Source organism: Coregonus lavaretus, assembly GCF_964263955.1.
Source record: "Coregonus lavaretus genome assembly, chromosome: 8".
NCBI lineage: Eukaryota > Metazoa > Chordata > Actinopteri > Salmoniformes > Salmonidae > Coregonus > Coregonus lavaretus.
The window spans coordinates 5,751,510-5,823,598 of record NC_139995.1 but is presented as its reverse complement, the minus strand read 5'-3'; the positions used below and the strand labels follow the sequence as shown (position 1 = coordinate 5,823,598).

The following is a 72,089-nucleotide window of genomic DNA, read 5'->3' as shown; positions in this document are numbered from 1 at the left end:
ACCTTGTGAAGACTTACAGAAAACGTTTGACCTGTGTCATTGCCAACAAAGGGTATATAACAAAGTATTGAGAAACTTTTGTTATTGACCGAATACTTATTTTCCACCATAATTTGCAAATCAAGTCATTAAAAATCCTACAATGTGATTTTCTGGAAAAAATGTTCTCATTTTGTCTGTCATAGTTGACGTGTACCTATGATGAAAATTACAGGCCTCTCTCATCTTTTTAAGTGGGAGAACTTGCACAATTGGTGGCTGACTAAATACTTTTTTTCCCCACTGTATATATATATTAAATAGCACATTTTTGCAAATTTTATTCAATTTATTTTAGGGGAACCTTGTCTTCCCCTAGCCTATTGGACGTGCTACGTATGCCGACATCAATGTGAAAGTAACCGGTGCATAAAACAGCTGGCCGTGAGGCTTACAAGGCCGAGTTCAAATGCCGACATCAAATTCAAAGCAATCGCCGCACTGCCTAAACGTGGTCCTAAAGCCAGCCAACCAATACGCTGTCGTTGCATTTGAATCGAGTGGCGCAGTGGTCTAAGGCACTGCATCGCAGTGCTAGCTGTGCCACTAGAGATCCTGGTTCGAATCCAGGCTCTGTCGTAGCCGGCCGCGACCGGGAGACCCATGGGGCGGCGCACAATTGGCCCAGCGTCATCCAGGGTAGGGGAGGGAATGGCCGGCAGGGATGTAGCTCAGTTGGTAGAGCATGGCGTTTGCAACGCCAGGGTTGTGGGTTCGATTCCCACGGGGGGCCGGTGTGAAAAATAAAAAATAATGTATGCACTAACTGTAAGTCGCTCTGGATAAGAGCGTCTGCTAAATGACTAAAATGTAAAAAAATCGTGATTGGAATGATTTGAGTCTACTTTTTTTGTCTCATTTTACATTTTTGGTCTTACGCAACTGATGCCCCTGTGTCTCAGCTCAGCCCTTTCTCTCTCTCTCTCTCTCTCTCTCTCTCTCTCTCTCTCTCTCTCTCTCTCTCTCTCTCTCTCTCTCTCTCTTTCTCTATCTCACACTTTCTCACACACACACTCTCTCTGCTTCTTCTTCTTCTTCTTCTTCTTCTTCTTCTTCTTCTTCTTCTTCTTCTTCTTCTTCTTCTTCTCTCAAGAATGAGGGTGCAGTGTTTGTCCTCCAAGGAGCATTCAGAGCCAAAGTAACCGGTGAGAGAGAGAGTTGGCTCTGCCCTCAGTGTAGACCGTAGGAAGTCATCAGCCAAGGGTAGCATGGAAATCTCTTGGCCTGCTAGTAGAAGGACTCAATAAATGTGTTGTACAGTGGGTCAGTGTTTGCTGTTGATTCTAGATAGGAGGACAATTTCCCAGCCTAGAACACAAACAGGGAACTTAGTACATGGGGAATTTTGCATTATCAAATTATTATTACATCTTTATTGTTACATATTATGTATTTAAGGATGTTTCTAAATTTCATTTCATTCTTAAACATGTTTTATATGCAGTGGAGCTCTCTACCGCTCACCCTGTGTGTCCTGCCTTTCAAGCCTCTCACTCTGGCTTCCTGTGTGATAGATGCCTGCAGGTAAAGAGAACAAGTTCAGTCACACATGCTGAAGCTTGTCTGTGTGTGTTTGTCTGTGTGTGTGTCTGTGTGTCTGTGTGTCTGTGTTTGTGTGTGTGTCTGTCTGTGTGTGTGTGTGTGTGTGTGTGTGTGTGTGTGTGTGTGTGTGTGTGTGTGTGTGTGTGTGTGTGTGTGTGTGTGTGTGTGTGTGTCTGTGTGTGTGTGTCTGTGTGTGTGTGTGTGTGTGTGTCTGTGTGTGTGTATGTGTGGTAGATATAGGGGTGTTTTCTTACGTGGGTGGGGGAGTCGGTCTGTCTGCAACATGAACATTTTAATTAATTTGCAAAAGGTCACCACAGTTCTGAATCAACTGTCTCAGGTTTCCTAAACACAACGTTTTGTTTGTGAGTTTTGTCCCTCGGACAGCCAATGGTCTTCTACGAGACAGTAAAACATTACTATCTCTGGTTACAATGGAAAATAAACAGGGAATGTCAACTTGATAGCTGGGCTACTCTCCAGAGGAGGTGCTTTATTTAATGCGTCCCATTTTCTCCTCAAATTATCCCTCAAGATTTAAGCTTAGGTGGTCTCTTAAGCGAGATCATCAGTTACAAGGAGTGATTTAGGAGCGAATCTGTAGCATAATATCAACTGTATGATATCTCTGGAGGAAGTATAGTGTTAAGGACAGTGTTAAATCAATCTGTAGACACAGTACATTATAGCCTGTTTGCTTCTTATTTTCTATTGGTAGCCCATTAAGAGTTGACTGTTGGTATATCCGAGGTGTGTGGGTGTGAGGCTAACCACTGTGTCATAGGATAGGCTGGGATGGTTGTCTTTTCTGTACACACGCACGCACACACAGACACACATGCACTGCACATGCACATGTAAAATACACACGTGCACACACGTGCACACTCCTTCGAGCCCATTGATACACGCTACAAACACTGGTCAACAAGAGTTGTTTTAACCTCTGCTCCCCGTCCACTCCTCACACACACTCTTCACACAAGAAGAAGTGCACACACACACTCCACCACAGCCATCAACCCTCAGACAGGGATAATTCACTGCATCCCGCTTCTCCTCTTGCAAACACACCACAGAAAGAGGAGAGCAAACGGTGTTAACTTCACTTGGAGAGTAGCGTCCTCTCCTCGGAGCTCTTCTGCTAACTGACCCAGGCCCTCTGAAGAGGTGCAGTATAACAGGCATGAAACAGGCTCTAACATTGGCTTTTGTGTGTTAGGAGGGTCTTTACATAACCCACATAACCAAGCCACATTGTCTAGCAACCGGGCCGACTGCTGAAGAGGGAGCCTTGTAAAGAGAAGAGAGAAGGAGGGTGTGTGTGTGAGTGAGTGTGTGTGGAGGGCTTGTTGAGGGGAGATGAGAGGGGAGTTCTCTAGACCCAACGGGCAGGGAGGGCTATCTGGGATGCAGGCCAAGCCGTTAAAAATGCTAATGCCCTCTGGGTAGCCTGGTCTGGCTAGTCACAGGCTCTGACACAGCTCTCTGCTAGCTAGATTAGCAGTACAAATCATGGCATCATTAGGACATTTCACCTGTTTATATTGAGATGTTGTAAGGCCACATTTTAGGAAACTGCTGCCAATTTGAAATGGTTCATGCTTGTAAAATGGAAATACCTACATTAAATTGTATTTCAATAATACATCGATATGTGAAAAATTACTATAGTGTCTTTAACTATAGTGTCGCTAAATGACTAAAATGTAAAATGTAAAACAAAATATGAAATGCATTATCTAAATGAATTTTTTTTATGGAAACAGTTAAATACTCTAAGATGCATTTTGATAAAGAATGAATAGTGATAAAGAATGAATAGTGATAGAGGATAAACAGTGATAAACAGAAGGCTACTGATGCTCAGACCATGTTAGCTACATCCCCAGAGTGACTGAGTGTGTGACTAAGTGAGAAGCCACCCTGTCCCACCAGGTGTCCCTGCTACTTTATAATGGCGTCATTGTGACTTCCTGCTCTGATGATAATGCTCCATTTAGCTGGGACTGTCAACCCTCCTGTTCACCTCACTATTCCCCTCCTTACTATTCTGTTCCTCCTATCTGTCCCCCTCTACTCCCCACGGGGTAACAGGAAGTGTTTATTACCTCTGTGACATGGCACCATTGTCTCCCAATACACAAAGACAAGCTGTCCCGATGGCCACTACCACACTGCTGTTCTCACCATTGTCATTTGGCTGTGAGGCTGTGATCAGGGATGTGAGTACTGGGATAGAGGGGTACAGGGTGTCGTGGAGAGGCTGTGGGGACTGGGGAGCATACCTGGGTTCAAATACTATTCAAAATCTTTCAAATTACTTTGAGCGTTTGCTCTAGTCTGCCTGGAGTGTCAGATGGGTGGGATTTACACTTTTGGGACTTTTCTATTGGTTTCCTCACAACAGGCGAGCTCAATCAAGCTATTTATTTGAAATGATTTAAAATAGTATTTGAACCCAGGTCTGGTGGGATCTAGGGAGGTGGTGGTGGAGAGGTGGTGTGTGTTAGCTACTATAGAGGCTTTGTAAAGATGGTGTGAAATGGGAGCGTTGGTATTAAGGGTCTTATCCCAGTCGGGGGTCCATTGTGTGACAGGCTGAGCCCCCCTACCAGCATCCATGATCTCCCCCATCTCTCTCTCTCTCTCTCTCTCTCTCTCTCTCTCTCTCTCTCTCTCTCTCTCTCTCTCTGTATCTCCCTGTATCTTCTCCCCTCCTCCTTAATTGACAAAGCCGTCCCAAACAGCCTCCTCTTCACCTCCCTTCCTTCTTACTGGGGATGAGACACACTCTCTTTCAGGATTTATACCATACCTGCTAAACCACAGACACACCACCAACTGACACACTCTGTAGTCAGGCAGGATTCACAGTTTAACGCCACACTTTCTTTGGATGACACTTGCAGTCTCTCAGCAGTGTGTCATTGTCCCATTTGCCAGTTTTGACACATCATTTATATATAGGGCCTTGAGTTTTTCCTGACCAGGTGACATAGTCAGGGAATACCCAGGGCCCTATTGTGTAATGGCTATTTACAATGGAATATAAGTAGAGTTGTATGATGAAGTAGCTAGGTTTAGCCTGTGTCACTCAACAGGTGGCCTAGTGAATTCTCACTTCCTATCAAAAAGCCTAAAGGATGGGTGCCATAGTTCGCTAGCTTTTCTCTGCACCATTTATGTCCGCTTGCAGTAGCGGTGCACTTGAATGTGTGTGTTTGGGAGATTGCGAGTCGGTCGGGTGTGTGTACATACACATATTTGCACAGTGTTATCCAGTTTGTGTGGGGCCAACAGCAGTCGTGCAATTGTCAATAGTGGAAGTCTATAAAAAAAGCTCATTGACAAAGAGTGAACAAACAGCAGTGGTTTGCTCAGGATTTCCTAACAAACACTCGACAAGGAGCGAGAGGGAGAGAGTCAGATGGAGAGGGAGAGAGAGAGAGAGGGAGCATGGATGGGGGGAGAAAAGAGGGCGGGATAGAGGGAGCCTTGGATGGGAGAGAGCGGCCGACAGGGTCAGGCTTAGGTTACACCCCGATTCTCTACCCTTCTCCCAAAGTGTGCACTTGCACACTTCCCATCTGTCCACAGCATGGCAACACTCATGTACCCCCAAATAGAAGAGTTGTCCTCAGGATGAGGCTACTGTGTACTACCGGGGATGTTGGCATGGTGTCAGGTGGTGGTTGTGTGACAGCAGCAAATGTTACTGCTCTACTCTGCTCTGATCTATCGGTTGGGCTGAGGACAGGAGCGAGAGTGTGAAAGGAAAGTGGAGCCTCATAGAAAGTTTCACTCGTAACAAGACTGAGTGGAGTAATGTCGCCCCCCCCCCCCCCCCCCCCCCCCCCCCTTCTAGTAAGTCAACAGTAGTGGTTTGGTCCTGCCCCTGGGCTGCACTGTCTCTTGGGATAAACTACTACAATAGGGGGTGTTAGGGTTAGAATGCTAAAGCTCTTGTGTAAACAGAGAGTTCTTGAATGAAGGGGACATAAAAATATCTCTCTTCAGCCTCCACTGTCAGATCATGACCAGTCAGATCATGACCATCACTTCCCTCCCCATTTGAGACAGGAATTTGGACAGGAACCCTAAACTTTAAATGAGAAAATAGTTTCATCCTTTTTGGGTCTGGAGGGAAATTATGTGCATCATTGTCTCAAGTTGAGAAGTGGAGAGTAAAGGAGGTGTTACAGTATATAAGGGCTTAGAAGCAGGGGATGAGTGTGGAGACTCAGGAGAGAGAGAGAGTGAGAGCGAGAGAGAGAGAGAGAGAGCGAGAGAGAGAGGATTCAGACTAAGAGGTGAAAGCCAGGGTGATTAAAATTCATCCCACGGTGCAAACAAAAGGAGGAATGAAAAAAGAGAGAATGCAGCAGCAGGAGAGAGAGAGAGTGGAGAAGGGGAAAAAGATTTGGGTGAAGAAAAGATTGTAAGCCTCCCTTGTAACCCTGCGGATCCCTGAACAGTACCCCCTAAATCACAACCCTTTGACTCAAAACAGAATCACCCCCGTAGAAAACGGAAGAGAGGAGGCGAGAGAAGAAGGGGAATGGATGGATGAAGAGGGAGGGAGGGAGGGAACATTTATTATTCCACAGGCCTTCCCCCCCTCACCAAAGTTCCCTCATTGCTGAACAGGAGGTCAACAATTGACTCGATTACTAGACAAACTTTCCAAGGGCCCCTCTACACACTGCCCCATCCTCTTTTGGGCCCTACACACCATGTAATCACCGCAGCCCCCATGGCAGCCCCTGGGCTCTTGGGACCACTGTTGATTTCTTCTAGACCCCTTTATTGATGAGCCAGGTCCTTAGGGGTAAATGTTTAGCCCTCTTCAGGTGCCCCTGTCTGGCAGTCGCTCTCTCTGCTTTGGCCACAGACTCCAGTCCTCCGCTCGCTATCGTTGAACCTTTTCAGCTGGTGAATGATTATCCTCTCCCTCCTTTTCTTTCTGAAGAGCTGGAGGGAGAAGGGAAGAGAGGGACTAGAGAGAGAAGGAGTAGAGAGAGAGCAGATGAAGGAGTAGAAGCCCCCTCTCTTTGTCTGTCTTTCTAGTAGCTAATGAATAGGAAATGGTGGATGACCCAAAATGATTTTTTTAATTACACAGGTGTTTTATTCCCGATTTTTCTTCATATTGTATCTTGTGGAACTTCGAGTAGTGAGTAAAGAAATTAATACTGATTCAAATGCACCTATGAATGTCTGCATTCCTTCCAGCACTTTATATGAGTGAGTATTTTACAGATTTATCCTAACATACTATACTGAAAGCAAATACCACCAGCCTATACTTGTGTGGTAATAAATTGAAATATAATTTAGCTGCTGCATCTCTCAGACACAATGTGAATGGGTGAGTCAATGAGGTAAAAACACAAACACACAGCTGTGGGATGGGGTGGGCTGTGCTGATGACCCTACATTTATAAGGTCAGACAATACAGTGAGGAATGGCCTCCAACAATAGCCTTCAGTCTCTCACGTCACTCAAAAGGATTGGTCAAGCATAGAGGAGGACGACGGCGCTACTCTGCTCGCTCTCTTTCTTTCTGTGTCGTTCTCTCTCTTTCTCTCCGTCCCTATTTCTTTCACTCTACTTCTCTTTTTCTCTCTCCTCTCTCTCCCTCCTTCTCTACTTTTCGATCTGTCTCCCTTTTCTCTCTCTTGATCTCTTTCTCTCCCACTTCCTTCCTTCCTTCTCTCTCTCTCTCTCTCTCTCTCTCTCTCTCTCTCTCTCTCTCTCTCTCTCTCTCTCTCTCTCTCTCTCTCTCTCTGTCTGAGTCCCCCTATCACTCTCTCTCAGTGGGAGAAAGAAGAGGGGGGCATAAATGCCACACACAGTCATTGACTCACCCACTCTGCACAGCTAGCAGCGTTCCACTCACAGACGTATTTGTGAAGCACTCTGCTTCTTCCTTTCAGACAGGGAAAATATTTTCTACTCCTTTACGTGTGTGTGTGTGCATGTGTGTGTGTGTGTATGTGTGTATTGAGTGTATTTACATGTGTACATATGAACAATGCTAATAATATGTATTTTAGAAGGTTACTTTTGGTTTTATTTGTATCTAATGGCTGCATGTTAATTGCTAACCGTTAGCTAGATTAGTGGTAGGCAATAGCTAACCTTCCATTTCATCCTAGCTAGCTATTTTTAGCTTCTGTTATTGTTAGCCTTTGAAAATGTGTGAATGCGATTGCTTTTGGAATGAATGTAAACAGATAATTTTCTACAAAGAGATGATTTTGAAATAGGGCTGTCAGAGTTAATCAGTTAACTCGAGTTAACTTTTAATTTTTTGTGCAAAATTTATTTTTTAAAATTGATTAATCGTTTTGTCTGGGAGCGTTCAAAATATACTGAAAACATCCAAAATGCATAATCTATACAGTGAAAAACAACAATGTCAAAACAAGTTGACATTGAGGTTAAAGAAAGTATGCTTTATCAATTTACCTGATTTTGCTAACTGTTACTTTGGACAAAATCAAGACGTCAATATTCTTGTAATGTGTTTTCTATATACAAAAATCTTAAATTACAGCTCAATTTGATCATATTCTGAATTTGCGATTAATCGTGATTAATCAAAGCAAATTCCTGCGATTATCTCGATTACATTTTTCAACGTTTGACAGCCCTATTTTGAATTGAACAGTCAAACCTGATCTTTCTCATGCTGTACAAAACAAACATTAGGATACTGACATGAATTATCCCTTAACTGATACAAGGCCTTGACTGGAGGATTTCTCTGTCTCTCTCTCTGTGTGTGTGAGTATGTGTGTGTGTGTGTGTGTGTGTGCGTGCGTACGTACGTGTGTGCGTGTGTCCGTTGTGTGTGCGTGCGAGCATGTGTATTATGTCCAGTCCACCCCCACGTGTTGTGGTTGGTTCGAATGGTTGATTTACCAGTTAGTTGCTGACGAGGATTATCCCCATTCCTTACCCTTTGTGATGACTGATGTGCTGCTCTATCTATCCCTCCACCCTCAACCCCACTATTCCTCCACCCCTGCTCGTCTGCCTGCACCATGCGCTTCACTGACTAACGCTTGGACATAGAGCCAGGAGTCTGGAATTTAGAATTTGTAGCTTTCAAAAGTCTCATAAGACGGGATGTGTGTTCTGAAAGCTTTGCATTCTTTCATCAGACAGGTTATGTGGTAAAAGTTAGCAAAGTTTGGAATTTTACAGTCTAGTTTAGTGTAAATTCTCATCCATCAGGTTCACACTCTCTCAGCTTCCTCTATATGTTACATGTAGTTACAGTCGTGGGTACTAAAAAGTTACTTTTGTAAATCACTGCAATGCAGTACAGGTTTTTGTAACAAACTATTCGTTAGAAAACATTAGACTAGAGCAGTGGTTCCCAACTCCGGTCCTTGAGTACCCACAATAAAAATGTGGATTGTTGGGGGTACTTGCGGACCGGAGTTGGGAACCACTGGACTAGAGCACTGTGTTATACACACATTGTGGCAATTGTTCTGCCAATACTGCAGTGCTAACTCTGTTTTTAGATCAGTTTCCCTCTCTTGGTTCTGAGTGTTTAGCTTCTATCAGCAGTAGGCCAGACAAGAGCTTCTCCAAGTGACACTTATCTGGAGAGGTGCAAGTCACTCACTGCTCTCTTGCTCATGATGTCTTTTCTCTGTGTATCTCTCTTTGTGAGGACACACACACACAGAGACACACTGCATTTCCAGAGTCCAGAGCCTGTTCTGTTGATGAGGTGATTTGTTGCCTCTTAGTTATGTAAATGGCCTTAATTGTGGAACTGCTGGAATTCCCCCACTTACTACCCCTCACCTCCCTCTGTCGCTGTGTGAAAGGAGACATTTTGGGCTTCAGGAGTTGTGTGAGGGAGAACAATGGTTCTCTGAGAGAGTTTGGCTGGGTTCAGTGGCTGAGAGGACAACACTGGCTACAGGTGTCCTTGTTAGAGGACGGGGGGACAGAGGGTAAACACTTGTGCCTTTATCATCTGTGTGCACACATGGTAATGATGGAGGGATGTGTGGTGTGTTAAGGCGTCAGCATGCTTCAGTTCGGCTGGCGCCTAGCGAACTCAGCTAGCCGAACTGAACGAGTGTGCTCGCATACTCCCTTAAAAGACCTTGAAACGCTTGAAAAACTAGAAAAAAGCTACAATAGTACTGTTTGTCCTTTTTGAGATGCCGTAGCCAGTATACACTTCCTCAAAATAGTTAGAATTAATCTAAGATAACTCAAGAAATCTGTCATTAATTTTGACGTTTTTGCCGAAGAGATCTTCGTCGCACAATTTTACATCTAACTAAGATGTTTGATGCAGTATTTTTCAATGAAGAAATGTGTGATGAAAACGAGTCGTCTCTCGTTGAATGACAACAAAGACTTTATTGAAGAATCCCTACTGTTGACCAATCACCGACGAAAGGGCGTAGACTTCGGCTGTCCAAACAGCTGAATAAACCCTCACCGAAGTCCAAAATGATCAAAAACATCACAAAATGTCATCCTAATATATGCACAAACTCTACCAAACTGTTTAGTCTGCAAAGCCTATATCACTGTATATCTTAAACAATGACTACAATATTCTTATGTTGCATTTCGATATTGGCATGAATTTAACTCTTAGAAAAAAAAGTTCCATACAACCAAAAATTGTTTTATCGCTTCCTTCATATATGGAACCCCTTAAAGTTCTATATTGAACCCTTTTGTACTAAGAAAATAGTAATATTACTAAGAAAATAATATAATAATTAATGAAATAATGCACAAAAGAATACCAGCAAAGTTTTGAGATGTTATTGTCATTATAATCACATTCAAACACAAACAGGTAATGCAAACTTTGTTTGGAAATATGCACTGGTGGCCAGGGAGGCTCTTTGTTTGAATGATGGCAAATACTCTTGGTAACTCTGGATGCCTTCAGTGGGTTTATGCCTTCTTTATAGAGCAGTACAGTATGGGTTATTGCCTGGCTGGTTCCTGAGAAGAAGAAAATAGGAGCGTAAACTTGAGTCAATCTTATACCTGCAAGAATGAAGACAAAATGCTATGCAGACATACTGTACACTCAGTGGCCAGTTTATAAGGTACACCCATCTAGTACCGGTTCGGACCCCCGTTTACCTCTAGAACAGCCGGGATTCTTCGGGGCATGGAAGCGTTGCTCAATTGGTATCAAGGGACCTAATGTGGGCCAGGAAAACATTCCCCACACCATTACACCACCGCCACCAGCCTGCACCGTTGACACCAGGCAGGATGGGGCCATGGACTCATGCTGCTTATGCCAAATCCTGACTCTGCCAATCAGCATGACGCAACAGGAACCGGGATTCGTCGGACCAGGTTTTTCCATCCTTAATTGTCCAGTATTGGTAATTGCGTGCCCACTGGAGCCGCTTCTTCTTGATTTTAGCTGATAGTAGTAGGACCTGGTGTGGTTGTCTGCTGCAATTGCCCATCCGTGACAAGGACCGACGAGTTGTGCGTTCCGAGATGCCGTTCTTCACACCACTGTTGTACTGCGCCATTATTTGCCTGTTAGCTAGCACAATTCTTGCCATTCTCCTTCGACCTCTCATCAACAAGCTGTTTTTGCCCACAGGACTGCTGCTGACTGGATGTTTTTTGTTTGTCGCACCATTCTCAGTAAACCCTAGACACTGTTGTGCATTAAACACCCAGGAAGCTGTCTGTTGCTGAGATACTAGAACCGGCACGGCTGGCAATCGAACAGTAACTGAATGCCTCAATGCCTGTCTGACTGCTTCATATAGCAAGCCACAGCCATGTGACTCACTGTCTGTAGGAGCAAACCATTTTTGTGAACGGGGTGGTGTACCTAATAAACTGTGTATAGTTATTATAAGACTGACTTACATGGTGTTGTTGACATCAGCAGCAGCCAATAGAGAGATCCTCTCTCTGCCTGATAGTTGGGCGGCAACATGGCTAGTCCCCCCTGTCCGAGTCCACCTTGAAATACTGAAATAAAAATAACAATTAGCTAATTGCCAATGTCAGACTGGGTCTGTAGGTCTGTTTGGCACATTCTATAAGTAAAATTAACGTTTATTTGTAAGAGTTAGCAGGCTTGTAAAGTGGCTAGCTAGCTAGCTAACAAAGGTAGCCTATAGTGCTCTAACTCTGAAACAACTTTATCTATCTAACCCAGTGCTCACCAACCTTTTCTGAGTCAAGATTACTTTGGCAGTCAAAAAGCAAGCCAAGATCTACTGCTCAGATTTTTAAAAAAACATGACTTAAAAAATGTAACATTAACCTAATAAAAACAGTTCTGTAGGAATGAGGTTTGGGCAGTAGGCCTAATACATTATCACAGCTTATTGGCTATATGCCTGGCCTGCCAATATTGTTATTCTTAAACACGAGCTTTGATAACAAAATACATCAGTTGGTGTAGCACTTGCGAGGCACTGCAGAGAATAAATTGAAATAATTCGCTTTTTTATTTTACTGGACTGATGGTACCTGCATGTGACGGTCATGGTGCTTTCAAGACAACTGGGAACCTGGGGGGAAAAAATGAGGTCAAATCATGACGTCAGTGATCTTCAGGTCGGAAAGTCGGAGCTCTAGAAAGATGCCAGAGTTTTCCGACTTGGAATTCCGAGTTGAATGACCGTTCAAAATTATTTTTCCCAGTCGGATCTAGTTTTTCCCCGAGTTCCCAGTTGTTTTGAACACGGCATTAGTCTCAGCGTAGGGAGGGTCCGCCTCTCTTCATCCTTTCCTCCGGTGAGACTGACCAGAGAGAGGGAACACCGTCTTCCACCTGATTTGCGAAACTCAAGTTACTGCCTCATGCACATATTCATGTTGTTCCTATGACCTGAGAAAGTGAAATATGCCTGGATATTAAAATAGACACCACGAGCTGTTAATAATAATAAAAACGCAGGGCTATCGATACAGGGCTTCTGAATCAAGTGCACCTACCGCCAACAGTGCAACACAATAAAAAAAAGGAGCTCACGCCTTTATCGTTGGCTTTTCTACAGCAATGTTTGGTGATCGACTAGGAATGCCTTGAAGATCGACCGGTTGGCGACCACAGAACTAACCTGTAGTTTATCATATGATTATGGCTTCATTTATTTGATTTTTTATTTTTTTTTACTTTGGTTACCTTAAACAATTGCGTTATTGGTATTTTCAACCACCGTCTTCTTTTTAATTTTTTGTTGAAAGTTTTAACAAACAAAACACATTCCACATTCACAGATGTGGCAAAGAGACCACTACTAAAGGACACCAATAATAAGAAGATGCCTGCTTGGGCCAAGAAACATGAGCAATGGACATTAGACCGGTGGAAATGTGTCCTTTGGTCTGGAGTCCAAATTTGAGATTTTTGGTTCCAACCGCTGTGTCTTTGTGAGACGCGGTGTGGGTGAACGGATTATCTCTGCATGTGTAGTTCCCACCGTAAAGCATGGAGGAGGAGGTGGTATGGTGTGGGGGGTGCTTTGCTGGTGACACTGTCTGTGATTTATTTAGAATTGAAGGCACACTTAACCAACATGGCTACCACAGCATTCTGCAGAGATACGCCATCCCATCTGGTTTGGGCTTAGTGGGACAATCATTTGTTTTTTAACAGGACAATGACCCAACACACCTCCAAGCTGTGTAAGGGCTATTTTACCAAGAAGGAGAGTGATGGAGTGCTGCATCAGATGACCTGGCCTCCACAATCCCCCGACCTCAACCCAATTGAGATGGTTTGGGATGAGTTGGACCGCAGAGTGAAGGAAAAGCAGCCAACAAGTGCTCAGCATATGTGGGAACTCCTTCATGACTGCATTCCAGGTGAAGCTGGTTGAGAGAATGCCAAGAGTGTGAAAAGCTGTCATCAAGGCAAAGGGTGGCTATTTGTATTCAAATATAAAATATATTTTGATTTGTTTAACACTTTTTTGGTTACTACATGATTCCATCTGTGTTATTTCATAGTTTTGATGTCTTCACTATTATTCTACAATGTAGAAAATAGTAAAAATAAAGAAAAACCCTTGAATGAGTAGGTGTGTCCAAACCTTTGACTGGTACTGTAGGTTCCACTTTCAGAGGTACATCTTTTACAATCAGAAGAAATGTCTGTATTCATTCTATGGAGTCTCACTGGGGTGTAATACAATTTGTAAACCACAGTTTTCTTGAGTTGTCATGATGGATAAATGGCAGTTGGTGTTTGAAACATTTTGAATTATAGAACATTATATGTTCTTCCTCTAGGGCATTGAACCTTTTTCTGAAAAGGGTTCTTAATTTTTGACCGAAGAACCAAAAGGTTCTATATAGAACCCCAATTAACCTTTTTTTCTAAGAGTGTATATTATCAACTTTTATATTTCTTGTCTGGAGCCCGTAGAAGAGTGTATACCAGTAGACAGAGGCTAGGACCAGCCAATGCTGTAGTGCAGACAGCCTCAGTATTACATCAGGCCTTGGTAGTGTGTGTGTGTGTGTGTGTGTGTGTGTGTGTGGTGGGGGGGTTACTTTCTCCTCTTCCTTCATAACGGACACTTTTCATCGCACACACACACACACACGCACGCACACACACACACACACACACACACACACACACACACACACACACACACACACACACACACACACACACACACACACACACACACACACACACACACACACACACACACACACACACACTCAGCTAGAGCCCCAGTACAAGCCAAGACATGGAGTCACACTGCTGCCAAGCCCCAAACATCAGCTCAGTGAGCTCCTAGCAATTTACAAGCTAATACACCTCTGGATGCTCAGATGCTCTCTCTCTCTTTCTTTCTTTTTAGGGTGGCAGGTAGCCTAGCGGTTAGATATGTTTTAATTTGCTCCAGGGGTGCCATACTACTATGTGGTCCTCTGTAGCTCAATTGGTAGAGCATGGCGCTTGTAACGCCAGGGTAGTGGGTTCGATCCCCGGGACTACCCATACGTAAAAATGTATGCACACATGACTGTAAGTCGCTTTGGATAAAAGCGTCTGCTAAATGGCTTATTATTATTATATATTATGGCTGACCCTGTAAAACAACACATTTCACTGCACCTATCCGGTGTATGTGACAATACATCTTTATACATTTCTTTTTCTCTTGCTCACTCTCTCTGTAAATTAGTTATGAACTGGGGCAGCGGTTCCCAAACTCTTTCATTCGGGGCCCCCCTTCCAGCATTGGGGAACATCCCGTGCCCCCACCCCCCTCCGTGCGCGACACATCTATTTCTATGGGCACAAGCACTGTTCATGACACAAACTGCTCACACCCCTCTTGTTGGTGAAGAGAATTTTGCAGGTTTAAAGCTTATTTCCTGCAATTCTACACATTTTGTCATGGGGTGCAAAGAAAACGTAGAAGTTTTAAATAACATTTTTGTGCAATTCTACACATTTTGCCATGTCTAATGTGTATTCATGTGATATTTGAGTGACTAAAAAATTACAATATCTATGGGCCCAAATTTTTGTTTTGTTTTTATAAATAACTCTAAGGTATGCAATGACTAACATGACAAGAGGAAGTGATGATGCACTACCCAATTTCAAAATTGCACTTTGTGAATTCTGCTATTACAACTTGCACCCCACAGTTTGGGAACCACTGCACTGGGGGACCACACATTGTGGTGAGGAGGGAGGCGTGCGAATTGCGGCTCACGAGTGTGTGTGTGCGTGTGTGTCAGTCTTTAATTTGTATGTTCAGGATGTTTGTGAGCTTTGTTAAAGTGAATGGAATGAGGGAAAGACGATGGTAAAGGAGAAAGTGAAAGAGAACTGTCAGGGATCCACTTCTGTCTCTATTATTACGTCTGAACAGTGTTACCTGATCACGATAGACATTCATGTTATTTTGATTTATGTTCAATATTAAGGAGTACCCATTCCCTTGGCAAAATTATCAAAATGTTTGTGGAATGAAGCAAGCATGAACACTGCTCAAGCTGGACTTTCTTTAGTAATAGGCCTACTAATTCCATACAATTCCCTTTTGTTTTGACTAAGAGTGTGTAGTTGTTCAGACGAGAGAGGGGCGTACGGTAAGGAGAGAGTAGTAAAATGACATGAGCCCCTGTGAATGTGTTGGTGACATAACATAATGAGACACACGTACGCACACACACACGCACGCACACACACATGCACACACACGCACACACACACTCTCCACTGTCTGTCTGTGAACGGATGAAGACAAGTCTTAACATGTGCATTCAGCTGCTAGTTCAGATACAAGGCAATCACACAGACACATAGGCAGACTGCTGCAGGAAGAGAAGGCGTCCTTGCCGATGCTTCTCAAGGACAACATCGTTTGAAGTAGAATTTTTTTTGCAAAAATAAAACGTATTTCAAGTTGCTGATAAAGGGCCCCTAGGTTATAACTACGAAAACGTTGGGCCCTGCCTGAACATAGGCAGTAAGGAACAGGAATGATGGTGTCTGTCTGTCTGAGATATCAGGAAGTCTCTCATGTCCGCCATTCTGTCATCGTAAACCAAAGGTCTGGGTCGACGTCCATCATGGTTTCTCCCACAGTCTGCCCTCCACACCCGCACACACTCGCACACCCACACAGGGTGTGTATTTCCGCTGTGTCCACCCCCATACCCCTGAAATCCCTCTTCCTCTCTCTCTCGTCCAGAGGTTTCTAACAGCTGCCTAATATTCCGCTGTTATAGCTAACTCTACTCTGGGCTCTAGTTATAAAAGTGGAAACAGACAGGCTAAAAATACCCTCCTGGCTCCAAACTCCCCTGCTCTGGCCACCCAGGACCAACCGTTATGATTCTTATTTCTCTTGTAATCACTGTGGTGAACTATAAACTGAACACATTATTATTTGGTTTGGTTTCTCTAGTACTCCCTGCTTAAAGGGCAAGCTCTGTGTATGTGTGTGCATTGCGCACGTGTGTGTGAGTATTGTATGCTGAGGCTTTGACGAGTATTGTACATACCTCAAAGTGACAGTACTGACCTGGGTATGGCAAGGAGAACAGAGAAGGAAAGAGCGAGTGAGAACAGCAAAAGAGAGAGAGAGAGACACAGAGAAGAAGAGAGAGAGGCTCTCAGTGATGTTCAGAAGCGGTGGTAAAGTTGAGGAGGAGTGCTTTTGGGGGGGAATAACGATGACGACGTCCTTTTTTTCTCTTTTGGGGTTTTTGGTTGTTTATACGTTGGTGCTGTTCCCTCAGAGAGCTGCAGCTGGTTCACAGCTGTGAATCAATCTACTACTACACACACTCCTCCTCATCTGCTCTATCCATCCATCCATCCAACCCTCCCTCCCTCCCCCTTCTCCCCTACCCTATTTCCTCTCCCTCGCCTCCTTAAATGGAGTTCAAAGAGTGTAGTGAGGGAGGAGAGGGTGGAGGTTAGGAAAGTGGAGAAAGAGAGGGTAGAGGTTAGGAGAGTGTAGTGAGGGAGGAGAGGGTGGAGGTTAGGAAAGTGGAGAAAGAGAGGGTAGAGGTTAGGAGAGTGTAGTGAGGGAGGAGAGGGTGGAGGTTAGGAGTGTGTAGTGAGGGAGGAGAGGGCGGCAGGAAACCACCGGTATGTGCAGGATGGTGGGTGGCCTGAAAAGAGGGAGGGAGGGAGGGAGGGAGGGGAAAAGAGAGGGAATGCAGTGGGAGTGAGTAAAGGAGGGAGAGAGGGGAAATTGAGAAGGTAGAAATTGAAAAAAGGACGGAAAGGAAAACCTCCACAAAATGTTTAGTCACAACGGCTACTACTGTACTACTGCTACTGCAGTCTCCCTCTCTCTCTCTAGTGAATGCTACTGTGTTCATCGATGAACAAGCATGAGGTATATGCGTCTAGCAGGTGGCAGGAGGGACAGGTGTGTGTTGCGGTGTGTGTGTGTGTTTTAAAGGTGTTGAGCAGCATGTGATCTGTCATCAGTCACTCAGTCTCTGTAGCAACAAGGGCTCAACGTTTCAGTCTGACAGTTATGCAGAACACAGCATGGGAAAACCAGCAGCCTACCAGCCTAGCAGAGTTAACAGTAGTCCTAACACACACACACACACATATGTATGCACTCTCTCTCTCACTCACTCACTAACTCACTCAGAAAAATAGTTTACATGGATACAGTCATATACTGTATATGCCCTTTTAGCGAACACTTTTCTCCAATATTATTTACAGTACAGTGAGTGCATAAATGTTTTTGTATGTGTATTAGTGATGCACAAATTGACTCCTAACCCGCGGTCCCCGCGGTTATATCCTTAGGGTGGGCTGGTTTAGGGTCATGAAATGGGCAGGTGGTTGGTGGGCGGGTTAAATAAAGAGAAAACAATGCAATCAAAAATCCATAAATGTATCACTCTTGTGCAATTGATATCTATAGGCTACATTGAGGTTTTTCTTTCAAAATGTGTACCTGCCATTTGTGCGTAAGCCTAAGCTTTAGGGCCTAACTGTACGCGCACCAAATACACGCCAATTGCCAAATGCCTTTTGCGGACTTGGGCAGAAAAGGTTACAGTCGAACCACTGAGGCAAAAAGCACAATGTCGGAGTTGAATTCAATGAGGACAATGACGGAGTTGTCAAGAGTTGAATTCAATAAGCGCAAAACTGCGAAATGGAGAGTTGAAAATAAAGTGAAGGGAGGGCCAGAAAAGTAATGTTTGGTAAAGATTTGGTGAAGTGGTAAAAGAGGATGCTAGCAGTGCTATGTATTGGGGGATGATTGTGAGGCGCTATACAAATTCGAGAGTCACAAGACGGGGACTTCAAATATGGCACATCAAGGGAAATGTAGCCTACTGTTCAGATGGGTTAAATGGAAAAGGAACTGAAATCTGGGCACTGACAGTAGGTCTATAACCTCTCACATAATATAATATAATATTAAGTCCTGCAGAATTAAGCATTTCTTGCAGTAAAATTATACACCAAATGTACATTTTGACACTGGAACAGGAGTGGAGAAATATGAAATATTTATTTCAGCATCTTAAGAGAATGTGAATGTGCGGATAGGGAGCGTCTGTAAAGGTGCTATCTTTATCAGCATCATAAAAGCTGATAGTATTTCAACCACAAAAAATATGCATCCAAGCTGAACTGAAATCTTATCAGAAACATGTTGGGTCGTTTTCACTGCTTTTAATTTCCTTAATACCGCTCAAACTGATGTCATTTGGAAATTTCACATGAACATTTTTCACGTTTTTTTTGGGGGGGGGGGGGGGGGGGGGGGTTATTGCATTTTCTCTCTGGTCACGCACCCCCTGTCAAAAAACATTCCGCCATCTCTGACTGTACTGCGCATTTTCTATCAGCCTATTTGCAGTTTATGGTCAGAGATTTTCACTTTATCACATAACAGTATGCAGGAACAGTTATGGCAATGTATGACATACACTGATTATACAAAACATTAAGAACACCTGCTCTTTGCATGACATAGACTGACCAGGTGAATCCAGGTGAAAGCTATGACCCATTATTGACATCACTTGTTAAATCTACCTCAATCAGTGTAGATGAAGGGGGGAGACAGGTTAAAGAATGATTTTTAAGCCTTGAGACAATTGAGACATGGATTGTGTATGTGTGCCACTCAGAGGATGAATGGACAAGACAAAAGATTGAAGTGCCTTTGAATGGGGTACGGTAGTAGGTGCCAGGCGCACCAGTTTGTGTCAAGAACTGCAACGCTGCTGGGTTTTCCACGATCTACAGTTTCCCTTGTGTATCAACTCAATATTATGAAGGTGTTCCTAATGTTTGTTATACTGTTTGTTATACTCAGTGTATAGTCGGGCGGTTATTAGCAATTGCAGGCGGGTGCGGGTGAACAAAGAGCTGACCCGTGCATCACTAACGTGTATCTAATCCTGCAGGAATTGAACCCACGACCTTGGCGTGGCTAGCGCCACACTCTTACCAACTGAGTCACACAGGACCACACAGATAGACATACAGGCATGAGCTTAAATAGGTGGAATACTTGGACAGGGAGAATCTCATAGATTTGTACAGTAATAGCCTAATGTTTCTACTTTTCTTGCCAATGGGTCCAACTCCAACTGTAGTATTGATATGAATCATACATAGTGAATATACTAGCTACAACGCTTCCTCTTGGAGAAAAAAGGTTTAGAATTTTTACACCAGTAAATTGTTCACTGTGTTGTTTGAGGCTGGCTTGTCCAGCAGGGCATTTAAAAAAAAAAAATATATATATATATATATTATATTGTTAATGTAGTCCCGTGGGTGGACTGTCTGGCAGGGCGTATACAGTATAATACAATGGCATCTCCACACTGGCCTTTAGTCCTGTAAATACTCACTGATTGGCCCCCATTACCCCAGCTGACAGGAATTCAGAGAGGGAGTGGCCAGGGGGAGGAGGGAGAGAAGAGAGAGGGGTGGGGGGTTGATGGGGAAGGGGGGCAAGAGGGGAGAGGAGGAGGGTATACATTTAAAAACAAAGTTTCCCACTGAAGGAAAAGAACAGGATTGAAAAAGTGGGGGAGCAAGAAGAGAGAGCGAGAAAGAGAGAGATTGAAAGAAAAAGAGAGACAGAAAGCCTGACATCTCTCTCTCTCTCTCCCTCCCTCCCTCTCTGGCCTTAACACAACAGAATCCCCCACAAGTGCAGCCACATCAGGAACGGCTGGCTACATTATAGCTCCCATTATCGTCTCCCAAGTCATAACAGCCTGAGAACACCCACCTCGACTGCTGCTCCGCTCAGAGGCTCAGGGCTCCACTCAGAGGCTCAGCGCTCAGCCCAGAGAGGGAGGGAGGGAGGGAGGGGAGGAGGAAGGGAGGGAGGGGAGGAGGCAGGGGTCGGGGGAGAGGTCTCAAGAGCAGGAATGAGCCGAGAGACTGTGGGGAAGAGGCAGAGAGATGTAAAGAGCGAGGGAGGGAGAGAGGAAGAGAGAGAGACAAAAAGATTGATGGGGAAAAAAGGGAGAGAAAGAGAAGGAGGGGAACTAAATACTTTCAGATGACTGTTTATCTTCCTTAATTCATTCCAGAGATAGTTTTACGCAGGATGTACATCTGCCCATCTGACTGCGGCACAGATATATACATTGGTTATCACTTTGTAAATAAGTGTCTTTACCACTTTCATGTGGGATTGCAAATGTACATCTTGTTAACGTAGGTCTTATTTGCAACACAAAAATAAGATTCAATTCAATTCACACATTTTCTCCCAAAGAGGAATTAAATGTAACAGAGGAATGGGCCGAAAAGGATTTGGAGCTAATGTGGGATTGTCCCCCCAAAAATGATCACGTAGACACATTTCTCCCAAATAGGAATGAGAGAGACTAACTTACTCACTTTAGCCTCTTCATTCCTGGAGCAACATAGGGCCTGAATAAGACAGAGGAATGGGCTATAAGGCTGTTTTAACATGGGACTTGTGTGAGAGGTAGTTTAGTATTACCTGGGCAGCGAGGTGGTCAGATAGAGTAGGGCTGTATTATATCTGGGTAGTTCTTTGTGTGGCAAAGTCACTGACCTGTGCAAACTAAACTACGCTGCTAGCTAGCTCTCTGTCTGCTCTGGGGACCTTTCAGAGGGGCGGAGCAGCTATGGGAATATAGGACACACAGTCACACATGCGCATGCCCGCACACACAAACACACACACACACACCTTGGTAATATTAATGTCATTAAGTCATAGTAATTGTACCAAAGTTGTTGTTGATTTTCCTGCTAAGTTTTTAACCACAGTGGTGGCTGTCTGTGGTGGGAGTGTGTGTGGCCAGGTTTTGTGGTGAGGTAGGTACAGGTAGAAGATGTAGAATACGCTAAAGGGTTTGACAGATCCTCCTGTGGTGGCTCTTGTGGTGGTTTAGCATCAGGTTGTGACTGTGGGTTGGGTGCTAGGGGCTGTCTGGGGCAGACAGAGAGACTTCTGCTGTGGTGGTTTGGTATCAGGCTTTGCTTTGGGTCTCTGGGCTTGGGGCTTAGGGCTAGGAAATGGTTTGGGGATTGGGGTTGGTGTCCGTAGGTTGGAGGCTAGGGGTTGGAGACCGGTTGGGGGCTAGTTGGTGGTTGTTTGAGTTTGGATAGAGACTGAACATCCAGGCCTGCCCTCACTGCCCAGCTCCAATACCCTCAGGGGAGAGAGAGTTGTTTGGTTAGCAGTTTGATTTATAGGATCATAACGACCACTGAACAATACAGGACATGGGGGGCGTAACATAACCCCAAGGGTCAACCACTGTTACAATAATATCTTGCTTGACTGTCCTATTGTACGTACTGAACCCCCCCCCCCCCCACACATATCAAGCTACAGTGCCTTGCAAAAGTATTCATCCCCCTTGGCGTTTTTCCTATTTTGTTGCATTACAACCTGTAATTTAAATGGATTTTTATTGGGATTTCAAGTAATGGACATACACAAAATAGTCCAAATTGGTGAAGTGAAATGAAATTCATGTCTCAAATCTCTGGAAGACTGAAACAGGTTTCCCTCAAGAATTTCCCTGTATTTAGCGCCATCCATCATTCCTTCAATTCTGACCAGTTTCCTAGTCCCTGCCGATGAAAAACATCCCCACAGCATGATGCTGCCACCACCATGCTTCACTGTGGGGATGGTGTTCTCGGGCTGATGAGAGGTGTTTGGTTTGCGCCAGACATAGCGTTTTCCTTGATTGCCAAAAAGCTCAATTTTAGTCTCATCTGACCAGAGTACCTTCTTCCATATGTTTGGGGAGTCTCCCACATGCCTTTTGGCGAATACCAAACGTGTTTGCTTATTTTTTTCTTTAAGCAATGGCTTTTTTCTGGCCACTCTTCCGTAAAGCCCAGCTCTGTGGAGTGTACGGCTTAAAGTGGTCCTATGGACAGATACTCCAATCTCCGCTGTGGAGCTTTGCAGCTCCTTCAGGGTTATCTTTGGTCTCTTTGTTGCCTCTCTGATTGATGCCCTCCTTGCCTGGTCCGTGAGTTTTGGTGGGCGGCCCTTTCTTGGCAGGTTTGTTGTGGTTCCATTTTCTTTCCATTGTTTAATAATGGATTTAATGGTGCTCCGTGGTATGTTCAAAGTTTCAGATTTTTTTTTATAACCCAACCCTGATCTGTACTTCTCCACAACTTTGTCCCTGACCTGTTTGGAGAGCTCCTTGGTCTTCATGGTGACGCTTGCTTGGTGGTGCCCCTTGCTTAGTGGGGTTGCAGACTCAGAACAGGTGTATATATACTGAGATCATGTCACAGATCATGTGACACTTAGATTGCACACAGGTGGACTTTATTTAACTAATTATGTGACTTCTGAAGGTAATTGGTTGCACCAGATCTTATTTAGGGGTTTCATAGCAAAGAGGGTGAATACATACGCACGCACCAAAGTTCGTTTTTTTTCATTTCACTTCACCAATTTGGACTATTTTGTGTATGTCCATTACATGATATCCAAATAAAAATCCATTTAAATTACAGGTTGTTATGCAACAAAATAGGAAAAACGCCAAGGGGGATGAATACTTTTGCAAGGCACTGTAGCTTATCGGAGATAGACATAATAAGAAGAAAGAAAACAAACAAATCATGACAAGAACATGGTTTGGCTAATAGAGTCTGTCAATCAGGCGTGTGAGTGAGTAATGAGTAATAAGTGAGTTGTGAGTGTCAGTTGGTGTATGTCTGTGTGATGTGGGGCTGAAGCTACTGACCCGGAAGCTTGGCTGTCTCACTCCTCCCAGTCTTTTGGGAGGGAGAGTGGACAATGAGCCTGTCGTAGCAGATGTAAGCAATGTCCCCACGCTCTCTGGCAGCTTTCATGACTGGGATAAGTTATTTCCGCCTCTGGCGCACATCTTCCGAGTAGTCCTTGTTGAGGAAGATGTTGGTTCCTCTCAAGTTCTTGGCTTTCTCCAGAACAGCCATCTTGTCCTTAAACCTCTGGAACTTGACCACTATCGGCCTGGGTCTGTCACTTGGGCTGGTTACAGGTTTTCCAGACCTGTGGGCGTGCTCCACCTCAATCTTCTTATGATCCATCTGCCGCTTTTCAGTGATAATTTTTCTTAATTTCTCCTCAGACTCGGTCAAGTTCTCATGTGAAGACTCTGGTATGCTATCCACAACAATGTTATTCCTCCTGGATTGTCCCTCTAGATAGTGTGTTTTCCCAGTCATTGTTAATAATGATTCACAGACAGTGCTGATGTCCTCTCACGTGGACTTTCAGTTTGTTGTCATCTTGCTGCAAGTCTCTTTCAGGACATCCGCCTCTCCCTGGGGGAACTGCAAACTGTTCTTAAGGTCTTGGACCTCTGTGGTCAGATCGTCCATTATTTTGTTAATTGAGTCCATCAGTATTTGGACAAAGCTCTTGAAGCTATTTTAAGAGAGGGAGAGGGTGAAGGAGGGAAGAGAGAGAGAGAGAGAGAGAGAGAGAGAGAGGAGGGGAGAGAGGGGGAGAGGGTGGAGGGTGTGAAAGAAGGAGGGAGAGAGAAGAGGCAATAGAGAGAAAGAGACAGAGGGAGGCAAAGGGAAGAAGAGAGAGGGAGGGAGGGAGAGAGAGAGAGAAGAGAGAGACGGGGAGAGGGGGATTAGAGAAGAGAGAGAGCGAGAGAGAGAGACTATCTGTCTGTGAGTCTCATATTTTCCCAATGACGAATGTATTGACATAAGCATCAATTGGTTGACACATCTTTTCTCATTAAATGCAATATATTGACATAAGCCTCAATCCTGTGACATTAATATTTTCCCATTTAATGCAATGTATTGACATACGCATCAATTGGTTGATGCTCATCTTTTTACATTGACTGTAATTTATTGACATAAGCATCAATTGGTTGACACTCATCCTTTCCCATTGACTGAAAATCTATTGATAATAAGCTTCAACCCTGTGACACTCATCCTTTCCCATTGAATGCAATGTATTGATATAAGTGTCAATTGGTTGATGCTCATCTTTTCCCATTGGCACCGCAAAGCTTGCTGGGAGCATGGCCAGTTGACATCAGCGTCAATCAGTTGATGCCTAAGATTTTGCAAAAACGTAATAGGATGAAGTTTTGAGGCTGATAATGGGCTGTCTTGTGATGGATGGCAGTTCCTCATGTCATGAAGTTCTCTGTTGGCTGACTGTGTTTGATGTCTTCTCTGTGTGTACAGTGATATGTTGTACTAATTGCTGTGCTAAGTGCCTACCAGAGCCTACAGCAGTAATAGTAATAGTACCTGGAGTGATGTGGGTGCTTGTAATGAGCAGGTGCTCACTAGCTTTCTGAGGCTAATTGCCCACATACAATTATACACACACACACACACCCACACACACACACACACACACACACACACACACACACACACACACACACACACACACACACACCCACACACACAGTGCCCAAAACATGCCTGTTGATCTCTTGATTCTGGTAAGGCTCCATTGTGGCATGCCTCTTCAGTTTGGGGACACAGAGACAGTCCATTGGCTCTGTATACTGCAGGATGTCTCTTTTGGCCTGTGTCTTCAGTTTGGGGACAGACAGAGAGAGATTGGCAGTGTGTAGAGAGCTTAATGCAGTAAATCATTGTTTGTGTCCCTAAAGCCAGGCTAATCGCTCATAGCCTGTCCAAGCATATCAACAGCAGGATCACATGACTTCATTACCACACGGACACTTTGGGTGGCATCAGAAAGGCTCATTTAGACACACTGTCCCTCGTGTACAGGCAAGACAAGTATGTTTGTGATTCAGCATGTGTCTACAAGAGAGTGTGTCTATGACAGGGTGGTTGTGAATAAAAAGTACAATGGTGTGTGTGTTTGTGTTTGTGTGTGTGTGCATGCATGCATATTTCAGTTCAGCATGTGTTTGCCAGAACATTGCTATTGCTAGCCTAAGACACATTTCAACACCTCTCCAAGTCTTTAGATGGCTGGGGATCCTAGCGGTGGTTCAAATTCTCGGTTCTAAGTTCTTATTTTGGTTTTCTGTCATTGTGTTTCCTAACGGTTTTCTTAACAGTGGTTCTAAGTTCTAAAAGTTTCTATTGTGTTTGTGTCTCCTAAAAGGTTCTCGTTGTCTTTCCCTCAGGGCGTAAGGCTGCTGGCTGGCTGTCCTGTCCCGTCACAGAACAGAACGCTGAGGAGTGGACAGAGCCCCGATGCCAGTGGACATGCAGTCACATCAGGGGCTGTATCATTATGAGTCTACACCCAACCAGCCATCCAGAGGGTACGATTTTTCTTTGTGACCAATTTTTTATTTTGGTGTGTATACATAACAGAAAAAAAATACATAAACAGAAAATTGAAAGACAGTAGAAAATAAGAACAAGCATACAAGACAATACGGCAAATAAAAACCAAAAGATAATCAATTAAGAAGTCAATAATTGTCTTGTATGCAACACAACAACAACATCTCCCCCTCCTTGTCCTCAGTCTAACCAGTCTAACCTAAGACTATCAACATTTTTCTACCATAATCCCTGAACTGAGAATCAAATCTGGTGCACTGGCCAGCTATTTACTGTGATATTATGTTAAATGTAACATTTATCACACAAGAGACTGTAAAGACACTAACAAACAGACATGCATGAATGATTGACTTTCGTCCCTCCATACCCACTGTATAACAATCTGACGACTCATCTAGTCCAGAGGCTCAAATCTCTTTATTCTACTCACAGACAGACAGCATTCTCAGAGTAGCTAAAAGCCTAAAAGGCCAGGTACTGCTGCAATTGTTGTGGAGATACTTAGCTGAGCTCAGCCCCTCTCTCCTCGCCCTCCTTGCCCTCCCTCCCTCTCCCTCCCACTCCCTCTCGCCCAATACCCCCCAGGTTGCGAGGCCATCGGGCAAGTCAGCCTCTCTCTCTCTCTCTCTAAGTCTCTCTCTCTCTGACAGCTGCTAATTACAGGCCGGCCAGGCCCCGCTGAGCTCTGCATGACTACCCTCCCTCCCTCCCACCCTACCGCCTGCCCTGCTCAGGTTACCCTGCTAGAGAGAGAGAGAGAGAGAGAGAGAGAGAGAGAGATAGAGAGAGAGAGAGAGAGAGAGAGAGAGAGAGAGAGAGAGAGAGAGAGAGAGAGAGAGAGAGAGAGAGAAAGTAAGGGGGGAGGGAGGGAGGGAGGGAGAGGGGAGAGAGAGTAAGAGAGAGGTGAAAGATGGAGGAAGAGAGGAGGGAAGGTGGGAGGGAGAGAGAGGGGCAGAGAGAAACAGAAGGAGAAAGGTGAAATAATTGAGGGAGGGAGAGAGTGAGAGAAAAGGGAGAGAGTAAGAAGTGAGAAGGGGAGGAGAAAGAGAGAGCAGGAGTGAGAAAATGGGGACAGGGAGGCAGAGAGAAACAGAGGGAGAAACATCTGAGGGAGGTGGAGAGAGAGTGAGAGAAAAGCTTCATTTACTTTTACAAGATTTGAGAGAAGTAAGAGAGAGGGAGAGAGAAAGCGGGAGGAGGAATACACATTGTGGAGAAAGAATTAGAGAGCTGAAAAGGGGGACTTAGAAGGTACAGGGATGAATGAAGTCTGCTCTACAGGAGAGGAATAGAGGAGAGAGAGAGAGAGAGAGAGAGAGAGAGAGAGAGAGAGAGAGAGAGAGAGAGTGTGGGGGGGGGTAAAGAACACATTGAAATGTATGACAACATTGGAACGTTCCAGCCAGCTTCCCTAGTCTGTTCAGCTGTGAAGGGAAAACCCCATCTGGGTAGCTAGTAGCTAGCTCTATAACAACATTACTGTGAATTAGAGTACATCACCATCTGGTGGGGAGTGGGAAACATCACAACACCTCAGTATTTCAGATCAGGGTTTCCCAAACTCGGTCCTGGGGCCCCCCTGGGTGCGCATTTTGGTTTTTGCCCTAGGAGTACACAGCTGATTCAAATAATCAAAGCTTGATGATGAGTTGGTTATTTGAATCAGCTGTGTAGTTTGCGCTGGCAATTGAACCGCTTACAGAAATAATTAGACATGACCCAAACGTAACAGGTATCAGTATTGGTAAACATGAATATAAACTAAACTTATTTGCAGATGATCTCCTGATATACCTGACCAATATTGAAACTCAATGCCCCCCTTGCTAGCAATAGGAAAAGAAAAAGAATAACTCATTTAAGTGGACCACAAAAAATATAAAATACTTGGGATGCTTAATAAGTGACAACAAACAACAAATATTTAAGTGATAATGTCCAAGAAGCCGGTCATTGGAGAATATATTGGGTGTTGTTAGGCCCGAGACGAAGTCAAACCGTGCCAATACAGTGCCTTGCAAAATAGTCCAAATTGGTGAAGTGAAATGAAAATAAAATACTTGTTTCAAAAAATTCGAACAAATATATAACAGAAAAGTGGTGCGTGCATATGTATTCACCCCCTTTGCTATGAAGCCCCTAAATAAGATCTCGTGCAACCAATTACCTTCAGAAGTCACATAATTAGTTAAATAAAGTCCACCTGTGTGTAATATAAGTGTCACATGATCTGTCACATGATCTCAGTATATATACACCTGTTCTGAAAGGCCGCAGAGTCTGCAACACCACTAAGCAAGGGGCACCACCAAGCAAGCGTCCCCATGAAGACCAAGGAGCTCTCCAAACAGGTCAGGGACAAAGTTGTGGAGAAGTACAACTCAGGGTTGGGTTATAAAAAAATATCAGAAACTTTGGACATCCCACGGAGCACCATTATATCCATTATTAAAAAAATTGAAAGAATATGGCTCCACAACAAACCTGCCAAGAGAGGGCAGCCCACCAAAACCCACAGACTAAGCAAGGAGGGCATTAATCAGAGAGGCAACAAAGAGACCAAAGATAACCCCGAAGGAGCTGCAGAGCTCCACAGCGGAGATTGGAGTATCTGTCCATAGGACCACTTTAAGCCGTACACTCCACAGAGATTGGCTTTACGGAAGAGTGGCCAGAAAAAAGACATTGCTTAAAGAAAAAAATAAGCAAACACGTTTGGTGTTCGCCAAAAGGCATGTGGGAGACTCCCCAAACATATAGAAGAAGGTACTCTGGTCAGATGAGACTAAAATTGAGCTTTTTGGCCATCAAGGACAACGTTATGTCTGGCGCAAACCCAACACCTCTCATCACCCCGAGAACACCATCCCCACAGTGAAGCATGGTGGAGGCAGCATCATGCTGTGGGGATGTTTTTTATCGGCAGGGACTAGGAAACTGGTCAGAATTGAAGGAATGATGGATGGCGCTAAATACAGGGAAATTCTTGAGGGAAACCTGTTTCAGTCTTCCAGAGATTTGAGACTGGGACGGAGGTTCACCTTCCAGCAGGACAATGACCCTAAGCATACTGCTAAAGCAACACTCGAGTGGTTTAAGCGGAAGCATTTAAATGTATTGGAATGGCCTAGTCAAAGCCCAGACCTCAATCCAATTGAGAATCTGTGGTATGACTTAAAGAGTGCTGTACACCAACGGAATCCATCCAACTTGAAGGAGCTGTAGCAGTTTTGCCTTGAAGAATGGGCCAAAATCCCAGTGTCTAGATGTGCCAAGCTTATAGAGACTTACCCTAAGATACTTGCAGCTGTAATTGCTGCAAAAGGTGGCTCTACAAAGTATTGACTTTGGGGGGGGGTGAATAGTTATGCATGCTCAAGTGTTCAATTTTTTTGTCTTATTTCTTGTTTGTTTCACAATAAAAAATATTTTGCATCTTCAAAGTGGTAGGCATATTGTGTAAATCAAATGATACAAACCCCCCAAAAATCAATTTTAATTCCAGGTTGTAAGGCAACAAAATTGGAAAAATGCCAAGGGGGGTGAATACAGGAGTGAGAAAATGGGGACAGGGAGGCAGAGAGAAACAGAGGGAGAAACATCTGAGGGAGGTGGAGAGAGAGTGAGAGAAAAGCTTCATTTACTTTTACAAGATTTGAGAGAAGTAAGAAAGAGGGAGAGAGAAAGGGGGAGAGAAAGCGGGAGGAGGAATACACATTGTGGAGAAAGAATTAGAGAGCTGAAAAGGGGAACTTAGAAGGTACAGGAATGAATGAAGTCTGCTCTACAGGAGAGGAATAGAGAGAGAGAGAGAGAGAGAGAGAGAGAGAGAGTGTGTGTGTGTGTGTGGGGGGGGGTAAAGAACACATTGAAATGTATGACAACATTGGAACGTTCCAGCCAGCTTCCCTAGTCTGTTCAGCTGTGAAGGGAAAACCCCATCTGGGTAGCGTAGCTAGCTCTATAACAACATTACTGTGAATTAGAGTACATCACCATCTGGTGGGGAGTGGGAAACATCACAACACCTCAGTATTTCAGATCAGGGTTTCCCAAACTCGGTCCTGGGGCCCCCCTGGGTGCGCATTTTGGTTTTTGCCCTTGCAGTACACAGCTGATTCAAATAATCAAGGCTTGATGATGAGTTGGTTATTTGAATCAGCTGTCTAGTTTGCGCTGGCAATTGAACCACTTACAGAAATAATTAGACATGACCCAAACGTAACAGGTATCAGTATTGGTAAACATGAATATAAACTAAACTTATTTGCAGATGATCTCCTGATATACCTGACCAATATTGAAACTCAATGCCCCCCTTGCTAGCAATAGGAAAAGAAAAAGAATAACTCATTTAAGTGGACCACAAAAAATATAAAATACTTGGGATGCTTAATAAGTGACAACAAACAACAAATATTTAAGTGATAATGTCCAAGAAGCCGGTCATTGGAGAATATATTGGGTGTTGTTAGGCCCGAGACGAAGTCAAACCGTGCCAATACAGTGCCTTGCAAAAGTATTCAACCCCCTTAGCTTTTTTCCTATTTTGTTGCTATACACCTGTAATTTAAATGGATTTTTATTTTTATTTCATGTAATGAGCATAAACAAAATAGTCCAAATTGGTGAAGTGAAATGAAAAAAAATTACTTGTTTCAAAAAATGCGAAAAAATTTATAACAGAAAAGTGGTGCGTGCATATGTATTCACCCCCTTTGCTATGAAGCCCCTAAATAAGATCTGGTGCAACCAATTACCTTCAGAAGTCACATAATTAGTTAAATAAAGTCCACCTGTGTGTAATATAAGTGTCACATGATCTGTCACATGATCTCAGTATATATACACCTGTTCTGAAAGGCCCCAGAGTCTGCAACACCACTAAGCAAGGGGCACCACCAAGCAAGCGTCCCCATGAAGACCAAGGAGCTCTCCAAACAGGTCAGGGACAAAGTTGTGGAGAAGTACAACTCAGGGTTGGGTTATAAAAAAATATCAGAAACTTTGGACATCCCACGGAGCACCATTAAATATTTTATTTAAAAAATTGAAAGAATATGGCACCACAACAAACCTGCCAAGAGAGGGCAGCCCACCAAAACCCACAGACCAAGCAAGGAGGGCATTAATCAGAGAGGCAACAAAGAGACCAAAGATAACCCCGAAGGAGCTGCAGAGCTCCACAGCGGAGATTGGAGTATCTGTCCATAGGACCACTTTAAGCCGTACACTCCACAGAGATGGGCTTTACGGAAGAGTGGCCAGAAAAAAGCCATTGCTTAAAGAAAAAAATAAGCAAACACGTTTGGTGTTCGCCAAAAGGCATGTGGGAGACTCCCCAATCATATAGAAGAAGGTACTCTGGTCAGATGAGACTAAAATTGAGCTTTTTGGCCATCAAGGAAAACATTATGTCTGGCGCAAACCCAACACCTCTCATCACCCCGAGAACACCATCCCCACAGTGAAGCATGGTGGAGGCAGCATCCTGCTGTGGGGATGTTTTTCATCGGCAGGGACTAGGAAACTGGTCAGAATTGAAGGAATGATGGATGGCGCTAAATATAGGGAAATTCTTGAGGGAAACCTGTTTCAGTCTTCCAGAGATTTGAGACTGGGACGGAGGTTCACCTTCCAGCAGGACAATGACCCTAAGCATACTGCTAAAGCAACACTTGAGTGGTTTAAGCGGAAGCATTTAAATGTATTGGAATGGCCTAGTCAAAGCCCAGACCTCAATCCAATTGAGAATCTGTGGTATGACTTAAAGAGTGCTGTACACCAACGGAATCCATCCAACTTGAAGGAGCTGTAGCAGTTTTGCCTTGAAGAATGGGCCAAAATCCCAGTGTGTAGATGTGCCAAGCTTATAGAGACTTACCCTTAGATACTTTCAGCTGTAATTGCTGCAAAAGGTGGCTCTACAAAGTATTTACTTTGGGGGGGGGGGGGGTGAATAGTTATGCATGCTCAAGTGTTCAGTTTTTTTGTCTTATTTCTTGTTTGTTTCACAAGAAAAAATGTTTTGCATCTTCAAAGTGGTAGGCATGTTGTGTAAATCAAATGATACAAACCCCCCCAAAATCAATTTTAATTCCAGGTTGTAAGGCAACAAAATTGGAAAAAGGGGGGTGAATACTTTCGCAAGCCACTGTATATCCTCCAAACACCGGCTTTGAGGGCATTATCACTTTTATACAACGGGTTACCAACATATTCAAATAAGAAGGTACATATTTTCATTAAAAACGTTATTTTTATGAATTAATTCATACAATTTCATCCTTCCACAAGATATAGTCCCGACACAAATCTATTGTTGCTACCCAAGCCGGCTGGTCGTTCGTTGAGACAGCTGGAGATCGAATTTCAATACAGAAACAATGTTGCAAATGTCAGAGACAGACAGCAAGATTTATACAAATCTCCACTATTGAAAACAAATTGCTAATCTAAAAGAAGTGGAAGATAATGTCTAGATACTTTTATAAATTGTCTGGCTGGGCTAATGAGACAGTGGATTGCGCAGTGAGATGGAGCAGAGTAAATAAGCATTTCAACGTCATAGCTTTAGCCAGTGGTAACTTGTGGAATAGACACCGGCTGGAATGTGGTTTTAACCACTCAGCATCCAGGATTAGACCCAGCCGTTGTATAAATAAAGATAACTTTATCCCATTACTCAACAATATGAAAGCAGATCTAATTAAATGGCACAATCTTTCCAAAATCTTACAGGTTGAATAAACCTCTTCATAATGGCATGGCTCCCAACATTTTTTTGTTTTATTCTCGGTAATACCAATACCTCACTGAAGACATTCTTTAAAAAATTGTACTCGGTCATAACATACTTTATATGGGCAAATAAAACTCATAGAATGAAATGAAAAGTTTTACATCTTCCTAAGTCTGAGAGTGGTTTTAACCTTCCAGACTTGGAATTGTATCAACTCGCCACCCAGGGCTTTTACTTGCGACATACACTGAGTATACAAAACATGCTCTTTCCATGACATAGACTGACCAGGTGAATCCATGTGAAAGCTATGATCCCTTATGGATGTCACTTGTTAAATCCACTTCAATCAGTGTAAATGAAGGGGAGGAGACCGATTAAAGAAGGATTTTTAAGCCTTGAGATATTTGAGACATGGATTGTGTATGTGTGCCATTCAGAGGGTGAATGGGCAAGACAAAAAATTGAAGTGCCTTTGAACAGGGTATGGTAGTAGGTGCTAAGCTAACATATGCAGATGGCTTCCTTCTTTTCACTCTGTCAATTAGGTTAGTATTGTGGAGTAACTACAATGTTATTGATCCATCCTCAGTTTTCTCCTATCACAGCCATTAAACTCTGTAACTGTTTTAAAGTCACCATTTGCCTCATGGTGAAATCCCGGAGCGGTTTCCTTCCTCTCCGGAAACTTAGTTAGGAAGGACGCCTGTATCTTTGTAGTGACTGGGTGTAGTGATACACCATCCAAAGTGTAATTAATAACTTCACCATGCTCAAAGGGATATTCATTTTTACCTATCTACCAATAGGTGCCCTTCTTTGCGAGGCATTGGAAAACTTCCCTGGTCTTTGTGGTTGAATCTGTGTTTGAAATTCACTGCTCGACTGAGGGACCATACAGATAATTGTATGTGTGGGGTACAGAGATGAGGTAGTCATGAAAAACACTATTATTGCACACAGAGTGAGTTCATGCAACTTATTATGTGACTTGTTAAGCACATTTTACTCCTGAACTTGTTTAGGCTTACAATAACAAAAGGGTTGAATACTTATTGACTCAAGACATTTCAGCTTTTCATTTTTTATTAAATTGTTAAACAAATAGAAAAACATTATTCCACTTTGACATGATGGGGTATTGTGAATTTAATCAATTTTAAATTCAGGCTGTAATATAACAAAATGTGGAAAAAGTCAAGGGGTGTGAATACTTTCTGAAGGCAATGTAGTTAAATGCACTAAAGAGGAACAATGGGTACATATTGAAGATGTGCATGCTCATCCCCAGAATCTTTCACATGTTTATTTTCATAGGATAAAGCTAAGAACATTAACAACTTCTGACCAATGTATTTTCAAATACATGCAACTTAAAAGTTTCATATCAATACATTTCTATTTGAAATCTTTTGGACATCAGAGCAATCTTGAGGGAATCCTATTTGAGTCAGAAAATGATATTCATATGATAGGGAAGATATACAAAACCTTGCAGAGAGCCTATCCAACTGACAATATATTAGAAAAAAGATTAACTATTGGAACCAAGACTTACAAATAACTGATATACATAACTAACTAAATTACAGTTAACTAAAATGTACTCTTAATCCAGTATAAACTAATGTATAGAATGTATTACACAAGAGACAAAGTTCACAAATTCTACAGCACAACATCAGTGTCATGTCTTAAGTGTAAAACTAACGATGAATCAATAATCCATGCCTTCTGGGAATGCTATAAAGTCCAAAGGTTATGGGCAGGGTTAGAAGGTTGGCTGTAAGAAGTATTACAATGTAAACTTACTTTTAATTCTTCTGTCTGCATATTTCAAGACATGGCATACGGGGGTGCAGTGAGATACCCGATGGGTTGTACGATACTTTTCTCATCAATCATCTTGAAAAAACGTATACTTAATAACTGGAAATCAACCAATCCTCCATCGTTAACACAATGGATAGGTCAAATGCTTTATTATCTAAATGTTGGAAGTGCGTGGGCAACGGAGAGAAACAACATGGTGCAGTTTGAGGCCATGTGGCGGAGAGTGATGCGGGCGCTGGAGATAGGGGTGTGAGCATGTGGGTCTGGGCAGGGGTGATGTTGTGGATGTTTGTGTGCATCTGTATGTTGTCATTTGTATGTGTATGTTTTATATCGTTAATCTTACAAAATAAATGAATCAGCTGTGTAGTGCTAGGGCAAAAACCAAAACCTTCACCCAGGGGGTGCCCTAGGACCGAGTTTGGGAAACCCTGGTTTAGATCACTGTTCTTTACTCCTTGTGTGCAGGCTTTTGTCCTAGCCCAGCACTAAACACACCTGATTCAACCAATCAACTTTTTCCTTGACTAGCTGAATCAGGTGTGTTAGTGTTAGGCTGGAAGGACCAGAATTGAAGAATACTGCCTTGGAGCATGTACAAGCCACACTTTAGCTTGGGTTACCCTTACATTTGAGTGACTCAGACGCTGATATCTTGGTCTCTTTGAACTGAATGTCTGTATGGGTATGTTGCTTTCTATGTATGTCTACGTCCCTCTGTATGCCTCCCTGTCTGTATTTCAATGTCTTTCTGCATGTCTCTCTGCATGTCTCTCTGTATGTCTCTATGTCAATGTCTGTCTGTATATCTAGCCTTGCTCCTTCAGGAAGGTCTCCCTACATTGATGTGTCGTCCCTGCGCGCTCCGCTCCACAGCGGCCATCCTCAGGACTGCAGGAGCATGTATAACCCCATGACCCCTAACCCCAGAATCAACCCTATCACCGGGGTCAACCCCATGGACCAGTACATGCGACCCCCTCTGGCTCCCCCACTGCACAGCATGATGGGACACCGCAGCATGAATCAGTCCTCCGACGGTGAGTCTCAGTCCTGTGTCATATGAAACACTTCTTGACCTTACCCTCATTATAACCAAAGAGAGAGACTCTATCTCAATTAGTATTTCCTCCATTCCTCCCGACTCTGATGAATTGAGAAAGAGCCAGAAGAACCCTCTTCATGATACTCCGGCCCCTCAGGAGTCAGTATGGCTGTGTTCTAAAGCCTGTAATAATGTAATTATTCCTATCCTCTGTATTTGTCCAGGTGGTAATAGCACCCCCTACTGTCACAATAACCTCATGTCATCCCACCACGGCTTCCCCCACGGACAGGGATTAGACCATGTGGGAGACGGTAAGAAAAGAACTGGGTCGTGTTTATTTCCGCTGCAAAACGCTTTAAAATGTTTTTCATTGCAATACCCCCTCTCTGCTCCTCATCTCCTCGCCTCACACATCCTCTCCCTCCCACTCCTCTCTATCTCCCACTCTCCCCGTCTCCTCTTTTCTCTCCCCCCTCCTCCACCTCCCCCAGGCTCGCGGTTCTCAACGCCTCGCTCCATGCTGAAGCTGAGTAAGAAGCGTGCCTTGTCCATCTCTCCGCTGTCTGACGCCAGCGTGGACCTACAGACGGTCATCAGGACCTCCCCTAACTCCCTGGTGGCCTTCGTCAACTCACGTTGTGGACCCAACGCAGCCAGCTCCTACGGACATCTGTCTGTGGGCGCCATGAGGTCAGGAGTCCGAACCCTACACTATACTACGCTATAGTATATACACCACAATATATTACACTATACTATACTACACTGCTCAAAAAAATAAAGGGAACACTTAAACAACACAATGTAACTCCAAGGCAATCACACTTCTGTGAAATCAAACTGTCCACTTAGGAAGCAACACTGATTGACAATAAATTTCACATGCTGTTGTGCAAATGGAATAGACAACAGGTGGAAATTATAGGCAATTAACAAGACACCACCAATAAAGAAGTGGTTCTGCAGGTGGTGACCACAGACCACTTCTCAGTTCCTATGCTTCCTGGCTGATGTTTTGGTCACTTTTGAATGCTGGCGGTGCTTTCACTCTAGTGGTAGCATGAGACGGAGTCTACAACCCACACAAGTGGCTCAGGTAGTGCAGCTCATCCAGGATGGCACATCAATGCGAGCTGTGGCAAGAAGGTTTGCTGTGTCTGTCAGCGTAGTGTCCAGAGCATGGAGGCGCTACCAGGAGACAGGCCAGTACATCAGGAGACGTGGAGGAGGCCGTAGGAGAGCAACTACCCAGCAGCAGGACCGCTACCTCCGCCTTTGTGCAAGAAGGAGCAGGAGGAGCACTGCCAGAGCCCTGCAAAATGACCTCCAGCAGGCCACAAATGTGCATGTGTCTGCTCAAATGGTCAGAAACAGACTCCATGAGGGTGGTATGAGGGCCGACGTCCACAGGTGGGGGTTGTGCTTACAGCCCAACACCGTGCAGGACGTTTGGCATTTGCCAGAGAACACCAAGATTGGCAAATTCGCCACTGGCGCCCTGTGCTCTTCGCAGATGAAAGCAGGTTCACACTGAGCACATGTGACAGATGTGACAGAGTCTGGAGACGCCGTGAAGAACGTTCTGCTGCCTGCAACATCCTCCAGCATGACCGGTTTGGCGGTGGGTCAGTCATGGTGTGGGGTGGCATTTCTTTGGGGGGCCGCACAGCCCTTCATGTGCTCGCCAGAGGTAGCCTGACTGCCATTAGGTACCGAGATGAGATCCTCAGACCCCTTGTGAGACCATATGCTGGTGCAGTTGGCCCTGGGTTCCTCCTAATGCAAGACAATGCTAGACCTCATGTGGCTGGAGTGTGTCAGCAGTTCCTGCAAGAGGAAGGCATTGATGCTATGGACTGGCCCGCCCGTTCCCCAGACCTGAATCCAATTGAGCACATCTGGGACATCATGTCTCGCTCCATCCACCAACGCCACGTTGCACCACAGACTGTCCAGGAGTTGGCGGATGCTTTAGTCCAGGTCTGGGAGGAGATCCCTCAGGAGACCATCTGCCACCTCATCAGGAGCATGCCCAGGCGTTGTAGGGAGGTCAAACAGGCACGTGGAGGCCACACACACTACTGAGCCTCATTTTGACTTGTTTTAAGGACATTACATCAAAGTTGGATCAGCCTGTAGTGTGGTTTTCCACTTTAATTTTGAGGGTGACTCCAAATCCAGACCTCCATGGGTTGATACATTTGATTTCCATTGATAATTTTTGTGTGATTTTGTTGTCAGCACATTCAACTATGTAAAGAAAAAAGTATTTAATAAGATTATTTCATTCATTCAGATCTATGATGTGTTGTTTAAGTGTTCCCTTTATTTTTTTGAGCACACCATACTCACACCAGCTCCAACGGACATCTGTCTGTCATGAGGTCAGGAAGCAGAATACTATAACCTATAACGCAACACTACTTTACATTCTTAGGCATCAGTCACTTTGTATTGAAATGCATACTTTCCCAATGGAATGTTAACATCAATTTTAATCAGTAACATAGCCTGTGGTCAGTATAATATCCATAAACATCATGATGATCAAAAAAAGTATAAAATGTCCCGATGCACCTGTGATCTGTTTATGATACCCCTATCTCTTGTCTCTTGTATTGTAGTCCGTCAATGAGTTACTCCAACTCAATGAACTACCAGTCCAGACAACAGGGCTCTATGTATGGTGGACACACCCCTGGACCATGCCACGCCCCTCCTCCTCGACTACCCCCCCACAACCCCCGCTTCCACGCACCACAACATGGACACGTAAGACTTTTTATGATTGTCTTCAGACACTTGCTATGGGCTCCGCCTGCTACTAACAGTTTCAAGAGAGGGCATACAGAAAAATAGAGAGACCTTCTAAGGCTTGTACCAAAGTACTGTATGTACTTGAATAGACCCATTGCCCGGCCGCGTCATGAAAAGCTGCGCGTGCAGTTCATCATCAGAAACCTCTTTGTTTACCTAGCAGTGGATACGATTACATGCAACTTCAAATGCAGATTGTGCAAGTTAACAAACACGTAATCAGATGGTTATTGTCTACAATTTCGCAGATGTCATCAGAGGATTGATTACATAGCATGCTAGTAAGCCAGCGAGGCAAGGTCAAATATCACAAATAGAGCTAGATAAAGCCAGAAGAATAATATATAGATGTAGGATCTTAATTTGAGCCAGTTTGCTACAGCAGGAAAATAATGTGAATTATTATATGGATTCTAATGAATGGACATTTTTGTAGGGGTTGATACATTTTCTGTTACGGCAAATCAAGTCTGAAATGTCAAAGTGGAAATGAATACACTCAAATACACTACAAGTTTGCATTTCTTGCTGCGCAGGAACATTCTCAGCTACAAAAGAGTGATCGAATTACGATCCTACATCTGTACTTGTTGAACATAGCTATAGCCATCAGTCTTGTGTGTTTTCATGGTCATCACTCACTATTAAGTTTGTCAAGGCCCCAACATCAGTGTAAGCAAATGTTTTTTTTAGGGGGTAGATCAGCTTTAATATTGCAGATAGATTGTAGCTTCCATCAATGTAATTGTCTGCATCATTTCCAATCCCCCATATATTTTTTTGTGTGTATATATATATATATATATATATATATATATATATATATATATATATATATATATATATATACAGTTGGAGTCGGAAGTTTACATACACTTCATTAAAACTTGTTTTTCAACCACTCCACACATTTTTTATTAACAAACTATAGTTTTGGCAAGTCGGTTAGGACATCTACTTTGTGCAGGACACAAGTCAATTTTCCAACAATTGTTTACAGACAGATTATTTCACTTATAATTCACTGTATCACAATTCCAGTGGATCAGAAGTTTACATACACTATGTTGACTGTGCCTTTAAACAGCTTGGAAAATTCCAGAAAATGATGTCATGGCTTTAGAAGCTTCTGATAGGCTAATTGACATCATTTGAGTCAATTGGAAGTGTACCTGTGGATGTATTTCAAGGCCTACCTTCAAACTCAGTGCCTCTTTGCTTGACATCATGGGAAAATCAAAAGAAATCAGCCAAGACCTCAGAAAATAACGCCTGAATGTACCACCTTCATCTGTACAAACAATAGTATGCAAGTATAAACACCATGGGACCATGCAGCCGCCATACCGCTCAGGAAGGAGACACGTTCTGTCTCCTAGAGATGAACGTACTTTGGTGCGAAAAGTGCAAATAAATCCCAGAACAACAGCAAAGGACCCTGTGAAGATGCTGGAGGAAACAGGTAGAAAAGTATCTATATCCACAGTAAAACGAGACCTAAATCGACATAACCTGAAAGACCGCACAGCAAGGAAGAAGCCACTGCTCCAAAACTGCCATAAAAAAAGCCAGACTACGGTTTGCAACTGCACATGGGAACAAAGATCGTACTTTTTGGAGAAATGTCCTCTTTTCTGATTAATCAAAAATATATAACTGTTTGGCCATAATGACCATCGTTATGTTTGGAGGAAAAATGGTGTTGCTTGCAAGCCGAAGAACACCATCCCAACCGTGAAGCACGGGGGTGGCAGCATCATGCTGTGGGGGTGCTTTGCTGCAGGAGGGACTGGTGCACTTCACAAAATAGATGGCATCCTGAGGAAGGAAAATTATGTGGATATATTGAAGCAACATCTCAAGACATCAGTCAGGAAGTTAAAGCTTGGTCACAAATGGGTCTTCCAAATGGACAATGACCCCAAGCATACTTCCAAAGTTGTGGCAAAATGGCTTAAGTACAACAAAGTCAAGGTATTGTAGTGGTCATCACAAAGCCCTGACCTCAATCCTATAGAAAAGTTGTGGGCAGAACTGAAAAAGTGTGTGCGAGCAAGGAGGCTTACAAACCTGACTCAGTTACACCATCTCTGTCAGTAGGAATGGGCCAAAATTCACCCAACTTATTGTGGGAAGCTTGTGGAAGGCTACCCGAAACGTTTGACCCAAGTTAAACAATTTAAAGGCAATGCTACCGAATACTAATTGAGTGTATGTGAACTTCTGACCCACTGGGAATGTGATGAAATAAATAAAAGCTGAAATATATAATTCTCTCTACTATTATTCTGACATTTCACATTCTTTAAATAAAGTGATGATCCTAACTGACCTAAGACAGGGAATTTTTACTAGGATTAAATGTCAGGAATTGTGAAAAAATGAGTTTAAATGTATTTGGCTAAAGTGTATGTAAACTTCCGACTTCAACTGTATATATATTTTTTAAATATATTTTCCTTCATTATTTTCTCATAACCCTACCACCCCTCCCCTAATTGGAGTAAACTAATGGACAACAACACAGGCTTCTACTTCGAGCTTATACATACTATATACATTTTACAGACACAATGTATTCTACAATAGTTATCTTTTGTTTCTTTTTAATCCCATCCTTCAGCTACCCTCAACCCCTCCAATCTATCTCTGAAGACCATCAAGTTTGATTTCTATTTGACATATATTTTGAACTGTTCTGTTTCACAAAAGTTCTGAACCTATATACATTTTATGGACACAGTATATTTTACATTAGTTATGTTGTTGTTTTTAATCCCACCCTTCAGCTCCACTCAACCCCTCCCATCTATCTCTTAACACCATCCATTTTTTATTTCAATTTGCCATATAGTTTTCAACAGTGCTGTGATGTTTCACAAAACTTCTGAAACTTTCTATTCTCATAGTTTCTACAGATTGTATATTAAAGATAAACATTTTTGCTAAAAGTTTTATAATATTATTGATCAATTGGCTATGACTTTTCAAATCACCCAGCAGTGCTATTTGCAGAGTTAGCTCCAGATAAATGTTGCAATTCTTCAGCCATTACTGGACCTGCGACCAAAAACAAGCTACATATGGACAGTACCAAAACAAATGATCTAATGATTCTGTATCTTCGCAACAAGATCTGCAGAGCTAGGATGGTTGTATCCCCCATATATATAACATTATATTGGTTGCAAGAATTGTTATAATAATTTACATTGAAAAATTCTACGTTTTGAATCTGCCGTCGTTTTGCGTATCAGTTCATAAACCATGTGCCATGGAATCGGTATATCAAAAATCTCTTCCCAACTATTTTGCAATCTATATGGCACAGCTGTCCATTTTTGGTCCTTAAATTAAACTGGTATACTTTTTTATTCATCACAATTTTCTTTAACCTATTTTGGTCTTTAATGCGGGGCTGACAGACAAGTTCCTTACTTTTTCCTCCTTCCACTTTCCTCTTCCATTTTTGCGGTAATGCTGCAATTAGTTGATTGTAATTTGGGGTAGAGCAGACATATATTTGTGTTAGCTGCATGTGTGACAACTCCACCAGTCCTATTTATGATATAATTTACAAAGATTAGACTTTTTAGAATTTTAATTCTTCAAAAATAACGTTTCTTTTAATCAATTAGTATATTTGAGTTTAACCATAATATTTGTTGGATTATTTGTTCTGTCTTTTCTGGTGGATTAAATTGAAATAGCAACCAACTTTCAATGGCTTGTTTTAGAAATAGTGATATTTGGGAGATTATTTCCTTTTCAAATAACTGCAAGTGAGAGGTTGTAATCTGAATAAAGGGAAAAAGGCCATTCTTGACCATGTGGTGAGACATTCTTACTAATCTGCTAGAGAACCAGTTCGGATTTAAGTATAACTTTTGAATGACTGAAGCCTTTATTGAGAGGTCTAATGCTTTAATATTTTATAATTTCTACCCTCCAAATTCATATTCATTATATAAATAGGCCCATTTAATTTGGTCTTGTTTGCCGTTCCAAATAAAATTGAATATTTTTTGTATTTTTAAAAAACAGGTCGCTAGGTGTAGGCAAGGCCATAAGCAAATAGGTAAACTGGGATATGACTACAGAGTTCATCAGGGTGATTTTTCCACAAATAGACAGGTATTTTCCTTTCCATGGTAGCAAGATCTTATCTGTTTTTTGCTAACTTTCTATTAAAATGTATTGTATTGAGATAATTTATTTCTTTTGGGATATGAATAGCGAGTAGGTCCACTTCACCATCAGACCATTTTATTGGTAAACTACATGGTAATGTAAAAAAATTAATAATGTGTGCTCCAATACGTAATATAGTACATTTATCATAATTTGGTTGTAATCCAGAGAGGTTAGAAAAAGTATCTAGATCCTCTATGAGGCTGTGGAGGGATCAAAATTGTGGATTTAAAAGAAAACATTAATCATCAGCGTACAATGAAACCTTTGTTTTTAAGCCCTGCATTTCCAGCCAGATATTATTGTTGGATCTGATTTTAATAGCTAACATTTCTATGGCCATAATTAATAGATATGCCGATAGTGGACAACCTTGTTTTACTCCTCTTGACAGTTTAATACTTTCTGAGAAGTAGCCATTATTTACTATTTTAAACCTAGGGTTACTATACATAACTTTAACTCATTGTGTAAGAGATTTTCCAAAATTAAAATATTCCAGGCATTTATATATAGATTCCAGTCGTACTTTAACAAAAGCCTTTTCAAAGTCAGCTATGAATACAAGGCCTGGTTTTCCCCAGATTTTTTATAGTGTTCTATTGTTTCCAGTACTTGTTTTATATTATCTACAATGTATCGTCCATGTTAAAAACCTGTCTGATTAGGATTAATAATATCCGGCAATACCTTTTTAATTCTATGCGCTGTGCAATTTGCTAACAATGTTGAATCACAACACTGAAGTGTAAGGGACCTCAAACATTTTTAATGGACTGGATCTTTATATTTACCACTTGGGTCCTGTTTCAGTAAAAAATAAATCAGACCTTCTTGTTGAGTATCTGATAATCTACCATTTTTATAGGGGTGGTTAAAACATGCTAATAATGGTCCTCTGAGTACATCAAAAATGGTTTGGTATACCTCAACTGGTATGCCATCCAGCCCAGGAGTTTTCCCAGACTTACAGTAAAGGCTTTAATTGCATCAAAAAGTTCCTCCTCTGTAATTTGGCCTTTACATACAATTAACTTCAGTTAGTGGAGATGGAGGAGACTGAAACGAAAACATATGCTTAAAGTACTTTGCTTCCTCTTTCAAAATATAGTTTGGTGAATCATGGGTGACTCCGTCATTTGTAACAAGTTTCAGTAAATTATTTTTGGAAGCATTACTATGTTGAAGATTTTTTTTTAAATGGTGCATTTTTCCAAATATTTTTTCCCCATAAACTTTTGGTGCCAGCGAGAAATACATAAGAATGTAGAGATGACTAGATGACTAGCTTGATTGTTCCTCCGCCATGTATATCTCACTAGGTCAGCATATTTAAGCCTCCATATATCCACTAGTTCCAATATATCCATGATATTCGTGATTTCCTTAAGTGCATGAGGGTGATAGTTTGTAGTGTGATTACCTTTACGGTTCATTGAGGTATTTAAAACCGTATTATAATCTCCCACCATAATAATAGAGTCTTGTATTGCTAGTAGGTTTGATAAATTATTATATATATTGTCAAAGAAGCATGGATCATAATTATTTGGACCGTATAGATTAATGAGCCAAATCAGATTATAGTCCAATATATTTTTTTAAATAATCCATCTACCTTGCAGATCTATTTGGACAATTTGCACATTCGGATCAAAAATGTTGTTAATTAATATCATCACCGCTTTTGAGTTTCTTTGCCCATGGGAGAAGTATATTTCGCCCCATTAAAAAGTACCGTAATGATTGCGTGTCCATACAGCTGTACCATGGTATTTGCACTGCTAAACACAACCAGTCATGATGTTTTCATCTGATTGTCAAACAATCACTTCAAAAGGTCGCTCCTGTTGGCTACCCGCGCACGTTTGTCCACTCACAAAATAAATCCAGCATCCAATCAGTGCACTGTGCACCCGCAATTTGATGAATGGAAAGAGACATCTGTAACAAAAAACCTGAAATTGTAATGACATTTAGCGATTGATGCGTCCACTGCTGTACACGCGTGTCTCAGTCTCGGCCACTTATCTCTGCCTTAGCAAAATGTTAGTGTTCTCGCCGAACCACAACGCAATTTGGAAGTTATACCACCTGTTTTCACTGTGTGCTCTTTTTGAAGGATGGGTCCCTGTCTCTCGGGGGCCATGGGATACGGGGGGACAGGGGTGGTCTGCTGGTCACTGGGACGACAACCCAACTTGGGATGGGGGGAGGTTTTAGCGGGTGGAATAGTGGAGAACAATTGGAGGTTTACTTAGTAGCAATGCAAATATCATGGTACAGCTATATGGACACTCAATCATTATGGTACTTTTTAATGGTACAAGCATAGTGTTAGCAATCCTGCTATGCTTTTGATGTCAGGATGGGCGCGTATCACTCGAACGTGACGTTTGATGGTAAACAAGAAATGGCTCTATATAGTCCTGAGCTGTTGCTCTGTGTGTAGCCGAAGACAGAGGTGGTACTGGGCAGTGTGATGTTTTACCAGATATTCTAACGTGCCATGGTTGTAACGGAGTGCAATCCTGTCTTTGCGTGTGTGTGTGTGTGTGTGTGTGTGTGTGTGTGTGTGTGTGTGTGTGTGTGTGTGTGTGTGTGTGTGTGTGTAGCTAAAGACAGAGCCAGTGCTGGGTAGTGTGATGGATGGGATCAACATTAAGAGTCTGGAGGAGAGATCTGAGGGTGACGTGGCCAGCCCATCCTCTACTGGCACACAGGTAACAGGTTACACTACAGTACACACAACACACACAACCACAGTTAACACTACACTCACTACACACACACAAATAACACACAACCACAGGTAACACTACGCTCATTACACACGGCACACACACGACACACACATAACACACAAGCAATAGGTTACACTACACTACACACAACACACACACAACCAGGGGTTAAAATAAGCCAGTATGGTATGGTACGGTGTCCCGGCAAAATAAATAGTTGAGCCTATCACAATAATTAAAATGAAATTCCAAGAAAGCTATAGGCAATTACACCATTATTTAACATTACCACATGTCAGCTGCATGAAAATGAGCGAATTTACTTGAAAACGGGCGGTATACCCTCCAAATTGTGTTGTGGTTTGGTGAGAACACTAACAGAGTTAGACAAATTGCCGAGACCGAGACACGCGTGTACAGCAGTGGACGCATCAATCGCTAAATTTCATTACAATTTCAGGTTTTTTGTTACAGATGTCTCTTTCCATTCATCAATTTGCGGGTGCACAGTGCACTGTTTGGATGCTGGATTTATTTTGTGAGTGGAAAAACGTGTGTGGGTAGCCAACAGGAGCGACCTTTTGAAGTGATTGTTTGACAATCAGATGAAAACATCATGACTGGTTGTGTTTATGCCACATTAAAGGTAATACATGATAACAGTTATATGATACATTTTTACTAGGCCTACTAGGCCCACGGAGATTAGATAAATAAATAAATAAACTAAATCAATGAGGATTCTATATGTAATTCTATGATTAGACCCATGAAATATTTGTAAAAAATAGTAGGTCCCATACTGATACAGGCACACCGAGAAATCTGACTGCAGATAGGTACTTAGCACAATAAGAGGCCATTCCTTCTCTTGCTAGAACAAAAGCTGTCTCTGCTGTGTACTGACCTGGTACCAACGATCCTGCCATTTATACTTGTAGAATCGCAATGCTCGTCAGTGGCCAAGAGCTTGACTTTGAGCCAATCAGAGAGCACAAACCTCCATGTGGGGGAGCCGACAGAAGAGACAAGAAAAATGAAAGAAAATAGGGCACATTTCCCAGTGTAATCCACCCCCTTTTCATCCGCATTGTTCTTACTAAAACAATAAAGCTGCATAAAACATATTTTTATTATTTTGTTAGGTTCAATTTGATAATATGCACCTGCTCATTAGTTAGCTAGCTAACTAGTTAACTTTAGCTTGCTAACTGAGCCAGGAAGTCACACACACTTCATATGTAACGAATGGGGTGGTAAGTGCAGCACAATGCACACAACACTACATGTTTGTCTTTACCAAGCTATCTTTCTAGCAAGATGATGAATCATTGAATTCACTTTCCATTATTCCATACTGCCAATGCCAGTTCGCTTGCTAGCTAACGTTAGCTAAACGGTTAGCACAACATAGCTAGCACAACATAACTAGCTAGCTACTCCACCGACTCTCGACAGCTAACAGGCAGCTGCTTTATTCAAAAACGAATCCATTGTGATTTAATTATAATGTTGCTACCTACGCTAGTTATTTAGTTGTGGCCATCTGGTTAGTATCAACAACGGCTTACTACAAATTCTAGTTAGCTAGCAACAACATTAACACAGCTTGCTAGTTAGCTTACATTAGCTACAGCAGGCACAAGTCAAACAAGCTACTGCCACCTTGTGGCCTGGAGTATTTAAGCGAAGCAAATCAGAGGTAAACTGTTCTATGTGAACAACAAAAACTTAACTGCCGCACTCTGGGCAGAGGTGCTAAGTACCTATCGGCAGTCAGATTTCTCGGTGTGTCTGACCCTTAAGAAATTAAATCTACTTTCACCCCTGCACACAAAACACACACACACAACACACACACTTTGAAAAGAAGGTTGACAACATCCGCTCCTCATTCACTCAGCCTATTGAGTCCACTGGTCCCACTCGAACAGATCTACCCTACGCCTTGATCTCTTTCTCCCCTCTATCTCCAAGGGGAAATCCTGCAACTAGTGAGGTCCTGCCGCCCGACATCCTGCCCGCTCAGCCCCATCCCCTCCTCCCTTCTCCAGACCATCTCTGGAGACCTTCAATTCCTCACTTCCCTCATCAACTCATCCCTGACCACTGGCTGCGTCCCCTCTGACTTCAAAATGGCTAGAGTCACTCCCCTCCTCAATAAACAAACACTCAACCCCTCTGATGTAAAAAACGACCCCTCTTTTCTTTCCAAAACACTTGAGCGTGCTGTTTCTGACAACTGTCTCACTATCTCTCTCAGAACGATCTTCTTGGCCCTAACTAGTCAGGGTTCAAGACTCAACCAAGACTGCTCTCCTCTGTGTCACGGAGGCTCTCTGCACTGCCTAAGCTGACACTCTCTCCTCTGTTCTCATCCTCCTAGATCTATCCGCTGCCTTCGGCATCGTGAACCATCATGTCCTCCTCTCCACCCTCTCAGGGCTGGGCGTCTCAGGCTCGGCACACTGTTCGATTGCATCCTACCTGGCAGGCTGCTCCTACCAGGTGATGTGGAGAGGATCTGTGTCTGCCCCACATAATCTCACTACTGGTGTCCCCGGGGCTCGGTTCTAGGCCCTCTCCTCTTCTCTCTATGCCCCAAGTCACTCGGATCCGTCATGTCCTCACATGGTCTCTCCTATCACTGCTATTTGGATGACACTCAATTTATTTTCTCCTTCCCCCTTCTCACACCCAGGTGGCGTGCCTGGCAGATATCTCAGCTTGGATGTCGGCACCCCACCTCAAGCTCAACCTCGACAAGACGGGGCTGCTCTTCCTCCCGGGGGAAGGCCCGCCCGCTCCAAGACCTCTCCATCATGGTTGACAACTCTACGGTGTCCCTCTCCCAGAATGCAAAGAACCTTGGCATGACCCTGGACAACATCAAAGTAGAGACTTGCTCCTGCAGGTTCATGCTCTACAAAATCTGTAGAGTAAGACCCTACCTCACACAGGAAGCGGCGCAGGCCCTAATCCAGGCAATTGTAATCTCCCGTCTGGACTACTGCAACTCTCTGTTGGCTGGGCTCCCCGCTTGTGCCATCAAACCCCTATAACTTATCCAGAACATTGCAGCCCGCCTGGTGATCAACCTTTCCAAGTTCTTCCATGTCACTCCGCTCCTCCGCACCCTCCACTGGCTTCCAGTCGAAGCTTGCATCCACTACAAGACCATGGTACTTGCCTATGGAGCAGCAAGAGGAACTGCCCCTCCCTACCTTTAGGCTATGCTCAAACACCAAACCCCAACCCCAGTACTCCGTTCTGCCACCTCTGGTCTCTTGGCCCTCCCACACCTATGGGAGGGCAGCTCCCGCTTAGCCCAGTCAAAGCTCTTCTCTGTCCTGGAAATGGTGGAACCAGCTTCCCCCTAAAGCTAGGGTAGCAAAGTCCATGCGTATCTTCCGAAAACATCTCAAACCCTACTTCTTTAATGAGTATCTAAAATTAAAGATGAATGCACAAACTGTAAGTCACTCTGTATAAAAGCTGCTAAAATCTGCTTAATTACTAAAATTTAAATTTAAAATATAGAACATAACACACAGGTAACAGATTACACTACACACTCAACCACACAATCACACATGGCAACACTCAATCACAACTTTTAAACATAGTACCATTTTGCTAACAATATGTGTGAGATTGTCAGAGTGGGAGAGTGTGAAAGAGCGAGAGAGATTGTGGGTATGCGCCTGCATGTGTTTATGTGCTATGTGTTTCAACTATGTACAGTGAGGGAAAAAAGTATTTGATCCCCTGCTGATTTTGTACGTTTGCCCACTGACAAAGACATGATCAGTCTATAATTTTAATGGTAGGTTTATTTGAACAGTGAGAGACAGAATAACAACAAAAAAATCCAGAAAAACACATGTAAAAAATGTTATAAATTGATTTGCATTTTAATGAGGGAAATAAGTATTTGACCCCTCTGCAAAACATGATTTAGTACTTGGTGGCAAAACCCTTGTTGGCAATCACAGAGGTCAGACGTTTCTTGTAGTTGGCCACCAGGTTTGCACACATCTCAGGAGGGATTTTGTCCCACTCCTCTTTGCAGATCTTCTCCAAGTCATTAAGGTTTCGAGGCTGACGTTTGGCAACAAACCTTCAGCTCCCTCCACAGATTTTCTATGGGATTAAGGTCTGGAGACTGGCTAGGCCACTCCAGGACCTTAATGTGCTTCTTCTTGGGCCACTCCTTTGTTGCCTTGGCCGTGTGTTTTGGGTCATTGTCATGCTGGAATACCCATCCACGACCCATTTTCAATGCCCTGGCTGAGGGAAGGAGGTTCTCACCCAAGATTTGACGGTACATGGCCCCGTCCATCGTCCCTTTAATGCGGTGAAGTTGTACTGTCCCCTTAGCAGAAAAACACCCCCAAAGCATAATGTTTCCACCTCCATGTTTGACGTGGGGATGGTGTTCTTGGGGTCATAGGCAGCATTCCTCCTCCTCCAAACACGGCGAGTTGAGTTGATGCCAAAGACCTCGATTTTGGTCTCATCTGACCACAACACTTTCACCCAGTTCTCCTCTGAATCATCCAGATGTTCATTGGCAAACTTCAGACGGGCCTGCATATGTGCTCTCTTGAGCAGGGGGACCTTGCGGGCGCTGCAGGATTTCAGTCCTTCACGGCGTAGTGTGTTACCAATTGTTTTCTTGGTGACTATGGTCCCAGCTGCCTTGAGATCATTGACAAGATCCTCCCGTGTAGTTCTAGGCTGATTCCTCACCGTTCTCATGATCATTGCAACTCCACGAGGTGAGATCTTGCATGGAGCCCCAGGCTGAGGGAGATTGACAGTTATTTTGTGTTTCTTCCATTTGCGAATAATCGCACCAACTGTTGTCACCTTCTCACCAAGCTGCTTGGCGATGGTCTTGTAGCCCATTCCAGCCTTGTGTAGGTCTACAATCTTGTCCCTGACATCCTTGGAGAGCTCTTTGGTCTTGGCCATGGTGGAGAGTTTGGAATCTGATTGATTGATTGCTTCTGTGGACAGGTGTATTTTATACAGGAAACAAACTGAGATTAGGAGCACTCCCTTTAAGAGTGTGCTCCTAATCTCAGCTCGTTACCTGTATAAAAGACACCTGGGAGCCAGAAATCTTTCTGATTGAGAGGGGGTCAAATACTTATTTCCCTCATAAAAATGCAAATCAATTTATAACATTTTTGACATGCGTTTTTCTGGATTTTTTTGTTGTTATTCTGTCTCTCACTGTTCAAATAAACCTACCATTAAAATTATAGACTGATCATTTCTTTGTCAGTGGTCAAACGTACAAAATCAGCAGGGGATCAAATACTTTTTTCCCTCACTGTATTTAATGTTGCTCATCTGAGAACTGCCCATGTACTTCCTGTTGTGTTGAACCCTGACTTCTAACCAATGACCCCTGACCATTGACCTCTACCCAGGATCCTCTGATGGGTCTCCTGGAGGGGCGGGAGGATCTGGATAAGGAGGATAAACCGGAGCCAGAGGCCATCTATGAAACCAACTGCCACTGGGAGAGCTGCAGCAAGGAGTTTGACACGCAGGAGCAGCTAGTCCACGTGAGTAGGGACAGGAGGTTTTCCTGACTACGTGACTTGGCCTGGATAAACTCTGGGCCCCCGGCACTAGTTAGGGCCCAGAGTTTTTCTGGTCAGGTCATGAGCAAAAAGTATTGGCCTTACATATACACACTGTATGCGAGAAGGGAAAGGAGGGGAAAGGTTGGGAACCGTTGGTTTGAGTTAGTCTAGAGTAGCGGTTTCCAACTATGGTCCTGGAGAGCCACACAAAACACAGGATCCGTGTAAAGACTCTTATCAACATTACAATGACAATAAAATCTCTCTGTCTTCCACAGCACATAAACAACGAGCACATCCATGGAGAGAAGAAGGAGTTTGTGTGCCACTGGCAGGAGTGTTCCAGGGAGCAAAGACCTTTCAAGGCCCAGTACATGCTGGTGGTTCACATGCGCAGGCACACAGGAGAGAAACCGCATAAGTGTACTGTGAGTATACTACAGTATTCTGATCGCTCTCTCTCAAACTGAGCTTTGAAATGGACTGTTATATGAATTCAAATTCAGTTTAGAATCACATTTCAAATTCATAAAATAATTTCAAAAATCAGTTTGAGAGAGAGATACAGTATAGGTAGTATACTCACAGTGCATGTATGTGGCTTTAATCGAAATGCGCTACCTGACAGTGATTACATCAGACCTTGACTTTCAGTCTACATTACGTATTGGTATTTGTACAGTACGTGTGGTTCAGTTTGAGCAGGTTAACAAGACATTTTGTGTCTGTGTTTCAGTTTGAGCTGTGTTATAATGCGTTATGTGTGTTTCAGTTTGAGGAATGTAATAAGATGTGCATCTATTGTTTCAGTTTGAGGGGTATTATACAATGCATTCAGAAATTATTCAGACCCCTTGACTTTTTCCACATTTTGTTACATTACAGCCTTATTCTAAAATGGATTAAATTGTTTTTTTCCCCCTCATCAATCTACACACAATACCCCATAATGACAAAGCAAAACCAGGTTTTTTGACATTTTTGCAAATGTATTAAAAATAAAAAATAAACTGAAATATTATATTTACATAAGTATTCAGACAATGTACTCAGTACCAGTGGTGTAAAGTACTTAAGTAAAAATACTTTAAAGTACTACATAAGTAGTTTCTTTGGGGTATCTATACTTTACTTTACTATTTATATTTTTGCCAACTTTTACTTTTACTTCACTACATTCCTAAATGAAATATTATTCCATACATTTTCCCTGACAGCCAAAAGTACTCGTTACATTTTGACACGAAAATTGTCCAATTCACACACTTATCAAGAGAATGTCCCTGGTCATCACTACTACCTCTGATCTGGCGGACTCACTAAACACACATGCTTAGTTTGTAAATTATGTCTGAGTGTTAGAATGTGCCCCTGGCTATCAGTCAATAAAATAAATAAAATAAAATGGTGACGTCTGGTTTGCTTAATATAAGGAATTGTATATGGTTTATACTTTTACTTTTGATACTTAAGTATATTTAAAACCAAATACAATTTGTAAGTCGCTCTGGATAAGAGCATCTGCTAAATGACGTAAATGTAAATGTAATTGTAAATACTTTTAGACTTTTACTCAAGTAGTATTTTACTGGGTGACTTTCACTTTTACTTAGTCATTTTCTAATACGGTATTTTTACTTTTAGTCAAGTATGACAATTGAGTACTTTTTCCACCACTGCTCAGTACTTTGTTGAAGCACCTTTGGCAGTGATTACAGCCTCAAGTCTTCTTGGGTATGACGCTACAAGCTTGGCACACCTGTATTTGGGGAGTTTCTCCCATTCTGAGGTCCTGAGTGCTCTGGAGAAGGTTTTCATCAAGGATCTCTCTGTACTTTGCTCCGTTCATCTTTCCCTAGATCCTGACTAGTCTCCCAGTCCCTGCCGCTGAAAAACATCCCTATAGCATGATGCTGCAACCACCATGTTTCACCATAGGGATTGTGCCAGGTTTCCTCCAGACGTGACGCTTGGCATTCAGGTCAAAGAGTTCAATCTTTGTTTCATCAGACCAGAGAATCTTGTTTCGCATGGTCTGGGAGTCCTTTAGGTGGCTTTTGGCAAACTCCCAAGTGGGCTGTCATGTGCCTATTTCTGAGAACTGGCTTCCGTCTGGCCACTCTACCATAAAGGCCTGATTGGTGGAGTGCTGCAAAGATGGTTGTCCTTCTGGAAGGTTCTCCCATCTCCACAGAGGAACTCTGGAGCTCTGTCAGAGTGACCATCGGGTTCTTGGTCATCTCCCTGACCAAGGCCCTTCTCCCCCGACTGCTCAGTTGGCCGGGCGGCCAGCTCTAGAAAGAGCCTTGGTGGTCCCAAACTTCTTCACTGTGTTCTTGGGGACCTTGAATGCTGCAGAAATGTTTTGGTACCCTTCCCGAGATCTGTGCCTCGACACAATCCTGTCTCGGAAATCTACAGACAATTCCTTCGACCCCATGGCTTGGTTTTTGCTCTGACATGCACTGTCAACTGTGGGACCTTATATAGACAGGTGTGTGCCTTTCTAAATAATGTCCAATCAATGGAATTTACCACAGGTGGGCTCCAATCAAGTTGTAGAAACATCTCAAGGATGATCAATGGAACAGGATGCACCTGAGCTGAATTTCGAGTCTCATAGCAAAGTGTCTGAATACTTATGTAAATAAGGTGTTTCTGTTTTGTTTTGTTTTTTAATTCTAAAAACCTGTTTTCATTTTGTCATTATGGGGTATTGTGTGTAGATTGATGAGGAACAACATTAATGTAATCAATTTTAGAATAAGGCTGTAACGTAACAAAATGTGGAAAAAGGGAAGGGGTCTGAATACTTTCCTAATGTACTGTACGTTTGAGCTGTGTTATAATGCTTTATGTGTGTTTCAGTTTGAGGGGTATTATAAGACATTGTTTACCTCTGTTTCAGTTTGTGGGTTGTAATAAGGCCTACTCTTAGTATGTGTCTTGTGTGTTTCAGTTTGAGCTGTGTTATAATGCTTTATGTGTTGTTTCAGTTTGAGGGCTGTAATAAGGCCTACTCTCGCCTGGAGAACCTGAAGACCCACCTGCGGTCTCATACAGGGGAGAAGCCGTATGTCTGTGAACACGAGGGATGCAACAAAGCCTTCTCCAACGCCTCAGACAGAGCCAAGCACCAGAACCGCACACACTCCAATGAGGTACACACTATCAATTAACCAAACAATCAGACAATCAATCACACTAACTCGAACTGCTGACATCATCACTTGCTTAAAGGGATTGTTCACTCAAATTATTGATTTAAATTGTTTTATGAATACTTAGTGAATGATCTATCAGCATCGATTACGTTGAAATCTATGATTTATCTCACAGATTTATCTCTTGTTTTGACATCATGAGAGACTATTTGAAATACAGATGGCATAAGAAATAACTTCAAATAGTTACAAATGTCTGACCTGAATTCAAGTTTTGTTACCATGTCCAATCGTGTTGTGTCCTCCTGTCCCACTACAGAAGCCGTATGTGTGTAAGATCCCTGGGTGTACGAAACGCTACACAGACCCCAGCTCTCTGAGGAAGCACGTGAAGACAGTCCACGGCCCTGAGGCTCACATCACTAAGAAGCACAGAGGAGACACTGGGCCCCGGCCGCCTGGCTCATCACTGACCACTGGTGGACAGTCTGGTGAACTGGTGCTGGAGAAAGAGGAGGCTGGACACAGGGAGGACTGCAAACTGCTGGCGCCTGAATCTGCTCTGGTGAGTTTAGACCATTGGAGGCTCCTGAGGGGAGGATGGCTCATAATAATGGCCGGAACGGAGCGAATGGAATGGCATCAAACACCTGGAAACCATGCGTTTGATGTATTTGATACTATTCCGCTTCAGCCTTTACCACAAGCCCGTTCTCCCCAATTAAGGTGCCACCAACCTCCTGTGGTTTAGACTGGAGAACTGAGAATGAAATCTTCTTCTTCTGACTCAACTCCTGCTCTCTGTGGTGTCCATCTTCTATAGAGTTCTTCCAAATGTTTTAAGCTACATGTATTAAGCTACATTATCATCTCTCTTTCTTCCAGAAGTCTCAGCCCAGTCCGGGTGGCCAGTCGTCCTGCAGTAGCGAGCGTTCTCCACTGGGGAGCGCCAACAACAACGACAGTGGTGTGGAGATGAACCTGAACGCAGCAGGGAGTCTGGAGGACCTGACCGCTCTGGAGGACGGAGGGGCGGGAGGAGGAGGGGAGGCGGGGGGAAGAGGGCAGGGCACGGCAGGGATGGGGGGCACGTCGGCTCAGGCCCTAAAGAGACTAGAGAACCTGAAGATAGACAAGCTGAAACAGATCAGACGGCCCACTCCACCCGGACGCTGTGGTAGGAGTAGCAAGCTACCAGCACTCACAGGTATGTAAAGTCGCTTGTAGATGAAAAACTATGGTTGAACCAGTGATTTTAAACCTGGTCCTCATCTATAGAGGACCATTTACCTAAAATCGGACCTGGGAGTAAGATGCTTAGCTTGGATTCAGTTCACAATACTTATGCTTTCCTCTTGAACAACCCTTGAAGAGTAAGGCCAACTCAAACTTATGCACTGCAGTGCATAGATGATATCGATTGAAGCAAAAAATGACATTCACTCTCAAATTGTAGCAGTATTTTCTGTGCCAGACATTTAATTTGATGTTTCTCATCCTGTCTTGTTTCTCCAGGTGGTCCAGGAGAGATGATGGGAGGGATGTGTTCTCCCTCACCCATCCTCTCCAACCGCCGTGTCATGGAACTGTCCAATCACGAGCTGGGGGGCGGACCCTCTGGCATGGCCCTCCCTATCAGTGACCGGAGGGGGAGTAGCACCAGCAGCCTGAGCTCTGCCTACACAGTGAGCCGTCGTTCTTCCATGGTGTCCCCCTACCTCTCCAGCCGGCGCTCGAGCGAGGTCTCCCAGTTAGGAGTAGGAGGAGGTAATATTTTTGTTTTGTAACTTTGTCTTCTTTTAATCATTACATGTTATTTGTTTAACCATGGTCCTCCATGGCACTTTGGAAACAACTGTTTTCATTAATGTTTTTAAAGAGATTCTCCGGTACTTTTGTATACTTTTTAGCCAGTAGTTCTGAAAGTAGTGTTCCCGAGCCAAAAGTGGTCCCCCAAAATTGTGTACTACATCATATATGTGCAGACATACAGTACCAGTCGAAAGTTTGGACACACCTACTCATTCAAGGGTCTTTCTTTCTTTTTACTATTTTCTACATTGTAGAATAATAGTGAATACATCAAAACTATGAAATAACACATATGGAATCATGCAGTAACCAAAAAAGTGTTAAACAAATCAAAATATATTTTATATTTGAGAATCTTCAAATAGCCACCGTTTGCCTTGATGACCGCTTTGCACAGTCTTTTATTACTTGTTAAACCAAATATATATATATTTTTTTCAATTGTATTAGTGTAAAATAATATATTTTCCCTTTTTTTGCATACAATATAGCTCCGTATTTGTATTATTTATTTTATACAGTCTTTTTTTGCTCATCTTTGTCCAAGGTGCCAATATATATTTTACCAATCGAACGATACAGCTGTGTTAGTAACTGCATCAAACTACTTTTCTTCTCAACTTTTACAAACAACTGAAATGTGGACCACTTTCCCAGCACTTTAGACAACAACTTAGGGGGTATGACATCTTGGTCTGCATATCTGCTATTTAAATCTGAAATCAGAACAGAAATAACTTCTACCAATCAAGAGGTACAGCTGTTTTAGTAACTGCGTCCACTACATTCATTAAGCTAACTTCCCACTGTTGAATTAACTTTCATAGAACTGTAAGAAAATTCACATTTTAGCACTTTGGGAGCACATTCTAAACATGAGACAATGAGTTAACATTGTGACCTTTGACACAAATCAGCTACTTATACCATTTTCCCAACAAGCTAGGTATGAAATCTTAGTCTACTTCTCCGCTATTCAAATCTGGAATCAGAATATAAATATATTTTACCAATCAAATTATAGCACTGGGGGACAGGGTTGGGTAGTAACGGATTTCATGTAACGGGGATTATGGAACCGATTACAAATATGAACTAACTGTAATCAGCTCTGATTACTTTTTCAAAATGTGTAATCGGATTACAGTTACATTCTTAAAGACGTCTTCCAGCGATTATTTAAGTTTTACTGTTGAAAAGCCCAAATAGTGTTTTTTAGACACAACTGCAGACTTCAAGGAGTAGGGCATTCAAGGAGTTGGTCTGATGGGAATCTGTGATGACTTGCTTGAGGAACAATAGAGGAGCAATAGAGAACAAAAGAGGAAAGGCCCACCCCCCCCACTTGTGCTATGTCATGACTTACCTGGACCACCTATTGAGAAGTAAATCAGGTGTTAAATTAGGTGAAAAGGAGACTGGAGTGCCACTTTAAAAACCGCTGATTACATTTGGGATTACTTCATCTAATATCAAAAGGGAAAATGTATAAAACTGTAAGCATTGTTGTCATTTAGCGCACCCTCTTCTCACATGCTTAAATACTTTATTGTTCTGCTGATCACCCATCAAGGGTTGATAGCTTATTTTGAATTCAAACACATTTAATGAATAGGCTTTCGAAACATTTAACCTGGCCCACTGGTCAATCAAACAGTCGTCTGGTCATCTAAAAACACTGTCTTGAACACAACCACTGTTGTTACTGTAGTGGAGAAGAGGGCCAAGCTTTCTGTAGGTCTGAATATTATGTATCAACTCCTGTAGCTCAGTTGGTAGAGCATGGCGCTTGCAACGCCAGGGTTGTGGGTTCGATTCCCACGTGGGGCCAGTATGAAAAATGTATGCACTCACTAACTGTAAGTCGCTCTGGATAAGAGCATCTGCTAAATGACAAAAAAAACTAATTTTTTAATAAATATATATTTTTTAAACACGCCGGCCATTCAAGGTGAGTGCATTGGCCTATTCATTCAATTTACTGATATCAATTACGCTGCTAACTATAAGTAGCCTAAATATTAGGCTATATTATTTAGAGTAACTGATCTAGCTAACCACTTCTTCAGGTGGTGAATTAGCCCCAAATGAATTAGCCTATGTGATATTAGTGCCCAGAAAGATAGACAAATGTAGACAAATTAATCTCTATTGAACAAAAAATTAAATAAATCGTGAACCCTATTTTGGCAGTAAAATAATAGCAACAAAATTCATGACAATCACTGGTTTAGGTTGCGCATCAAGATATCTGGAATCATGCATTCCTGTGTGGACTTGTTAGATTAAACACTTAATTTATTGAATCATACCATCATAGTATAGAACACTTCTTAATGAAGAGCGTTGAATTACTTTATACTATAATTATATAGGTATAATTTATACTATAATTTGGTCGCACCAAATTTGACCAAATCACTGAAAACGTTAGTATGGAACCCTGTGACTATAGATGCGCAGACCGTTCCATTGACCAGATTGGCGCACATTCAACAAATCTTATCTACCAAAGTCGATACTCGTCAAATCCGTCAAGATGTATTGTAACAGACCCACAATGTGGTTACTTAAGTCTGATTTGGAAATACAGTGCATTCGGAAAGTATTCAGACCCCATGACTTTTTCCACATTTTGTTACATTACAGCCTTATTCTAAAATTGATTAAATTGTTTTTTTCCCTCATCAATCTACACACAATACCCAATAATGACAAAGCAAAAACAGGTTTTCTGATATTTTTGCAAATGTATAATTTAAAACTGAAATATTACATTTACATAAGTATTCAGACACTTTACTCAGTACTTTGTTGAAGCACCTTTGGCAGCGATTACAGAGTCTTCTTGGGTATGACGCACACCTGTATTTGGGGTGTTTCTCCCATTCTTCTCTGCAGATCCTCGCAAGCTCTGTCAGGTTGGATGGGGAGCGTCGCTGCACAACTATTTTCAGGTCTCTCCAGAGATGTTAGATCGGGTTCAAGTCTGGGCTCTGGCTTGGCCACTCAAGGACATTCATAGACTTGTCCCCAAGCCAGTCCTGCGTTATTTTGGCTGTGTGCTTAGGGTCGTTGTCCTGTTGGAAGGTGAACCTTCGCCTCAGTCTGAGGTCCTGAGCACTCTGGAGCAGATTGTCATCAAGGATCTCTCTGTACTTTGCTCCGTTCATCTTTCCCTCGATCCTGACTAGTCTACCAGTCCCTGCCGCTGAAAAACATCCCCACAGCATGATGCTGCCACCACCATGCTTCACCGTAGGGATGGTGCCAGGTTTCCTCCAGACGTGTCTCTTGGCATTCAGGCCAAAGAGTTCAATCTTGGTTTCATCAGACAAGAGAATCTTGTTTCTCATGGTCTGAGAGTCTTTAGGTGCCTTTTGGCATACTCCAAGCGGGCTGTCATGTGCCTTTTACTGAGAAGTGGCTTTAGTTTGGCCACTCTACCATAAAGGTCTGATTGGTGGAGTGCTGCAGAGATGATTGTCCTTCTGGAAGGTTCTCCCATCTCCACAGAGGAACTCTGGAGCTCCATCAGAGTGACCATCGGGTTCTTGGTCACCTCCCTGACCAAGGCCCTTCTCCCCCGACTGCTCAGTTGGCTGGGCGGCCAGCTCTAGAAAGAGCCTTGGTGGTCCCAAACTTCTTCCATTTAAGAATGATGGAGGCCACTGTGTTCTTGGGGACCTTGAATGCTGCAGAAATTGTTGGTACCCTTCTCCAGATCTGTGCCTCAACACAATACTGTCTCTGAGTTCTACGGACAATTCCTTCGACCTCATGGCTTGGTTTTTGTTCTGACATGCACTGTCAACTGTGGACCTTATATAGACAGGTGCGTGCCTTTCCAAATCATGTCCAATCAATTGAATTTACCAAAGGTGGACTCCAATCAAGTTGTAGAAACATCTCAAGGATGATCAATGGAAACAGGATGCACCTGAGCTCAATTTCGAGTCTCATAGCAAAGGTATCTGTTTTTTCTTTCTTAATGTGCAAACATTTCTAAAAACCTGTTTTCGCTTTGTCAATATGGGGTATTGTGTGTAGATTGATGAGGGAAAACATTTTATTTAATCAATTTTAGAATAAGGCTGTAACGTAACAAAATGTGGAAAAAGTCAAGGGGTCTGAATACTTTCCAAATGCACTGTATCTAAAACATTCACTATTGGTACTGCAAAATACTGATGCTAGTACTTCTGGGCTACTTACTAATAATAATACTACTACCTAGTCTCCCGCTGAAGGCTACTATCATTTATTTATAAAACACTCTACTACACCAGCCTCAATTTTTCAACACTAACAAACTACTAATCTTCTTCCACTAGATGCACCATCATATTTCTCTCCCCAAATAATAGCTTAAAACTTTTCTAATTCCTTATGAGTAAAAGTGTAGTTATTTGTGATGGAATATGTGATCTAACTACCCCATACTCCAAAGTAATAAGGTTTATATAGTAGTCGATCAACGTAATCAGACCAGATATTTTAATATATTAACCTTTGACTATATTTCACTGCTTCAGTAAAACATTTTAAACTTTTAAAGAGCTGAAGCAAGTCCCACAATGTTTCTTCATGGAAAATTACCTTCTAGTTTAGTTTAAAAACTAAATTTCAAATTCAATTGAAGGGTTCCTGGGTCCTGAGCAGGGAGGAGGTGACCCCCTCTCCCCTGAGACCAGCCGCCGAAGAGGGCCCTGCCATGGTGTTGGATCGGGAGGAGGGTTGCCAGGTCTGCCTTGTCTAACACCCGCTCAGCAGTACAGCCTGAAGGCTAAGTATGCAGCAGCAACTGGCGGCCCACCCCCTACCCCGCTGCCCAGTATGGAACAGGGACCAGGGACACCCGGGAGACGAGGAGGGTTCCTCAGCGAGTACCAGGTACAGACTCTTCTTGTTAGTTTGGTTTTTAATTAGTGTGGCTTGAGTTGCAAAATTCTGGTAACTTTCTCAAAATGTCCAGCTTTTCTGAATTCTGGAAAACCTGGGAATTTTTGGAATTTTGCAACCCTTAATATGGCTAGTTTTGTATTCTTTTGAATATCTTATTCCTATGTATTTTTTTAGCATTCTTTGCTTTTATTTATTTTATTTTGGACAGCAACTTGAGTTGGCGGCAGGTAGCCTAGCGGTTAAGAGCGTTGGCCCAGTAACTGACAGGTGAAAAATGTGTCTATGTGCCCTTGAGCAAGGCACTTAACCCTAATTGCTCCTGATAAGAGCATCTGCTAAATGACTAAAATGTAAATGTATGAAATGTGCTATACAATTTAAGTGTATCATTATTATTATTATTATCCCCAGGGTCAGCCGCTACCTACGTTCCTGCAGCAGGGGGGTCCGAGGAGACACAGTGCCAAAATGGGGGAGTATGGCACCGGGGTCATCTACCCCCACCAAGCCCCAGGGAATGCCACCCGACGTGCCAGCGACCCCGTCCGCTCCACCGGCGACCCACAGGCCCTTCCCAAGGTTGTTGTTGTTGTTGGTAGTAGTAGTAGATTAAATTACTAAGACTGCTTTATTGTTGTTGCTAGCTATGTATTTGAGTATTTACACGTTCAATAAATGTTGATTTGATTTTGTTTCCCAAGGTGCAACGCTTCAACAGCCTGAACAATGTGGCCATGATGGGCCGGAGGAACGCCCTGCAGCATTGTGGGTCGGACGCCAACATCGCCCGCCACATGTACTCGCCGCGGCCACCCAGCATCACAGAGAATGTCATGATGGAGGCCATGGCTATGGACTCCCATGGAGGAACCACGGATGCCAGAAACCACTGCATGATGCTTCCCCCAAGAGAAAGAGGCTTCCTGGGCTACCAGTCCCACCACATGGGGGGTCCCACCAGCCTGTTATCACCCAGCCACGACAGCCTGGGTTGCCCAGAGCAGGGCTACCAGACACAGGGACAGATGTTCATGCAGGGTGGCCACTACCAGGGCACATCCAGAGGACCAGGTCAGGGCCAGATGGGGCAGGGGGGACCCATTCACCCAGAGGGTATGTCCAACATCTTGCTGCGGCAGGCTGAGTACAGTATGAGTACCTGCCAGCTTAGTCCCTCCGGACCACACTACCCCAGCCTGGACCAGGGCGGCCCCGATGGAGGGACAGGGCCCTGGGTAGAGAGCAGCCAGGTCCAGACCACTCATGGAGCTCTTCAGACGGGGATGCAGTATCAGGACCAGGGCTCTATGCAGGGCCAGACACAGGGTCTCTACAGTAGCCAGCAGGGTCTGTACACCCAAGGGCCTGATGGCGGACACAAACTGACCATCAAACCAGAGCAGCAGCAGTACCACCCAGCCCTAGCCAACCCAGATGCCTGCCAGAAGCAACTCCACCAACACCAGCAGCAGAGGCCCCATGCAGGGCAGACACCCATGCCCATGCAACCCATGTCCTCCCAGAGCGGTTACCCCCAGCAGGGGCAGCCTGGCCAGGGCATGATGAGGACCACCAACCCCAGCTGTGACTTCCATGGAGGAGGCATGGAGAACCAGAACCAGGCCTCCATGCAGCAAGGGAAGAAGCAGGGTTCCTTCCCCCAAAGCGGAGGCATCAGCCTGGGGTCGGCTGGGCTGGGTGCTGGGGGTCGCTCCCAGACGCCCATGATGCAGGTGAAGGAGATGATGGTGAGGAACTATGTGCAGTCGCAGCAGGTTCTGATGTGGGGTCAGGAGCAGGACCAGAGGGGGATAGGAGTGGACGGGAAACCTCTTCCTCTGTCAGACAGCATGGACATGACAGGACAGCAGGTGACTTGTTTTCCCTCTCCCTTTTTCTTCTGCTCTTTGTTCCCCCTCTTTTGGTAAAGTGTTTTGTGATGTTTTCAAGGACATTTCCTGAATAAAATGTGTGTGCTTCTTTTGTCTTGAAGTATTTATGGTAGCACTTTAACTAAATGTTGATCTCATTTGATTTGATTCAGGTGGCCATGATGCAGCAACAGCAGCAGCATAGTCCCCAACACCAACAGAACCTCTACCCCAACCCAGGCTCCAGCTACCCTGGCTACCCCACCAACCAGAACCTGATGAGCCCCCCAGCACACAACCGAGTCCCCAGCTCTAGCTCCTCCATCCCCCCGACGGAGGTACCCATGATGGGCCTGCCTGGAGGCCCAGTGTCCTGCTACGGCCAGGACATGGGGGCCCCTGTGGTCCCAAGACCCCCCCAGTGCCGGAAGCCCCTCATCAGGCAGAATAGTGTCCAGTCCCAGGAAGGTGGAGGGTACCTGGGCAGTCCTCCTCACCTCAGCCCAGTCCACTCTACCTCCAGCCCTAGGAGTGTGGTCCGTCTGCCCCCTGTCCAGAGCCATCAGACCCACCAGGAGATCTTCTCCCCCTCAAACAACATCAACAACAACATGTACTACTCTGGCCAGATCCACATGCATCACCCTGACATGGACAAGCAGCAGATCAGCCACCCTCACCAGGATCCAACCCAGACCGGGCCCTGCCTCGACCAGCACCAACACCAACAGCACCTGGTAACCCACATGGATCACCAGGGCAATAAGTCTGCGTCCCTAGCCTACCTTCATGAGTCGACCCCCATCTCCAATGCTCTGGAGAACCTAGATCTGGACAACGCCCAGATAGACTTTACCTCCATCATCGACGACCCAGACCCCTCGTCATTCAGCCCCATCAACCCTCCTCTCCATGGGGGTTCATCCCAGACCTCATCCCGCCTCACCACCCCCCAGACATCAATCACCCTGCCCCCCTCTGGGCTCCCTAACATGGCTGTAGGAGACATGACCTCCATGTTGACCTCTCTGGCCGGAGAGAACAAGTACCTTAATACACTGTCTTAGAACCTGAAGACACTGTTCTAGAACAAGAACAGAACCTGAACACGCTCATAAAGTTAACTAGAGGGGCTAAGCTCCCTGGGTGGGGAGAGAAAGTACCTAGACATACTCTCCTAGACTCAACTACACTGAACAAGTACCGAAACGTTTCTCATTTACTAGACAAGTACCTAAACACATTGTCCTAGAACAAGTGCGTGTGGAGGGACACACTGTCATAGACTAGACTAGAGGGGCTCAGCTCAGTGGCACTGGTGTTAGGTCACCTATAAAGATAAAGGTACTGTAAATAATGCCTCTCTCTCTTGGCCTCCCACACACTCGTTCCCAGCTACTCCTAGAGGCTTTCAACCCAAACCAAAGGTACCTATCGATCTCGATCTTGATCTTGCTCACAGTGTACTATACTCTACTCACTGTTCTGGCTCACAGAGAAGGGGAAGGAGACGCAGAATTGTTTTCCTAAAATGACTTGCAGAATGTTTCCATGGGCCGTCAACACCATAACGACGTCATCACCATAACGGCATCGTCAACATAACGACGTCATCACCGTAATGACATCGTCACCATAACGACACCAACACCATAATGGTGTCATCTCCGTAACAATTTAATCACCATAATGACAGTCATTCCAGTCACAGTTTTATAGGGCAACAGTTGGACAGAGAGGATAATATGTAAATAAATTATACATTTACATATATGCTGTGTACACTATATATACAAAAGTATGTGGACACCCCTACAAATTAGTGGATTCGGCGATTTCAGCCACACCCGTTGCTGACAGGTGTATCAAATCGAGCACACAGCCATGCAATCTCCATAGACAAACATTGGCAGTAGAATGGCCTTACTGAAGAGCTCAGTGACTTTCAACGTGGCACCGTCATAGGATGCCACCTTTCCAACAAGTCAGTTCGTCAAATCTCTGCCCTGCTAGAGCTGCCCCGGTCAACAGCAAGTGCTGTTATTGTGAAGTGGAAACGTCTAGGAGCAACAATGGCTCAGTTGCGAAGTGGTAGGCCACACAAGCTCACAGAACGGGAATGCCGAGTGCTGTAGCGCGTTACGCGTAACAATCGTCTGCAACATTCACTACCGAGTTCCAAACTGCCTCTGGAAGCAACGTCAGCACAATAACTGTTCGTAGAGAGCTTAATGACATGGGTTTCCATGGCTGAGCAGCTGCACACAAGCCTAAGATCAGCATGCGCAATGACATGCGTCGGCTGGAGTGGTGTCTCCGCCATTGGACTCTGGAGCAGTGGAAACGCGTTCTCTGGAGTGATGAATCACACTTCACCATCTGGCAGTCCGACGGACTAATCTGGGTTTGGCGGATGCCAGGAGAACGGTACCTGCTCAAATGCATAGTGCCAACTGTAAAGTTTGGTGGAGGAGGAATAATGGTCTGGGGCTGTTTTTCATGGTTCGGGCTAGGCCCCTTAGTTCCAGTGAAGGGAAATCTTAACGCTACAGCATACAATGACATTCTAGACGATTCTATGCTTCCAACTTTATGGCAACAGTTTGGGGTAGGCCCTTTTCTGTTTCATCATGACAATGCCCCCATGCACAAAGCGAAGTCCATACAGAAATGGTTTGTCGAGATCGGTGTGGAAGAACTTGACTGGCCTGCACAGAGCCCTGACCTCAACCCCATCGAATACCTTTGGGATGAATTGGAACGCCTTTGAGCCAAGCCTAATCGCCCAACATCAGTGCCCGACCTCACTAATGCTCTTGTGGCTGAATGGAAGCAAGTCCCCACAGCAATCTTCCAACATCTAGTGGAAAGCCTTCCCAGAAGAGTGGAGGCTGTTATAGCAGCAAAGGGGGACCAACTCCTTATTAATGCCCATGATTTGGAATGAGATGTTTGACGAGCAGGTGTCCACTTACTTTTGGTCATGTAGTGTTTATGACAATGTTGACAGTGACGGAACTCTACTGTCTGTCTCGTGGGCAGCTTGGGGAATTCCGAGACCAACAGATCAGATTCTAGATTCTTATTCTGGTTCTGTAATGAGAACGGAGGTCAACAAAGCTGTTCCGAGGATGAATGTTTAGTAGAAGAAAAAAAATATTGACAGAAAAATGCATCAGTGCTTTGAAGCTTCATCTATATCCCCAGGAACACAACCCTGTCAGTGACACACAAAACATTATGATGACACACACACACACACATAATGAAGACATATCATATCAGTATTCACTCAGAGGCCTTTTTGGCATGAATCTGCTTCCATACTCTGAATCTGTTGTACGGTAAAGTACATGTTTTTAGACATGTTACATGTTTATTGTAGCTAAGTGTTCTTAAAGCAGCTCACTCTTTTACAAGTATAGGGGTCATAGGATAAGAACATAAAAAAAGTGCCTTTGTCTAAACGTATCCATGGCGCTTGAGAGGTACAGAGAATAAAAGAGATTGAGAGAGAGGGAGAAAGGTGGCACTACAGAATTCAATTAAATATTGTATCTGGGACAGTATCACACGACCCAACTCGGTCCCATATTTTACAGGGTGTTAAAGATGCCTTCCCTCACCCTGAAAACCTTCAACAGGATTTATAATTGATTGGGTGTTACGGTGTTGAGGTACTCTATCTGAGGTACGTTATAGTGTACAGTATGTGGCGGTGAGGCCCTCTGACCATAGAAATAGAATCAGTCCACCTATTATTCCATCATTGACTTGAATGGGGAGGTCCTTTCTATAGATTCTAGAGTCTATAACTCTGACAGCCTGTCCGCAGCCATGACCAGTAGAGCTGATATCACATGACGTCATACTGTAGCATTGCACTGACTGCAGCATTGCATGGAGGTGGACGAGTCTCTCTCCTTGGCTTTGTGACACAGAGACTGTCTAGAGGCCAACACATAGGCCTACGTGGCTATGATGTCATGTAAACATCAGCTTGGAGGATAATGGAATGTATCTTACAGTAGTATCTATCTGTTTGGATGGTTATTCTAGATCACGTTTACACACAACTACAGTAGGTCCTATGAGGCTGTATTTGAAATCAAATCACATTTTATTGGTCACATACACATATTTAGCAGATGTTTTTGCGGGTGTAGCGAAATGCTTGTGTTCCTAGCTCCAACAGTGCAGTAGTATCTAACAATTAATTTCAGTATTGGTGCCTTTTTAATCCTGCTTTGTTATTACTAGTACTTTACTGTTGTTCTTAATACAGGATTAGGGCCCAGAGTTAGTAGTCAGGAAAAACTCCTGGTCCTGCCCATGACCCAGCATTGACTTGTCATCTAGTCAGGAAAACTCTGTATAATCTACCAACCTACCAAAGACGATTTGAACTAACAATATTCAAGGAAAATAAAAAGATGCACCATACTCACAGTCACAGCTATGAAGATGTGAATGGTTTGATAGTGCTGTTACTTAGAATGTATGAAATGTCTTGTATAAAAGTAACATGTTCTCTTTTCGTTTTTATAAGAATGAACTTTATCATGGATATTTGCCTTTCTTCTCAGTGCTGTGTGTTTTGATACCTGTCTGTCACCATTCAAGACTTTTTGCTGGCAAAATAATATTCTGTTAAGCAACAAAGGCTATGATAGTAGCGTTTTCTATATACACGACATCCAAGTGATATATTTTGTGTACAATTTTCAAAATTTTATACAAATGTACTATATTTTACCAGTTAAAAATAAACATGTTCAGCTTGGGATGGATGAAAAATGTCTTTCAGAACTTTATGTATCTTACTGTATATTTCACTTACTTGATCTTACTGCATTTGTGTGAGGTTCTTATTGACTTCTATTGACTTGTATCCACACAAAATGTCTAAGTAAATGCAATGTCTCCATACAGCCACCAGAGTTCAGTGTAGTATGATACACATGGGAGAGACAGGAACTGTATATTTGGATGGGCAGCCAACCAGATGTGGAAATATAGGGGAACCCCATTATTTAGGTCTATGGGGGAACCCGAGGGAACCAGGTTCTGGCAGGGAAATCATTTTGACATGTTAAAATGTACATTTCAAAGTGAATTGGACAATTTTTACTTGGTGGGTTCCTGGAGTTACTTTTTTTCCATTTCCACCCCTGCAGCCAACACAAACCTACAGTGCCTTCAGAAAGTATTCATACCCCTTGACTTATTCCACATTTTGTTGTGTTACAGCCTGAATTCAAAATGGATTAAATTATAATTGTTTCTAACCCATCTACACACAATACCCCATAATGCCAGTGAAAACATGTTTTTAAGAAATGTTAGCAAATGTATTGAAAATGAAATACAGAAATATCTCATTTGCATAAGTGTTCACACCCTGAGTCGATACTTTGTAGAAGCACCTTTGGTAGTGATCACAGCTGTGAGTCTTTCTGGATAAGTCTCTAGGATTGTGCAACATTTGCCCATTATTCTTTTCAAAATTCTTCAAGTTCTGTCAAATTGGTTGCCATACATTTTCAAGTGAATGTAAGTCAAAACTGTGACTCAGCCACTCAGTAACGTTCACTGTCTTCATGGTAAGCAACTCCAGTGTAGATTTGGCCTTGTGTTTTAGGTCCTGCTGAAAGGTGAATTAATTTCCCAGTGTCTGGTGGAAAGCAGACTGAACCAGCTTTTCCTCAAGGATTTTGTCTGTGCTTAGCACTATTCTGTTTCTTTCTTATACTGAAAAACTCCCCAGTCCTTAACAATTACAATCATACCCATAACATAATGCACTCAGTAATGTGTTGCATTGGATTTGCCCCAAACATAACATTTGGATTCAGGACAAAAAGTTAATTGCTTTGCCAAATTTGTTGCAGTATTACTTTAGTGCATTGTTGGAAACAGGATGCATGTTTTGGAATATTTTTATTCTGTACAGGCTTCCTTCTTTTCACTGTCAATTAGGTTAGTATTGTGGAGAAACTAAAAGGTTGCTGATCCATCCTCAGTTTTCTCCTATCACAGCCATTAAACTCTGTAACTGTTTTTGGCCTTATGGTGAAGTCCCTGAGCTGTTTCCTTCCTCTCCGGCAACTTAGTTAGAAAGGATGCCTGTATCTTTGTAGTGACTGGGTGTATTGATTCACAATGCTCAAAGGGGTATTCCCTGTCTGCTTTTTTTACCAATAGGTGCCCTTCTTTGCAAGGCATTGTAAAACCTGGTCTTTGTTGTTGAATCTGTGTTTGAAATGCACTGCTTGTTAAACACTATTATTGCACACAGAGTGAGTCAATGCAACATATTATGTGACTTGTTAAGCTAATGTTTATGCCTGAACTTATTTAGGCTTGTCATAACAAAGGGGTTGAATACATATTGACTCAAATTTTGCATTAATTTGTAAACATTTCGAAAAACATAATTCCACTTTGACATTATGGGGTATTGTGTGTAAGCCAGTGACAAAAAAGTCTCAAATTAATCCAATTTGTATACTTAATTGTCCTTATTCTTTTAAAAATGTCTTAAACACTAATTAGAAAAATACATTTCCTATTTTCCTATGTACCATATCTCCTTCCATTAGAAGACAATTATAAAGTGGTTATAAAAGCAGACCAGCGTGAGGGTGACCACTGAAAGTGACATCAGCTTCTGAATGGGATCCACTGTGGTCAGTGGGGCTGGCAGGCATGTTCGTCTGGGGCCAGTAGGGATTGGCACCTTGAGCTGGTCCATGGTCCTTCCCTAGGCCTAGTGCCTTTCCCTGGTGCTCTGGGGCCACAGGGGCTGGCAGAGCCCCTAGGCTGTTCATTGGTCCTGGTCCCTGGTCGCTGGTCCTATGAGGTTAGTAGAGTTGGCACCCTGAGTTGTTCCTCTGAAACCAAACCACATATTTCTGGAGTAAGCTTTCTCTTGTTCAGAGTGCACTTACCAGGAGTCGACTAAGTTAGACCTTAGTCTAACTTATCTCCAGGGGGAATGAGGGCTCAATTTATGAGTTGCAAAGTGATTATAAAGGGTGAACCTATTAATACTCCTAACCAAGAGATTTGAAAGGAGACGTTGATGGCCTATTCTCCCCGAGGAGTAATATGCCTTAATAAACAAGTAAGTAACACCACACAGAGAATATCTGATGCTGGGCCCATCTGATCATTGAAATAAGAGAGAAATAGTTCTCAACTACTCAATATCATCATATACATAATGGTATCTATCTTTTTAAAATAATAATTATGAGAGGATAGCGTGAGCAGCACTGAGGCCCTTTCCCCTCACAACTGCAACAACGTGACTTATACAAATGTAAATCTCCCAAAATAAGGGTTGAGTTTTTTTCAAATGCAAAAAAGTTTCAGAGGCTGAGTATAATGACTTTTTATTTTCTTGTCTTGCCATCTATTCAAGTGAAAGCTTTTTCTCTGCCTTTGTCCCAAAGGTTGGCATATAATTAACTTGTGCTTAATATGCGGTTAAAGAGGTCTCCTCCCCATGCTACCAGCTTTGAACCCTGGCCACAGACAGGGACAAAACCCCAGTGGGACAGTTTCCTGAGAGAGAGAGAGAGAGAGAGAGATATAGATAGAGAGAGAGAGAGAGAGAGAGAGAGAGAGAGAGAGAGAGAGAGAGAGAGGGATGGAGGGAGGGAGGGAGGGAGGGAGGGAGGGAGGGAGGGAGAGAGAGAGAGAGAGAGAGAGAGAGACTCGAGAGAGAGAGAGAGGGAGGGAGGGAGGGAGGGAGGGAGAGAGAGAGAGAGAGAGAGAGAGAGAGAGAGAGAGAGAGAGAGAGAGAGAGAGAGAGAGAGAGAGAGAGAGAGAGAGAGAGAGAGAGAGAGAGAGAGAGAGAGAGAGAGAGAGAGGGAGGGAGGGAGGGAGGGAGGGAGAGAGAGAGAGAGAGAGAGAGAGAGAGAGAGTGAGTGCCATGAACACTTTATGACTATAGGACCAATCAAAGTAATTCAAAACACCTTGTGAAGTTATGTGACTACAAAGCTATAGATCTGAAAATAACGTTTTATTTTCTGAAAAGTTTTTCCAGGATGCCAATGATATGTTTGGATGTTTACCCCATCAATGTGTACACTCAGATCCACACTACTGTTATGTCTAGACACAGAAGTAGATGGAGCAGCTTGGAGTGTTTTGTCGACACAATTAAAAGCATGGAGAGAGGTCATAATGTGTGTGCAAGAGTTATCTTTTCTACAACTCAGTCAACTCTGGGGCAGTAATTCGCTGCTAGTGGTGGTATGCTTGTTCAAAATAAAAAAAGATAGTCAAACACTCAATATATGTTCCCAATATTCGAATGGGTATAAAACACCCATGGTGTGCATGTTAAGATGTCATCTCCTTAGGGGTATCAGCTCTCCCAGGAGTTCTGCCTACTGGGTTTATGGTGCACCCTACTGCACTCCTCCTCCATCCCTGGACAAAAGGGCTATGACCTCTCTCACTCGCTCTCCCTGCTCCCCTCCCTCTCTCTCCCTGCAACTAGGATGCTTTCTTTTCTAGAATATAGATGTCTATTAACAAGTCATAAGATAGCTGTGAAGGCCACAGAGAAAATATTCTAAACTTGAGAATACAGGTGATTGGCAATTGTTATATATTTTTATGAGTGATTGCAAATTGCACAAACATGATGCTGTGTTTTCAACAAGCTGCGAATGACAAACTGACAACTAAAGAGGGGGAAATAAAATGCATAATAAAATATGTATAACAGAAAAGAAAACATTACCATTGTCCTTATTCATCAATGTGAAATGAAAAAGGTGACTCCCATGTGCTGCTCGGATTATCATGATCGAAAACAGCATCCAGGGGTATTCTAAATATTCCAAAGAACACCTGGGAGAGGTGGGGGTTCTATATGGGTTAGAATGCCAAGGTAGGGGTCCTCAACACCATGTTAGCGTTTATTTTCGGATGTTTTTTTCAGTTGCAAAACAGATTACGGTCCAGTTCTTCGCACAAAAGACTGACAATTCCCCACTTCCTCGAGCCATCCAGGGGTGAATGGGGCGCAGGGCAGGGGGGCACGACAGGGCACTTAAGTGCAGGTGCGATGCCTATAACATTCAGGCCACAAAGCATCAGGGGGGCTATGCATTCCCTTCGAATACCTACAGTGACCATATAAACATGTTTGCATTTGGTAATGCCGATTTGTTGTGTGGTGTTTGGGATAGTTTGCAATGTCAAACTTCTCCGTTTGGCCATATGTACATACAGCAGCCTAGCGCTCAACATTAACAATTATTTAACAAATAAATTACAAAGAATAGGTTGTTGGCATATTAGCCTATATATTTTTTATTTTGTGCAACAATTTGCTAAAATAATATTGGACAATATAATGTTTACAATGAAAACACAAGACTGTTAAGAACCGATACGAAAACATATAATCTCCACTTTACGCACGCGGCTTGCTGCGTCTTTGTGCAAGTCGTGCTCTA

General features: G+C 43.3%; 1 protein-coding gene across 1 annotated transcript; it reads left to right on the top strand.

Moving 5' to 3' along the window:
- Nucleotides 1-25,781: 25,781 nt before the first annotated feature.
- gli1 (GLI family zinc finger 1) lies at nucleotides 25,782-63,674 on the top strand (the record flags this gene model as incomplete). Its single annotated transcript, XM_084167326.1, has 16 exons — nucleotides 25,782-25,852; nucleotides 35,269-35,495; nucleotides 35,725-35,814; nucleotides 35,995-36,193; nucleotides 38,128-38,275; nucleotides 45,127-45,234; nucleotides 50,697-50,834; nucleotides 51,134-51,283; nucleotides 53,852-54,016; nucleotides 54,339-54,584; nucleotides 54,905-55,226; nucleotides 55,535-55,786; nucleotides 60,474-60,724; nucleotides 61,148-61,315; nucleotides 61,438-62,607; nucleotides 62,781-63,674. The coding sequence occupies 16 exons, from the start codon at nucleotides 25,782-25,784 to the stop codon at nucleotides 63,672-63,674; spliced, it is 4,599 nt and encodes a 1,532-aa protein (XP_084023452.1).
- Between the last annotated feature and the right edge of the window lie 8,415 nt (nucleotides 63,675-72,089).